The sequence below is a fragment of the Jatropha curcas genome, chromosome 6 (assembly GCF_041381405.1).
Source record: "Jatropha curcas cultivar XTBG-Jc1 chromosome 6, XTBG_Jcur_1.0, whole genome shotgun sequence".
Classification (NCBI taxonomy): Eukaryota; Viridiplantae; Streptophyta; class Magnoliopsida; order Malpighiales; family Euphorbiaceae; genus Jatropha; species Jatropha curcas.
In genome coordinates, this window is record NC_143156.1 from 8,747,208 (window position 1) to 8,803,020 (window position 55,813).

The following is a 55,813-nucleotide window of genomic DNA, read 5'->3' on the forward strand; positions in this document are numbered from 1 at the left end:
ATTTCTTTTTGGGTTTAATACTTGAAAGGAATATTTAGACGCAGAAGAAAGGGAGACAAATAGAAATAAGTAGATATTGGTCTTCGTAAAGGGCTAGCTCTGCACGCAATCAGAGTAGCTTTTGAAGTGCAAAGCGCCAACCTCATATTTAACTTGAAATATTTTCTAGAAAATAAATAGAGCTTAAAAGGAGAAATTTAGAGAAATGGAAGCTTAGATCACATAAGCATTTGTATCAAACAACGAAGTAACACCACACATCATGGTTCCGTCCAAGAGCTACCAAAGATTGAGCGAGAGGGATGGGTAAAGTCAAGTATTTTATTGTTCTCTCTTGATTTATTAGAGCGGGTAGAGAGAGAACTAAAATGCCTAACAGAATCATAACTTGGGACGTAATCATATAGTTTACAAAAGAATAGATCCTGACTAGCCTAGCAATATATAAAGACAGTAATAGTAATTTTTCCAAAGAAAAATATTGAAAGAGGTAATGTTTCAAAACTGCACCATTTCTCAAATGACCCATATCCGATCCAATAGTCACATCATCAAAAAATAAGCTCCAATAGAATATATTGGAAAAGAAAAATATTGAAAGGGGTAATGCAGTCGGGGATTCTTGATAATATCGAGCTGGAGTAACCATGAATGGCAATTCATAACACGATTATATGTACAAGTGTTCATGAAAAAATACCTGCAAAAGACATGTTCTTACAATGAACAACTTAATGTTTTTCCCATTCTAACTAATAATTATCATGTATATCCTATTAATGAGCACACACTAAAGTCTCCCAATAGTACATCCTATTAACAATTCTTAGGGGGAATGTGCTGCCTTAGTGAGATTAGCATATTCCTAATCGTCCTGTCGTATCAGCTAATCCTCGTGATCATCCTCTCCTTGAATAACACGCCTTAACCTCAACAATTCACGATTATCTTGATTCAATCCTGCACCTAGCAAATTAGAATTTTGCATTTCAGATGAAACCCCTGCCTCATTTTGCCTCTCCTCTGTATCCTCTCCATAGTTGTGGAGCCTACGACCGATGAGATAGCGATCATCACGTATAGCGTTGTGAAGATTGGTGAACCAAACATGGAATCTTTTTGCACAAAAGCATAGAGCACTGAAGCAGAGACATCCCAACCATGCAAATCGGTACACAGCCGAGTTCACTACTAACGGGTACCCAAGCACAGGAAACACACCTCTTGCCAATACATATGGCACACATAGGGCTGTTAGGAGCTTCATTATTATAGGGAACACAATCTCTCGCAGGACCCAGAGACCTTGCAGCCTTGAGAAACCATCTTCTCTTACCCTTTCAAATTTTATTCGCCAGCTTTCATCCACAAGTGGCATCATATGATCTAACATCACCTGTTCAAGCAACAACACATTGATACTGTAAAAATAATTCCTCTCTCATCCTTCCAAATTATATCTTTTTACCTTGCCCAAAATTCCACCGCAAACTCAAACTAAAACAAATACCAACATCATACAGATGCAGAAATTTTCAATGAACTTATATTTTGGGTACTGTTTGCCACAGTTTCCAACCATAGTGACATCCTTAAATATGTTTAATAGATAATCAAATTCTGGCCATTCAAAAAACAAAACTCTAGCATGCTTATTAATCAAGTAATATTGCACAAAGTTCAATAACTCACCAGCCTGGTCCAGATCTTAAGAAAGATAAGTCCCAATGCCCAGTCCTGATACAGGAGGAAAACTGGGCTTTCATCCACAGGCACTCGCATAGGCACAATCACCAGAAGTTCAAAGAGCAGCCCAATCAATACTGGGATGACAAAAATCTAGAAAAGCGGCAATTTTTAAGAGCCGAAAGTTAGAAGTCACAACAACATAAAATGATAATGAGGTTTAGCAAATGGAGACTGACATGTGAAATAACAACCAGAAAAACTCATACCCATATTGATAACAATGCAGAGCTCTTGAGAACAATGCCACACCACTTCCAGATTTGACCAAGCAAAATCGTCACCCTATTAGTTCTAACTTGTTCAATAGAATATCTGGCTCCAGCCAACGCAGTCCAAATGACATAGCTTCCAATTATGAAGGCATAAAGATCTATGGGAAGATAAAAAGCAATAATAAATCATCATTCTCAACTCACATGCACTGTATATAAGAACTAGAGAAATCCAACCAACCATATTACCATTGCACTTGATGCCATGAGTTATTGGGAGAAGAGGAATGGCATTGAAAAGGGCACGCCCAAGTGATATTGGTACTACAATCAAGGCCGAGTTAAAGACAAGCAGAGTCATCCAAGCTACAATCAGCAAGAGAACAATACGAAGAACAAAGCTGTACCTGCTAAAAGACGAACTTTAAAATATTAGTTCACACTCACAACAACTGCAGTTGTTTTGAACCAGGAACAATGGTGAAGTGCAACAACAAATAAATGATGATGAAAGACAATAAAATATAATCTTAAGAGAGAACAATGATTATCATGCATAGTCTTCTCCTTCTTTCATCATGACCATTTTAAACAATTAAATACTGAAGGATCAGTTGGCAACACAGAATGCATAACGTTGCAAAGAAAATAATAGTAAATCATTCAAGAAGGATAACATTAACAATTACAGAACATCAAAAGATTAGTAAAGAATAGCATACAATAGAATACCACAATTACAAAAACGTTTCTTTCCTTTGGTTTAAGGTTCAATTTAAGAAGTTCTAAAATAAAGCAACAGCCATTATTGGGCTTAAAGGCACATAGAATTTCTGTGAGCATGAAAACCGTGCTATTAAAGGCACATAAGATGGAGGCAGCACGCCAATGGACAAATCGGGTTTAAAATGCTTTGGGCATTCCCAATATAAATTTGCAAACACGCCAAAGTAACTTGTAAGAGTAAGGAGAAGAGCTCAAGAAGAAATAAAATGCCGCAAATTGAAGTGATGAGCAATAATTTATGATCTTCACATATATTAGAAAGCATGACCTTAACAAAGTTGATCAGGAGAAGAAGAATAAATATGCCAATCCCAACTATTGGAATTGAGAGTTAAATTTAGTCAAAAAAGTGAGTTTGTTGGAAGAGTACATGCTGGTGGTAGGACTTGAAAAATCTGAAAAGGAAGGTACCATAGAGAATAAAAACGCAACAGTTAGGTAATAGCACTGAGAAGTCATCTAGAATCATAAAATTCTATATGTGCTGCTCCAAAATTTATCTAAAAAGAAGACATACAATAATAACTGAGCCTCAAGGATACACTAAAAAACTAAAACAGTTACGCCTGACAAACATGCACTTGCATGATGGAAGTGATGTTAATCAAATCAGAAAGATTAATCATGTTTTGGCAGATACACAAAAAAATTTTCTTTATAAAAAATGTAAGAGTAGGTGAAGAATATATGCAGAATGATGTAATTCAGACAAACTGAAAGAGTTCAATAGTGAAATATGTACTCTGAATCAGATTGTTCATCACTATCATCCTCCTCAGCAGCATTAGAGCTTCCTGCTGCAAGAAGACCTCTGTTTTGATCATCATCAGCAACAAGTGCCACCAATGCTCGATCTTGGCCACCTAGTTGTACCGCTGGAAGTCTATCTTGCCTTCCTGGCTCTGGATTTCCATTGTCCTGGCCACCATTGTTTTCAGGTCTTGGAAGTAAAAAGTCTGTTAAACCGAGTGCCCAGCCAACTGCGGTAAACCAATAGCGGAGGAGGGATTTGATTGTAGTCCGCAATTTAAAATGCTCGATGGCAAATGGAATGCAAATTTGGAAAAGAAGCATGTCAGCTGGAATTTCAGTAAATGGATCAGAAACCCTGTAAGAAAGGTATATTCATACGTCAGAGGACAGGAAAAAAGTGATGAATCATCAGTGGAACTGCAAACTTATTGCTGAGTGCTTACGATATGTCCAAAGGAAAAATGAAGGGAGCCATGCGCATTGCAAGTTTGACAGGTAAAAACACCAGCATGACAATCAAACTTCCATAAACTGCAACAGACAACAAAACCCTGCGAGCATGCTTGTGCACAGGATCGTCAATCAAATCTCGAAACGGGTTGTAGTTTGGATCGGCTGGATCTCGAAGGAAATACAATACTCCAGGGCGTAATACCTGATCGCAAAAAAAGGAAAAAAAAAATTAACAATTTAGCAAAAACACATATTTGCAGAAATTGTGCATTGTGATAAGAGCAATACCCCTCGAAGAAGACTGACAAAGATGCTTATTTGTAGCATATAAACAATTCCTACAACCCAATGAACCAATGAGCTTGCCAAAGGAGAAACTGAGAAGAATTGAACTCTCTGAGCCATGGACTTCCCGAACATCCTTATAGTACAAACATCCAACCACCAACCACACATCAAAGGAAATACGCCAAGTTCAATAACCAAAAGAAAGGCAACCTTAATCATAGTCATCAAATGCCTCATTGCAGCCAAGAACTGCCTGAAAAGGGATGGAATTGTTTCTGCTATAGAAGCGATACCATAAAACCTCCCCATAGTCAAAGGCTCACCCTTCGTGTAACGAATCAAAGCAACAATTCCAAGATAGAAGAAGACTAGGGAAAATATAAATATGTATCCAATAGCAAGAGTTGTTACATCAGAAAGTCGTGATGTGCCAATACTTGACCCTTTTAAGAGATCTGCTGACAGTGGAGTGCTTACATTCTTTGAGACTTCATTTAGACCACTTGCATTTACTTTTAAAATATCTGCAACCTGACCAAGAAGTCCACCATCTTGGCCTTCAGATGTCAAATTTGTAACAACAGTTAATGCATTCTTCAACGTAAAATTTGCTATGGAGAGGGCAGTATCTGTAAATGGCATAACTGTTGACAATAATGGACCGCTTGCAGACGAGAAAATCCATGATACATGATAGAGTATAATACGTCCGAGTGAAAAGGGTACAAAGATCACTATACCAAGGAATATCATATTGCTAGCAAGAACCTGCAGATTAGCAAACACAGTGAAAAAACTCCCCAAAACATGCAAATAAGCAGCTAAAAATTTTATTAATCCTTGCTTCCACCTAATCACTCGAAGAGCATAACAGCAAACATGCCCCTCATCCACCAAGAGAGAGGAATTATGGAATAAATTATTAGCTATAAGTGAACTGAGAACTGGAATGGACCAGCCAGATGGACAAGTCAAATCATAAACTAGACCAACGAATTGTTTGGTCAAATCTGGTTTTATTTTTTTTAATTTCTTTATTTTCCCTTAAAAACTGTTAATACATTGATCTCTTTAATGTTTCTAATCCCATTTAACTGGTTTTTAACTGAGACTAACTGGTTGGAATGGTGAACCAGTCAACTATCCAGTTTTAAAGGCACCTATAGCAAAGAGAAATGAATTGAAGGTAAACTACATGCCTTTTTCATTTTACGAAAGTAAATTTGAGTCAACAAAAGTTCTGCTATAAAAGGAGAAAAAAAAAGCAGCAGACACATTTCTGCTTCACATTTAAATAGTAATACAGGTGAAAATAAAACAACTAGTAGCAAGTTAAGCTTATTGGCAAAGCAGATACATTATAAAATTATTCAATTTCTATCATAAAAATTCCAGAAAAAGAAAAAAGAAAAGAATTTAGACTCACAGTAAATGCATTTTCAACTAAATGGAACACAGGACCCTGCATGCCAACAAGCTCATCGAAAGGAACATCCTCAGCACCATCAGCATCATCTAAACCATCAAACATTTGTTCAACATGAGCCTCCAGACGAGCTGCCTGCATCTCCCATCGAGCAGCAACATTTTCTGCATTTCTTCTGATTATTTGACCAGCCCCAGCAATTCCTTGTCCTCCACCAGCATCTTCAGCATTTGCCTCACCAGCAAAATTTCTATTTGCTTGCCCCGGTTGCCTTCTTGCAGCACGGGCACCATTTCTGTCACCTTCATCTTCTCTCTCAGCATCCTGACCTCCAAGCTCTCTTAAATGCCTAAAGTAATCTCTTAATGAAGTGGCCCCAAGAAAAATGAACACAATACTTGCAGAAAGTAGGAAGCCATGCAGACAATCAGTAAGAATAATAGTGGTGGATATATGACTTAAAAATAATCTCTGGGCTTCACCAAAACTCCTAACAAAAGCCAAACGCCATATCCAAAATGTTATGAAGGGTATAATAAGGAGCCAAACAGAAAGTACAAAGCTAAGACGCAAAAAGAATTGCAGAACATGGCAAGCCTTCATTGCCATCCCAACTATAAACTCCTGAAAAGGAAGCCTTGCCGGGGCATTCTCAGCATAAACAGGAGAGAAAGAGAATGCGTGCTTGCAGACCTGGCACATGAAGTATATCAATTAGAAAAGTACAAATATATATAAAAACATCCACAATAATTTATAAACAGTACTGAAAGAGGACTCTAATTCTGTAATAACAAATCAAGAACTGTTTTAATTTTGAGAAGCAAACCACCATCTGCTGAAATAGAAGCAGCAAGCCCCTTTCTTTGCTTGCAGTAGTGTCTTTCACAAACAATTTGTTAACTTGAGAAATACGAACTCATAATTTCACAGAACTAAAACCATGGATTTTCACATTTCCATTCCACATGCTCCTTCTCCTCTTCGCTTGAAGATAAGACTAAAAAGCAGCTTCGTTTGGCCTGAATCATTTATTTCATTCCTTTTATCAACAGAAGTCATGCACTTCATCTGTTTTATTAGAACTGTCATCCCTAAATTATGAACTTTCAACTTCAAAATTCCTACATATCTCTCGGGTCTACCACATCCTCGGGTCTACCACGTCCTCTTAGTCACAAACGATCAAATATATCTGATAAAATATAAACCCATTTCCCAGAAGCAATAATGAAAATCATTTTGCACGATAGGAAGATTAATTCAAAAAGATTCTTTGGTGGCTTCAAGAAAATAATGAACGTCAAAAATCCAAAATTAGACCACCTTCATTCAATTTTCAACGTTTGATACCAATCAATTGAACCCAAAACATTTCCAGTAAGACTCGCAAAATCCCCAAATTAACAAATTCAATCAATTACAAAGATACCTCGCATTGGCGAGCGTTGCTGTGATTCAGCCACTGGAGAAGACAATCCTGGTGCACAAACTTAATACTTCCGCTACAAGCACACGGATACCGTAAAGGATTCTCCGCATCTCCCGGGTTCCTACAGATCCGGCAAACATCCTCCTCCTCCTCATCGTCCTCATACTTCGATGCCGCTGCCGCTGCCGCTGCCGCCGCCGACGAAGCTCCGTTCCCCTCCCCTTTATCAAATACGCGATTCGATGCCGTAGAACTCGATGAAGATGATGTGGAGGATGGAGACGACGGTCTTAGGGTATCATTAGCGTCTACGTGATTCGATGGCGGTAGTAGTGGCGCCTTCCCAGAGGCGATCTCCATGAGAAAGTTTAGGTTTACGAGAGGAGGAGGGCAACGAATCGAAGCCGGGATTGACTCGGTGAGTTTAGGGAACGAATTGGGATTGCAAGCGGAAGTATAGATTGAAAAGCGTTTTTGAGATTTTAGTTTCTTTTTCTTTTTTTTTTCCGTTTGATTTTGCACACATGGCTCCGTCGGAGCATAAGGTTTTAATATTACGGTTGGCTTGTGATGATAACGAGGCGGTTGGTTGACACAAGACGATGGAAGACGTGGAACTCTGAGATTGGTGATTCACTAGAATAACTTGATAGGCCTGGTAACAATATCACTGATTAGTTTTTTTGATAAATAAAAGGATACGATTATATTGTTTGTACCGGTTCCGCAATTAGATTTGAATTTTTAAAATACAGAGAAAATCAAATTTTAATTCTAGTTTTGAGTAACATAATTTTTATAATAATTATTAGAGATTGAGCCAATTTTTTAAAAAATATTTTTAAAAAAAAAACTTAACAATTCATTAATAATGAATATAAATTGCATACATTGTAATATTTCTATAGAAATAAAAAATACAAATATAGAAATTTGAAATTTTTTGTTTGGAAATATTCTTGATTTTGGCAGAATATACTAATCTTTAGAGTAAAAACTGATCCATTCTCAAATATAACGATAAAAGAAACCTTTTACAATATTGATCCACACTTTATTTTTTCAGAAACTTATTATAGTTTAGACTCGCAGAAAAGTTTAATATACCAAATTTTAATGGATGAACAGGCTGTACTATCATACTCCATTGATAATAGAAACTTACTCAAATTTGAAGATATGAAATTTCCAACCACAAGCAATCAACAAACTATCTTATCTTTTGAATTGCCCAATAAATAAAATATCCACACAGAAACTCATCAATAAAAAGGAACAACCCCATGAAATGAGAGAAACTAATAACTCCACTAAAAGGGTACAAAAATACTAAAGATTTATCATCTAAAAGAGTATATCCAAATTATATTACAAAAGATCATAGGTTTGGAAATTATTAGAAGAAAACTAAACAAAATTCAGAAAAATGATAGAGAGAAACGAAAAGAAACTGTTGTCGATCAAAGAAAATGATCGGCAGTGGTTTAGAAATAAAATTTAGAAGAACACAAAAAAGAGAGTCGAAATAGAGACTGTTAGGGTGTTTTTCTTTTTAGGGTTTTTTTAGGATTGATTAACTTTTTAAGAATGTTAAACACTATAACTTTTAGCTTTTAATTAAATTTTTGTTGACAATCATATCTGTTTTTTTTTTCCAAATTCAGCTAATTAAACAACTAAAATCTTTTTTTGTCATTTTAAGTTAAACAGTTGTTTTTGGAATATTTTTAATTTAAACCGTTATACAAACAATTATCAACTAATAAAAGCTAATAGCTAATAGCTACTGCAACAGCAACAACTACTAAAAAATGCTCATATTGCCGTCCAAAATAGCTTCGTCTAGTGGTTGAAACACACTAAATCTCACCCTGGCAATCGCCGGATCAAATCATATGGAGTCGGATTTACCCTTTAACAAAAGGCTCAATAGCAAGCAAGGTAGCAAGATAATTAGAATACAAAATGAATTGGTTGGTTCGGTCGGACCAGATAATTTATGGCTTGTTATAGTTTTTAATTACAGATTTAGTGTATGAATTTTTAAAATTTTTTATTTTAGTATATGAAGAAATATTTACAACGTAAAATTTTAATTAAGTGTTTGATGCCTACGAGGCAAGCCGGAAGTATGATTAGGATGGTTTTGTCTACAACCATTAAAAATTAGTTTAATTGATGCGAATTCAAATAAAAACGCTAACTGAGTTCAACATCAAGTGATTTCATATGACTGACTTATTAACTGTGACTAAACTCCGAGGTGGATTAGGCGTCCCTGATAATAGGGTTCAGCCCTACCTCCTTCACTCCCCCCTCTCTCTCACCCTGTTGCACGAAACTTTAAAAATTGTTTATTGACACTCCAAAATCAAATTTAATATATAAACTTTAAATCTCAAAATAAGAATCCTAATTCCCAAATTGAGAATTTCTTCTTAGATAGAATCGCAGATCAAGACTCAATACTTAACTAAAAGTATGAACCAAAGTGAAAAAATAAGTATAAATGAATTTGATTGCATAAAAAGTATAAACAAATTTCTTCCTATATCAATATCTCTTATAATATTGAAAACTAAGTGTTTATAAGCTAAGAAACCCTAAAAACTAAATAAATATAAAGCACAATTTAAATAAGAACAATTATGTTAATTAAAACATAAAACTAAATAAAAGTCTCAAGGACCACATACTAGGATCATTGTTAATTAACTTTAGATCTTCTTTTAAGTCCATCCTTTCACTTGGGAACTTGTAGATCCTCATGTTTCATCATGTGCTTGTTGATTTTCCATTATTTTATCCAATAAACAAACAATAAAGTAGTTTTTTTTTTTTTTTTTTTGTAGTGTCACAGACCTTGAATTTTAAATGCAAACTTATGCATAAGACTTTGAAAATTGGTGTGTTTAAATGAAGATAAAAGAAAAAGGAAGTAACTCCAAATGGAACAGACATTTCTGCAAGGTGAAATAGTTTGCCGAGAATGGAGAAGAAACTTGTAAAGGCGATAATTGGAATGTGCTTAAAAGAAATACAGGTTCTATTTTAGGCCATGTTTCTCTAACTGGTTATGCCATTGCCAAGCAACAAAAAATTCTCTAATCTTCATGAACAAGAAATCTTTGGATAAAGAAACGACATGTCACTTGCAAGTCTCTCTTTTGCTTAAAGCCCATTTAGGTCCACTATATTTGAAGTTGCTTTAAACCCATTTATGGCCCCAAACAAAACCACACCCGCATTGTATATCAGATCATTAGCCGCACGTGTTTTGGCCCATATCCATTCCACAATTTTTTTTTTTAAATATATATATTTTACATGTCTTGTTATTATACCCTTATAAAAACATATTTATTAATTTATTAATCATCGATGGCCACCACTACCAATCAACGATGATTATTACAATTTATAAGTTTTCTCTAATATTTAACAATAAATTTTTAACTAATTTTTAATATCCGAGCAAATAAATTATAAAAATAATTTGTAATTTTGGATAATAAATAAAAACTCTTTATTTACATGGCACAAATTGTGCTCTGCATGATTAAAACACAAATTTTCAAACAATGATGGTTTCTTTTTCTAAACTGGTATAGATGAAAGACTAAAATGATCACTTTGAGAAAACAAAAAATAAAATCAGTTTCATAAGTATGAATTCAAAAGGAATTAATTAGAAGGAATATGAATAGTTTCTCCCACAGATATGATTAAAGAACATGGTGTTGTCAAATGACCACGAAGAGAATAGCAATTTAAAACTAATAAATTTTATTAAAAATCATATATGTGAAATAAAATAAATTGAAATCAACCCAACTAAGGAACATTTCTGCCTCTTTCGCCTCGCCGAAGTGTCGCCGCGGGTGCTGCTGCCGACAATTATTTCACTTAAATCAACTCTAGATCCATCTTAAGAGGGCCATATTATCAGAAATCTTTTGGAGAGAGCGGTAAGAGAGTCAGCCTAACTGGTGAAGGTTTTCGATCAGTGGTAGCCATGGTGGTGATGGACGCAATTTGAATTTGCAATTTTTGTTCAGTTTAAATAAATAAACAAAGGACAAAAGAAGGACAGGAGCAAGGTCCTAGAAAACATGCATAACGGCTTACAAAGCAATTTAAAAAAATGATAAAGAAAAAAAAAAAATACTTCCGTTCTATAATACTTGCCATATTTGTGATTTTAATTAATAATAAATATTTTTTTCATGTTTACCTTTTGTATATGATCAATAATTATTACTTCAATTTAATGATTTTCTTAGAAAATTATATTAAATTAAGGATAACATAGTCAATTTAATCAATAATTAATTGTAATTTAGACAAATTTAAAGATTTTTTTAAAAAAGATGAAATTTCAAATATAACAAGTATTATGGAATAAGATAGTAATGTTTAATAATGTTAGCAGGAGCTCATAAGAAGCTCGTTTACTTCAATCCAATGGCCATATATTTTTAACATCAAATATTATATCTTAACCGCCGATTCCTATCTACTACTAAAATTTAATTGGCAGTAGAAATTATAACCTCTCAAAGATATTTTTGACACATATTTAATTTCTCTCTTTAGACTGTCATGATCTATATATATTGACTTATCCTTTAAAAATATATAAAAAAAAAAAGGACGAAAGGAGTACATGGTATACCGGATTAAAAATATGGCAACGTGGGAGTATATTTTAAAAAATATAATTAAAGTAGTTATTGATAATTTTCCCTAAATTAATGAATATATTTTTGAATCTTACAAAAAAAGTGAGGGTATTGAATAAAATTATTTTTATAAAAATAACATGATATAAGAAAAAAGATTATTGATAAACTATAATTATAATTTTTAATAGTGATGTAAGAAAAATGTAACCTCTAGGAAATATTAAAACAACTTTGATTCTTTAAATAATCATACACAATAACATACATATCTTGATGGCATGCATGCAGTTAGGCAATGTTTAATAGCTTGAATAGGAATAAGAGTTGATGGGTTTGTAATAAGTATTACAATAAATCATGTAATAGCATTTCTTAGATTTCCCCTCTGAATTGCTATTATGGAGCTTAATTTTTTTTTTTTGTAAAATACATTTTTGCCCTTATGCTATATATCTATATATATATATATATAAAACCAATTCCAATAATTCTACTAAGGCACCACACCAAGTCAAGATTATTTAATAAAATATTAAATTTCATTTTTTTTTCATTTTTTCCATTATTCTTTATTTATATCGCCATATTAATCATATTATATATATATATATATATATATATATATATATAAAGAATATTCTAAAAATACAATATATAACGGTCATTGCCACGGCCTAGGTTATAATATAAATGACATCCCCTATATTTGTATGGCCCTGAACAATTTATATATTTTTTTAATTATTAGAAAGAAAAAATAACAGTTAAGAAAATTTTTCCTTCTCATTATTTCTAAATATTAAACATATCTAAATATTAAACATAATCATATGGTTGTTATAAAGAATAAGCATTAATAGAATAATTAATTAAATTAATTAATTTATAGTATATTTACTTATGTGGATATTTTGGTTTTTTTTATGAATTTTTCATTTTATCTCTCTATTATTTCTATTAATTAAACACATAAAAGTAATATGAATTCTAATTCCATGGTACATATACTAAACACTGGAATACAAATTATATTGTATTTTAGTCGATATTCCATTCACTAGTTCATTCCCAACTAAAAAAAGCGTTAGGTTGTGAGATCGATGTTCACCAAAAATATTTTAAAAATAAATTGCATTTTATTGTTTAACTAAATCAAATCGAGTTAAATCAATTGAAATGGCCAAATTTATCTAGTGGGTTTATAGTTAAATCCGATTAAATTTATTTGATCAACTTACAAATTTGAGTGTTTAACCATTTTCGAGTATGTTATTAACTAAAATTGAAAAATAAATGATTTTTTATTAGATCAGTTGAATCGGCCTTATCCAATTATTTTTTTAAAATAGCTTTTTATTAATTAATCTGATAAAACTTGAGTGAAATAGGTTGAACTGATAAATACTTTCCGACCAGTTTATGGACAAATTTGGTCAGTTTACTTTATCAACCACTGGGATAGATCATTTCTGAATATGTATAACTAGTCAAACCGAAAATATGACTGGTTTTTAGTTAAATCAGTTGAACCGGTCGGTCCAATGTGTACCTACAAATCATGATAATGATTAATCATTGAATTTTAATTTATTATTTTCTTTGAGATTTATTGTTTTCACATTTAAAGTCAAACTTTCACCTCAACCTTCCCAAATTTCAAGATGTTATATAAAGAAAACCACACAGCGGCTTAATTTCGATAAGATGTCTTTAAGAAAAGTAGAAAGCAATATTCATGATGCTTTTAACTGAAATTTATAAGCATTTAATGTAATATTAATGATAAATTATCAAGATAAAACACTGTAGGAATGTATAATAATTAAAAAATATATAAAAATAAATTAGAGATATAAATTATAATAACAATAATTTCGATAGAAGCATTGAAATGCAATTAGGCTAATGGCTTAATGCTCGTTGGATTAAGCTCTTTTCAGTAATAGTATTAACTGTTTTAGTAATTGTTAACTGTTTTATCAGTCGTTAACTATTAGCTTTTAACTAATAGTTGTTTATATAGCGGTTTAAATTAAAAATGTTTGCTAAAAATAATTATTTAATTAGTTGTTTAATTTCAAATGATAAAAAAGGAATTTACTTATTTAATTAGCTAGATTCAGAGGAAAAAAAAACAAAGGATATGACTATCTAAAAATTTTAGTTAAAAGCTAAATATTAAATCTTAAAAAGCTAAAAGATAGAGTATTTAACATTTCATAAAAAGTTCTCTCAACCTCTAAAAGCTACTCCCTCCGTCCCAAAAAGATAGTCCATATTTTCTTTTTTGGTTTGTCCCAAAATATAGTCCATTTTCCTTTTTTGTATTATAGTTAATCCTTAAATTGTCTATTATATCCTTATTAAAATTTATCTTATTTTCAATAACTCTCATCAATTCTTAGTTATTATTCCAATATAACAATCGTTCATGTGTTATTTAAGATGGGCATAATAGGAAAGTTATATAAATAAAATTGTCATTTAGCCATAATAATTGCTATTTTCTTAATCTGTGTGAAAATAGAAATTAGACTATTTTTTTAGGACGAAAGAAGTATTATAAAAACTATATTACTGAATAATATGATTAATAGAAATTTAATTTTGACTTGATCAAAACGCTAAAAAATTAGTTTAAAAGCAGTTGTTAAACAATACCTTAATAGAAGTGATTTATAAGATTAGAGGTTTGAAACTTGAAGTTTGCACTACTCGCATGGTTTTATTTGAATACTGCTCCAGTTAAGTGAACATAAATCTAAGAAAAAATTTGTTATTTTTTTCCTGTGATTTTTCAAAATTAACTAATCTATTCTAGTGTTTTTGAAAATACATTAATTTTTCCTATGTTTTGCATCAATTACATTACACTAATATGTTATCATGTTAATTTTTTTTAGTTTTTTTTTTTCGTTTGATGCCTTATGTGAAGATGAAAATATTATTTTACTTAAACCAAAATCAATAATTTATCATTGTAAATATTATTATTACATCCTTATATTTTATCAATATTCACTTTATCTATACATTTAACAAAATAGTTAATTTTAGCAAAATACAAATACATAATAGCAATTTTTCCCAACCCTAATTTGCTCAAGAAAAAGAATAAATTTAAACATTATAAAATAATAAAAAACTAACAATAAAAAAAAAAAAAAAACCACTGGTCTGAAAGAAACCAAAGTGACTCTAACCAAAGATATAAAATAAATAAATAAAGAAAAGTATAAAAAGTTTCTAGATAGAAAATCGAGAACCCTAGGAAATAAGTAAGCAGGCATAATAATTGCAGAGTAATTATCCCCTACATATTTATCATGACAACCATGATTTTAAGTTAACGGTAAAAAAAAAAAAAGGTATGAGGTATTAAAAATATTCTTATAAAAGGTATTTCTCTAAAGCATTAGCTAAATATTTCCGGAACTTCTTATAACTTATTAATCTCTTTTATTTTAATGTCTTAATATAATTAGTTATGTACCTGCGGATTGTATATTTTTCTGTTTTTTAATTAAATTGAATATAATTTTCAAAAAAAAATTGTAATTTGTATTTGTGTTATTTTAATTTAAATAATTTGTTTATGTATTTTTATTAGATGACAAAAGGTAAAACTATATGCTCTTTTTGAAATTCTCAACTAATGAATTAAAATATTAATTAGCATAATTAGTTACTGTAAGTAAATTATTGTAATTCAATTGATATATTTAGTTAATTATTTATTTTTTTGTTTTTAAAATTATCATATATTCAAATTAAATGAGGTATAAAAACATTTAATTTTAATAAAGTAAGTTTTAGTGAATTGAAATTAATATTTAATTCTATTTGTTAATCTAACTATATTATTTAATTAATTTTTATTAACTATAACCCTATTATAAATTCATTAGTTTTTTTGTATAGAATAAAAACTATTTAATAAAAAACTTAATATTTATCAAATGTAAAAATTTATTAAGTATAATGAAATTTTCTATTAGATTTATTAGTTGTGGCTCCATTATTTAATAAAATAATTTTAATTTTTTATTAAATACAAAAAAATTTAATTATAATGATAAAATAAAATGTCTCATCATCACTTGCATGTTACCACTTAAACATTTATGTCTTAAAAATTATATTTAAAATATAATATAAGATATATATATATATATATTTTTTTTTGGTTTTTTTAGGATTTACATCGCTTATACAAAAATTTTTAAGATTTTCTTCTTACCTATTAGCTCCTTTAACTATGGCATCTAGGTTTGAAAGAGGAAGATTTTTTCTTTCTTCTTTCTTTGTTTTCTTTTTAATTTAGTAAAAATACCATTTAATTTTTACCATATTTATTTAATTTCAATTTGTAAATTCATTCGTATTTTGAAGATAAGACTAAATCTTAATTATATAGATGTTTGAACGATTTTCATAATACATGTTGAAAAAATTATATGTTTAATATTATTCATCTGTAAATTAATTATAAATATTTTAGCACGCAATTGTTATATTTATTAAGAAAAAAAGTCAGTTAAAACCAACATTTGCTTCTATAATTTCTATTATTATTGATTTAGTTTTCTTTTTTATTAAAATACATTTAGGGGTGTATTGGATTAACAGTTTGTTAGATTTAAAAATTTAATGATATTCAATTCAAATTTTTAAAGTCTATTAAAATTTTGTGGTATTAAATTTAAACTCTTATAAAATCCCTAAAAATTTAATAGCATTCAATTTTGACTTTTTAACATACAAATTTGATGGTATTCAAAAAATTCCTTATTTGGAAGGATTTTATAAACTTATTGCTTTCGTTGGATTTAAAGTGCTAATTATTAATAAGAAAGTCATTTACAAATCCATCCTTCAACTCAAAGATTTAAATAATCTTTTAAAATCCAACAGAGTTTTGATCTAATACATCCTTAATAGAGATGAAAGTGCGGCGAGTTTTCGTAAATTTTAAACTTGTATAGGTATTCGTTTAAAATTTTACTACATGTATCTATTCTAAACCGTTTAAATACTCATATTCAAACACGTTTAAATTTTTACTACTCGTATTTGTTCAAAACTCGTTTAAAGGACCTCTTAAATGGGTAACGTATCTGCAAATTTTGAACTATCCAAATTCGAACTTATGAAAATATATTTTTACTAATAATGGATAGAGTACTCACGGGCACCCACTACCAAACCCGTTTAATATAGCGGTGAACGGCTGGCGAGTATCTAAAGATCTATAGTCGTATCATACCCTATCTGCTATGGATAGTAATTTTACTATCCATATCTGTTCCAAACTTTTTTATAGCTATGCATATCCTCTTTAATTGAATCGGAGCGAAGAGAGTATCCTAAAATATCCGTACTACTTCTATCCCTACTCCTTAAGGTGTAAGGAGTCTCGAATTGATTCATGTACTGAGAATTTGATATTTTCAATTTTTCAATTGTCTCCAAAACCTTTTAATTTGTTCAATTAGGTCTTAAAATTAATTTTGATTGGATATATAAAAATTATTATAATTTCATCAGAGTCAATCAAAATCTATAAAAAAATTCTACAAATTCCATAAAACTCTATGTAGAATTCTAGTGGAATCTGTAAAAATCTTAAGAAATTCTTCAATTCCGTCAAATTCAACAGTTCTTTTAAAACCTAATACAATCCTAATTCAATACACCCCTTAGTATGAGGAACATACCCTTCTTTATGCAATGCATATTTTAAGAATGTTTTATAAGTAAAACTTATTATTTAAACTTTGTTATCACTGCAGATGTTTGGAGAGAAGTGTTATTAGAGGTTTTATTAATGAAATGTCAACTTAAATTAAATACTTAGAATTAAATTTGTTTTCTTAAAAAAACAAATAAACAAATAAATAAAATGGTTAAACATTCAATAAAATTATGATCCGTTTGATATAGTAATTGTTGTTTTTCATTTTCATTTCTCAATATAAAATAAAATCTGTAGTTTAAAATATTCAGAACAAGAGAAAACATAAATAATAAATTTCGTTTGTTTCATCAATTTATTTTCCAAAAAACTAAAATTATAATATAAAAAATATAAAAATGTTTAATGATTTTTTGTTAATTATAAAAATAGAGAAGGAATGAGTTAAAACCGCATAATATGATAATAATGACAATAAAAACCGCAAAAAAAAAAAAAAAATGTGAGCATATAAACATAAACGTTAGAAAAGATGATACTCTTCCCAAATAGAAAATAATATCCGAAACATCATCATTTGCTTCATATATTAACTTCAACTTTTTAAAGACTAAAGTCCAGTGCTCTTCTTTATGCAAAAAAAAAAAAAAAAAAAAAAAAAAAAGGTCCAGTGCTCTTCTTATGCCTCTTCCACGACCCTGCAAAACACTCAAAATTTTTTATTTTATTTTATTTTAAATTAAGTTACTGATTTCTGACTTATTTTTTAGGTTAATTGGAAACCAAATTAAATAAAAATAAAATGACAGCTGTGGTATCCATCTGGCTTTTTTTGCCTTCATTGATTCATTTTATTTAGTGGTTAGTACTCTTAAAAATAAAATCCTTGAGGGTCCTTCTTTAGGAAGCTTTTGTTATACCTTTAATTCTTTTTCTCCTTATCCCTTTAACACACACACACACACACTCTCTCTCTCTCATATGATTAATATATCCACAGGTAACTGTCGGTGGAACAGTAGCACAGGCATCCTATGCACATCGCTGTCCTTCCTTTCCTCCATTATCTCCTTAATATTGTTTCACTTAACATTGTCTCTCCACTTTCCACCTTAAACCTAACCTTACCCATCAAAACACTTTTGCTGCATTTAATTCTTGACACTGTCTCTTTCTTTCTCTGCCTCTCTTTCATATATATATATATATATATATATATATATATATATATATATATATATGCCTCTACTGCTTGGTGATAAGGGAAATAATGGTGGATGGATGATCTGTTTCACTGTCGACAGCTTCTTGCTAGCTAGCTAAGCTAGGCCATGGTGAGAAACTATTCAACTATATGCTACTCTACTATAATACAAGTTGTGTTTTCTTTTGCATTTTAGGTTTGGATAGCAGCTTTTATACTGTGAAGTGAAGTAAGTTTGGATTTGATATTGTCTGAACAAAATATCTGTTCATTTATGCCTTTAACTTAGAATAGAATGATTTTGGTCCATTTATTTATTAATTATTAATTGATTTTTTCTTTTTTTTTTCTTGCCATTAAGTAGATAGATATTTATTTATTTTTTCCTTTATAATAGATATTTATTGTAAAAGTTTAATGTTCTGCAATTTATTAATTCACATTGGTTTAAGTAATGTAACTTGACTTTTTTTTTTTTTTTTTTTTTTAAATTTTCTAAATAAGGTTTTGTTCTCCTCCATTTATGAGCCATGTTATCTTAAAACATACTGTCATGTGTTTAGGTCTTTTATTAAATTTTGGTTAGAGATTGTTAAATTTTGTTTTTAAAGTGAATTTCAAATGTTTTGTTTATAAAATTTTTTAAAACAATTGAATAAAGCTCCAAATTGTTTATATATTGAGACTTCTTTTTTTTTTGATTCCTCATACTAAAAAAATAATTGTAGTATTATTAAATATTTTTCAGTCGATAATTTAATTTTTGAATAACAATTATACAATTAACTTTTAATAAATTTTAATATGTACATGATAATTTATATTTTAAATTTAAATTTATGAAAAACGTGTTAATACAAAAACATGTGTACTTACTTTGCACGTGCTAAAAAGATTAGTATTATATAAAATAATCACTCTACCTAGAAGTTTAAGTTTATACTGTTTGCTGTAGGTGTATGTAGAAAGGTACGGTGACCCGGTTTACAAAGTATTAAATATTTATACACACCGAAGAGAATTGATGTATGCAATCTATCCATTTATCTCCACTTGTTGCAAAAACACTATAGTTAGAGGTGAGCATTCATTTGATGGAATTCAACCAAATTGAATTAGCTCAATTTCAATCCAATCAATGTATTTTTATGGTAACTAAATCCGGATTTGAATGGTATAAAAATTAATTCACTCCACTCAATGTAGATTCGATTATTCAAACTAAATTAGTTATTTTTAGCTTAAAAATAAATAAATTTAATTAGTTATATACGATAACCCCGATAACCGATAAATTCGGTCTCCAAACTTATTGCTGACCCCTACTTAGTGTCTCCAAACAATGACTTTTAGGTCAGAATATATCATAATAATGCACAATTATGCTTGAATTAGAGACAAATTTTAAGATATTTACAGTCATGATGTCTAATCAAGCAAAGAATAATGTACTTTTTTTTATTCTTATTTATCTAATTGCATGTTGTTACTTTATAAAAGTGCAATCTGCATATTTTACATCCCTAGATTTGATTTTTAAATATTATTGATGGTTACCTTATAATCTGAACAGCCAAACAAGTGTCATGCACTACTTCTGTGGCTTAACTGCATTGGACTGCCTCTGCCTGCCATTATTTGAATACCATCTGTTTGTATGAAACCATGGGTCGTTTCTTATAGCTGTTTTGTGCATTTCTTAACCATAATTTTGCATATAAATGTTGAAGCTTAACCATTGAGAATCAATCTTCAACTGTTAGACTCCCTCTGCTCTGTTTTCATTTTACTAGTGGGTATTTCTAGTTTAAGAACAGTTCTTGTTTATTGATTAGTGTTAATTGTCAAATTTTTGTTATGAGTAGAAAGTGAAAGAAACAATGGACAACAAGTCATGGCTTTGGAGGAAAAAATCTTCAGAAAAGACAATTATTGCAACAAACAAATTTGGCATTTCTTTGAAAGAAACTGATGAAGAGGTAACAAAAGCTTTCTTTCTCTATTTTTTTTTTTTTTTTTGTTTATTGATTAATTTGATGAATCACATATCAATTTGAATTGATGGAGAATATTAGTTTTATTGATTAATTTCTACTGATTGATTTTGTTAGACACAAAAATTTCCAATGGCAAATGAAGTAGGATCAGTTAGAGTTGCAAGAAATTTGAATGAAAAGTTAGCTTCAGTGCTTCTTGATTCTCATGGAAAAGATGATCTTGCGATGAAACAAGAAACTTTAGCACAAGAAGGTGTTGCAGGTAATTTTTTATCATTCTCCATCTTTAGATTTTCAATATGGTTTTAGCTAAACAAAATAAGCATATAAATTCCCTTGTAGGCCAGCAGAAAGCAGAATCAGAAGTCATATGCCTAAGGAAAGAACTGGATGAAGTTTTAAAGCAATGCAAGCAGCAGCTGAGCTCCTCACAAGCAGAACAAGAGCAAAAGATAAATGATGCTGTGATGAAGGCAAAAGGTGAATTTGAGAGGACACACAAGAATTTAGAAGAAAAGTTGACGGAGAAGAACAAAAAGCTTGCAAGTTTAGCCATTGAGAATACAAATTTGAGTAATGCTCTTCTACTTAAAGAGAAATTGGTTGAAGAAATGCATAAAAACCTGTCTCGAACAGAAGCAGAAGTCAATGCACTAATGACTAGATTAGATTCTACAGAAAAAGAGAATACTTTTCTAAGATATGAGTTTCACATGCTTGAGAAAGAGCTTGAGGTTCGTAATGAGGAAATGGAGTATACTCGTCGGTCTGCTGAAGCATCACATAGGCAGAATCTAGAAAGTGTTAGGAAAATCTCAAAGTTAGAAGCAGAATGCCAAAGGCTCCGCGTTTTAATGCGTAAAAAGCTTCCAGGTCCTGCTGCTTTGGCAAAAATGAGAAATGAAGTTGAGATTCATGGGAAGGATCAAATGGAATTAAGAAGAAAACCAAATCCCACAAGAGAATTGGTGCTTACGGACAGTAAAATGGAAAGATCACCTGAAATTCCTGTTAAGAACATTAATTTTCTGATTGAGCAACTACGCGGTATGGAAGAAGAAAATAGAACTCTGAAAGAAATACTTGGGAGGAAAAACGCTGAACTCAGATCATCGAGGATTATGTATTCAAGAACTGCTTCAAAGTTATCACAGGTTGAGGCTCAGCTTCCAGAGGTTTCTGGAGGACAAAGATGTATGGATTTGGCAAAGCTCAAGAGCCCATTTGCAGGTTTCGACATTGGCAGTGATGATGGAGTTAGCTCTTCTGGATCATGGGCCAATGCTTTAATCTCTGAATTGGAGCATTTCAGAGATGCAAGATTCAAGAGTCCATCAGAAGGCAAATCAGACATGAGTTTAATGGATGATTTTGTAGAGATGGAGAAATTAGCTTTAGTATCTTCTGCAGGCTCTAATCATTCTGTCTCTGATGGTAAGGAACTAGTTCCAGTAAATGATAAACAGGAGATATGCTCAAAAGATAAATCTTTTGATTGGCTTCAAGAGGTTTTAAGTGCAATCTTTAAACAACAGCGCATTTCAAAACGAAGTCCAACGGAACTTCTTGAGGACATTAAGATTGCCCTTGGTTATATAAATCAGTCAAGCATCCCTGAAGCTGATACAGCAGCAATGTCTCCAAACATCGATTCATTGATCGAAGCTTCGGGTGTTGACTCCTCACTGAAAGAAAGAAGCAAGCTGAGTAAGACAATCTGCAAGATTATTCAGTTGATTGAAGGAATCAATCCAATGCCTCAACTCTGCAATAGTACAATGGATAATATGTCGAAGAAGGAAGAAAGTTGCTCGCGTTCACCAATAGCTGCTGATTACTTTGTTCATGTTTTTCAATGGAAGGGTTCTGAACTAAGTGCTGTTCTACAACGGTTTGTTCATACTTGTAATGCTGTGTTGAATGGAAAAACCGATCTTCAAAGTCTAGCTGAGGAATTATCATTTACCTTAGACTGGATTCTGAACAACCATGTCAACCCCAAAGATGCTTCAAATGCAAGAGATAAGATCAAAAGGCATTTCAGTCAGAATGAATCACAAAGCGAAAATGAAGCTGGAGTAGATGTGGAGAAACCTTCAAGTTTGCCCTTGGTTGACCAAAACATTTCATCTCAAAGTAAATCCATACAGTATAATCTGCAAGAAGAGAATAAGAGACTGAAAGATGATCTTGAAGCTATGGACGGAAAGCTTCAGACTGCAATTGGCAAGAATGAGACTTTGATGAAACAACTTCAGGAATCAGAACAAAGCATCAAAAACTTACAAGTAGAGCTGGAAACTACAAAGGAATCAAAAGGAATCATTGAGGATCAGATGGAAAATCACAAGTGTATGAATGAAGATCTTGATACTCAGCTTACAGTTGCTAAAGCTAAATTGAATGAGGTTTTACAGAAGTTGTCATCTTTAGAAGTTGAATTGGAAGAAAAGAGTAACTGTTGTGAAGAATTAGAAGCTACTTGTCTTGAGCTTCAACTCCAGTTGGAAAGGTACTAGTTACTTTTTCTTCTTATCTCTTATAGATGTTAACTATGAGAAACATTTTTTGATTGAAAAGAAAGTTCTGATTCTTTAACAGTGTCGCAAAGAAAGAGACTATGAACCACAGCATTAATGGAGATGGAACACAATCCCAAAATGTAAGTTATTCCAGCTTATCTATATTGTTCATAGAGGAAATAAATTTTGATGCAAAGAATAAAATACTTGCAATCATCTTATTTTGCAGAGTTCAGAAATCACAGCAGCTTCTTTAAAGTTGGCAGAATGTCAAGAGACTATTCTTAACCTTGGAAAACAACTCAAGGCACTAGCTACACCAAGAGAAGAAGCACTACTTGATAAAGTATTCAAGACAAGTGTTTCCACAACAGCTAATAAGAACTTGAGTAAGCGATTCTCATTGCGCGATCAAATGATTGCTGAAGATCCCACCAAGGCAATCATTCTCAGATCTCCCATCAAAGATGGAAAATTCCAATCCAATAATAATGGCAATGCTTCAACTGCTACTAATGTAAAATCTGATTCAAAGCAAAAGGCTGACAATAATGCAGCAGTTGGAACTCTTGCTATTGTACCTTCTAAAAAACAAGGAGTTGGTTTCCTGAGGAGGTTACTAATGAGAAGAAAGGAAGCAGTAAAAAATCAAAAACCTCATTAGGAAAGGTATGACGGCTCTTGTTGCTGCTGCTACTGCTATTGATCAACAGTCTGATTGTTAAATATCTTCGATTTTCAGTTTTCTAAGCTTGAAAATTTGTGAGCATGATAGTTTGAGGCATCATATTGCTTCAACCCATTTTCTTTTTCCTTTTTTTTGGAGAGAAAGAGAGAGAGAGAGATAATCGCTTTTGAGTACTTATGTGTGTAAATATCTGGGTTTCAGGGATATAGAGTCTGTAGTGCGTCATCTGTAATATAGAAGAAGTGAAAATAACAGCTTACTGTGGTTTTTAGTATCAATCTACAAAACTGATGAGGCTGCCAGGACAGCATAAGCTCTGGCAATAATACCTTGGAAATTAGCATGAGAATCTTATCATTCAAAGGTCGCTTCCTATGTAGCACGGAAATGAAGAAATGTGGAAAAGTGGAAATAACACGGGGAATGACATTTAAAATATAATTTTACTTAGAGAAACGGTATTTTATATGAGGAAACAGATATGTAAAAACGTTTTCGAAATATGGAAATGTCCATGGCTATAAGTTTCCGTATATGGTAGATTGCTCCTACGAGTCTCTGTTATTGTTTTCCTTGCTTGGTTTTTGCTTAACTACATCTCCAGATTATAGATCCAGAGTCTAGAGATACAGTTCTATTCACCTGCTTAGATTGGAACTTACTTGACATCAAGTAAGTCAAAGATTGATTTGTTCATCCAAAAGACTGTTACAAAATGGAGTTCATGTCATTTGCAAATGAATGTTATAGGATTCATTTTAAATATATAGCATTAGTAGCCTGTACTTAGAATTCGTTAATTTCATTTTCTGATATCCTTCTGAGTTCAAAGTTCATTCACAAAATTTATTTCATCAATTTTTTCTAAAATTTAATTGAAATATTACCAATTTCATAAAATTAAAAATTATGAAATTCTGAATGAATTTTTATACGTACGAAACATGCAAATATGGACGAATTTCATGAACTTTTATAAAATTCATTTATAGCAGACAAACTTTTAGATAAAGGGATTGCGTTGTAGTTTTAATGCTCTCGCAAAACGTTAAAATTTATTCGCCATGACAAGGCTTTTCTCTTTCTTTCACAGGGTTGAGCATACTTCGATTAAACACAAACAGTTCAGTTCGATTTTTAAAGCCCAAAATCATAAAAAATAGTTAAAAATGGAACTGGTTCAGTTCGATTCCATTTAGTTTCCACTTAAAAAAAATTTTCAGTTTGTTCGGATCAATGCTCACCCCTATTATTTGTTTTGATATCCAATCACTTCAACTTTCTCAAACTTCCATACCAGAACTTGCTAGTCTATTTTATTAGGTAGAAGTAAGCAACTAACAATATGTATGCATAATTCCATCAACCAGACCACCTTTCTTTGTAACACAAAACCAAGAATCAGCTTGTCAATACTTCAAGAAAATATTCTGTTGCTCCTTTCTTTTTTTTTTTTTAAAAAAAAAGGAATCCAAGTGTCAAATTTCATATAGCTATATTACAAAAACTCAACAGGAACGCCCAAAAGAACCAATAGATACACAAACCGAAGAATGAAGACAATAGTAGGGACTTCCCAGCCATGAAGCATAGTCCTCACCTCCAATTGATTATCAATCTTCATACAGTATAAACTTTGCAATATCAGCAAATCCAGCCTCCTTATAACATTCAGCAATTCGCTCTGTAACTTCACCCCATGTTCCTTCAATAGAAGCTAAATCCATTAAAAAGGCAGCTTCATCCAATGCAATCTACATGACAAATCAGTTTGAGCATTTTATACCACACTATAAGACTTCAACAAGTTTTCTTCTAATGAAGTTGAGCAATTTGTCAATCCAATAAGAAAAATCTCTCAATTTGTTACCTGTGCAAGTGCCTTTCCCTTTTTCAAATCTTCTTGTCTACCTTTGTCAGTTATCTTCTCCTTGATATATTCAATTTGCTCATCCTCCCATTGCGCAATGCTTGCTACTTCCTTATCAAGATTAATCATTGTCAGAATGCCATAAAAGAAAAGCGGAAGGATAGAATATGAAAATGACTATCCAACAAGACAATGCAGATGGATTAAGGGTCAAATACCTCGTATGCGCAACCTAGAGTCCACCATGGTGATTTCAAAGCTACCCTTGCAGCATCTTTAGCTTCCGAGATACGTCCAACTCTGCAAGTAGTAATCCGTAATATTTGCTTGAGAAATGATAAAGTAAAATGAACTAATTGAATGGGAAAATGATGGATGAGATTTGTACAAACTTCTTCAAAACCTCTGCATAGAACACAAAAGGCCGTCCAAATCCTGGAAATAGATCCTTTTTTGTATAAAATTCTCCTGTCACCATCGCTGAAACCTACAACTTACAAGTATATGCGAAATGCTAAGAAAATGGCAATGACATACTAGCACATAAGAACCAAAATCAGAAACTACTCACGTGGTCCTCTTGCTCAAAATGGCACGTAACTTTGCGCTCTAAGAGATCTGGGAATAGTCCAACCTGCGAGAATAACTATTAGTTGTTTCTAAGCATCAACCGGATTCATCTGCTAGAGCCACTTACAAAACTGTCTCTCTACCTTTTTAAGAATATACAGGTCAAGATTTGCAATCTGAGATTCAGCAAAATCACCCCTTCTATATAATTTCTCACCAGCTTCTGAAGAAGCATCATAGAGTCTACCACCACTGAAGTTGTTGGCATCTTCTTCAACCAGAATCCTGTGCATATATTGATCCACCTGCATTGCCACCATTGTAATATAAGATTTCCTTGTTTGCAGGAAATTAAAACAAACTTTGAGAGAGAGTATTTTCATGTTTAAGAATTTTCCAACCATTCCCAACACCCGAAAAAATACATCAATACATAAAGGGGAAAACGTGGAACTGCCAAGGTGCAGATAATATAATGTAATGTATCAAGTGCACATAATTGTATAATATAGCTCATGCAATTATGCATATCTATATATGCTCTCAGTTTAATGTATTACATTCTTGGCTAAAAGCCAGACCCCATGCTTGCGAACTTCCACAACTGGCATCTCCATTCTGTGTGAATACCAATAGTTGCATGAAGATAAATAATGGGGAAAAGAACTTTGCGATAAAAATATATTGGAATGAATTCAAATGCATACAATAGGACATTAGAATATAAACCTTACCCAGGTGGAGCTGTTGGCCACCGCAGCAATGCTGTTATGGAACCTGCTGGCAAATATATAAATGATAAACTGAGAGTTCTCACACAGATGCCCATGATCATGAGCATATTATTAAGTTGGTAATAGAACTGCTCCCGACTTGTGAATATATTATCATAAAAGGATAAGATGTTTATCTAACCTGACAGATTTTCTGAAAGGGGAATTACAAGGGGGATAAGTCCTTTTCTGGATCCAGGAGAAATGACGGTTTCACCTGTAACCAAAAAACATAACATACAGTAGCAATTAATAAATGATTGTGTAAAAAACACAAGGTAGTAGGGTTGTGGAGTCTTTTCTCTAATTGCAGAAGAAATTGCAGAACCTGAGAAGACAATAGAAGTTATGTTCTATGATTACGGGTTACTTCTTTTTTACAGACAGATGTAGAAAGAGATGAAACAATATTTCATACTAAAATAACCACAATCGCAGGAGAAAATCACTTTATCAATCATAAGTAGATATTATAGCGCTATAAATAGAGCAAAATAAGCACCATGTAAGAAGCAGACCCGGGTATTCCACAAAACCATGTTAAATATTAGTTTAACTAAATTCAAACCATGAAGGTAGAGTGAGCAAACAAAAAAAATATTTTCCAAACGACAATGGAAAGGTATGCCAAACCACTTAAACATAAAGTAATCAGAACATCAACATTTTAGCGAAGCAACTGGCAAGGGGAGAAAGAATAATGAAAACTGAAGACCTATCCACTTAGAGAACATTGCATGCCGAAACTAATCAAGCATTCACATCAAAGAAATTAAAGCGTAGTTATCCTGAACCACAGTAAAAATATACCCATAATCACGCAATTCATCATGAAATAAAGAAAAACAATACCGTTAGAATTTTGGAAGCAAAAAGTTATTAAAATAAGTTACATGACAAAGATACCTCTGGTCTGTAGGACTTTGAGCAAGTGATGAAGATGCTCAGGAGGTTGAGTTGCAGCTACATCCTTGATAAATGACACATGGCCTGCATTTGAATTTGCAAACAGTCTAATGATATAGTTAACAAATAGTCAATAATAACATAATTAATCACAAGTAAACTTAGAGCTAGATAATCAATTATTTGCCAATTTATGGTTTCAAAATTATAAGGATGAACTGAAAGTTGTAAATTAAACTACATTAATTGGAACACTCAATTAATTAATACCAAATTTGATCAGAAAATAATGCACAAACTAGAAATTGGATGGTTTTAATTTCCCCAATCAATTGAATTATTGGGTTTTGATTTTTCAAATATTCCATCTGAAACAACCCAATGCAACCCACCATTCAATTTAAAACAAGTTCAACAACCCAGTAGATTAATTTGTAATGTAAATGGAACCATTGTATTTAATAATCCAAAAACTCTAACCCATTATTCATTTTCTGTCTTCATTTTCATTATGAAAAACAGAAACGAGATTAGAAAAAGAAAGAAGACGACGAGCGATTATTATGTTACCAGAAGAAGAGAAGCATCTAACCCTGGGTCTAACGTGGCGAAGAGAGAGTGCGGTAGTTGGAGGGGTTCTGTGCACCACTCCCAACAATCCTATCTTCATTTTAGTTCAGCTTCACCTTGAAAGGATAATTCTCACCAACCGGATTGCCAACTGATTTTCTGCTTATTTGGTTCACAGGATAAGAAGGAGCACGACCCTCTATATTCCCTGCGTAACGGGAGCCATGAGATTTTTCTTTAAAATATATCCCTCCGTCCCATTTGACAAAGCACGTATTAAAAACTTAAATTTAGCTCATAAAAATTATTTTATTCTTTTTTTTTACTGTTCAATTATTAATATTATCATATATTAATAAAAAGCCTTTCGTTCATCCCTGTTATGATAGAAAAAAAAAATTATATACATATATAAATTTAAAAATTTTACAAATATTTTGAGACATCCTAAAAAAAATAATAAATAAATAAAATGGAACGAAGGAAATAATAATTAAATATTATAGGAATTTATTCAAATTTTAAAATTACTATTATTCTTTCTCTTACACATATTTTCATTTTTATAACAGTTAACTAATTAAATATTATGAGAATTTATTCAAATTTTAAAATTATTATTATTTTTTCTCTTACACATATTTTTCATTTATAACAATTAACTAAATTCCTAAAAAAATGATTAACTAAATTTAATTTTTATTAAACAGTAAGTCCATAATAATTTGTGAATTTCTATTTCAGCAAAAAAATAAAATTTTAATTAATATTTTGTACAAAATTATTAAATTTCACTTATCATACTCTTTTTTTTTTTTTTTTTTAAGTTTCACTAATCATACCATTGGATATTTAGGTGGAGTAATTCATTTAAAATACCCTCACCTTTGCGGATTATAATAATTACACTCTAAAACCTTTATGGATTATAATAATTACACTCTAAAACCACATTAACTCTCTGTACACTTTAATTTTAAACTTTTATAATAATCATACCCAATTTAAAATTTAAGTCTAAAAAATAATAAATAATAGGAATAATGAAACCCACTCCCGCCACTCATGTCAATTAAAACGCACCGCTCGTATAAAACAATCCAAACTCCTGAAATCGCCGATCTATCTCTTCTAACTCTCCTTCTCAACCGGAAACGAACGAGTATCCTTTGGCAACTTTTTTAACTGTTTTCAACCTCAAAATAATAAAACGACAACAAATCAACAACAATGAATCTCCTGTCCATTATTAACCAAGTTGTTGAACTTACGAGCAGTACTAAAGGTAAACACTCTATGGGCCAAGGTTGATATGTGGGCCATGTTCTCACCCTCATGGAAGACTTCTGTTGAAGATGCCTTTCTCTGCATTGGTGGATGGCGTCGAAATATGGCTTTTCATTTGCTTTATTTGAAATCCAGGTCGCAACTCGAGGCTTAACTCCATGATGTAAGCACCGGCCATTTGGCTGCTCTCATCGAGTCAACTCACTCGAGCGGATGAATTTTTAATGAAGCAGTATTAAGGAAGAGAAGATGACGAAAAAAATTATCTAAGCTCCAAAAGGCAGTGGCTGCAATGGTGGAGTTATCGGCTTATCGCAGGTGATTGAGAAAAAGTAGCAAAATGGACATGATTGACAAATTAGATTTTAGGGATTTTGGAAAGTGGGAGAGATGGATCTATTCAAGGCATAAGGGAGATGTGATTTGAGTTTTGGATTGTTTTATATCAAACGGTGCGTTTCATGTTTACTTGAGTTGGGTTACTTTTAACCATGTGTCAGCGGTGGATTCCATTATTCCTATTATTTTTTCATTTTTTAAACCCAAATTTTAAATTGGGGTAAAGTTATTACAAAAATTTCCTATTATTTTTTCATTTTTTAAACCCAAATTTTAAATTGGGGTAAAGTTATTACAAAAATTTGAAATTAGGGTGTCCAAGATTTGAGGGTATAAACTATACAATCCATCCGCAAAGTTGAAGGTATTTTTTATTTAAATAACTAATTAAAAAAAATTAACTACCTAATTGAATACATAAAAATAAAATTAAATGGAATACAATTAATTAAACACCCATAAAACAACTATTCCTTAAAACATAACTTTTCTAACATTTGGAATACAGCTTCCATGATAAATAACCTAGAAGTGTAGGTATGCCTTTACAAGTTTCTAATATTTGGTTAACATTTTTATTTATATTTCTTCATTCTATCTTAATTTGCTTTTGTTTCATGGAAAGATTACTGCTAGTCCAATATATATACGCCGTATAGGATTGATAATGAAATTTCAATAAGGATGGTAACTAAGATGTTTAATGAAATTTCAAAAAAAAAAAAAAAATATACAAATTGAGTTATGACTTACTTATAAGAGTCCAAATTTAAATATCTCTTAGTTCTTTATAAAAGATAGTTCGAGCAGTGAGAACTTTAAATTCAATAGGGAGGGAGGAATGGTCTACCATTCCTTCATCTTTTCTTTAAAGAAAAATAATTAATTTGTTCTTGAGGTTTGACCAAACTAATTAAGTCATTCAGTAGTTTGGCAATATTAATTAATGGTCCCCGAGCTTTATCTCTGTTAAATCATTTGATTCTTTTATCCATTTTCTCCAAATTTTCCGTTAAAACCTTTAAAAAAAGATTAAAATACCCTGACACTTAAGAAGGGTAAACAATTAATTCGTTCCTCAGGTTTGGCTAAACTAACAAGTCATTCCTGCAGTTTAATAATATTAATTAATAATCCCCGAGATTTATCTCTGTCAAACCATTTGGTCATTCCGTCCATTTTCTCCCGATTTTTTCATTAAAACCTTCAAAGAAAGACTAAAATACCCTGAGAATTAAGAAAAAAAAAGACTAAAAAATTAAACTATGTTAGAATTTTCATTTGTCGTAGAAGGAAAACGAAAAGTCAGGGTATACATTGATTATTTAATATTCACCCAAAAACAAAATTTTTTTTTATCAACATAATGTGTCACTTTACTGTCTTGAGCCACCGACAAAAAAGATGAAAAAGAAAAATATACATCGAGTTAATTTCAATAAAAATAATAGGCATTTAGTTTTAGGTATTAATATTCAAGAGAACAAGTTATTTTATATATTCCATTACAAAATGAAGGTAGGACCATAGGAATAGTAAGAATATTTTAGAAAATAAAAAAGAATTCACCATTTTTGCAGAATTCCAATTGTAAATTTGATAAGACTTAACTGTCATTCTATTGTTAAACAAATAACATAGGTTAGTTTAGTCTTTTTCTTCTTAAGTGTAATGATATTTTAGTCTTGTTTATTTTAGGTTTTAACAGAAAAATCAGGAGAAAATAAACAGAATGACCAAATGGTTTGACGAAGGTAAATCTCAGGGATCATTAATTAATATTGTTAAACTGCAGGGATGACTTAGTTAATTTGGTCAAACCTCAGAGATGAATTAATTATTTTCCATTCTTATGTGTTAGGGTATTTTAGTCTTTTTTAAAAGTTTTAATGGAAAAATCTGGAGAAAATAGATGGAAGGATCAAGTGGTTTGATGGAGGTAAATGTCGGAGATCATTAATTAATCTTACTAAACTGCAGGAATGACTTAGTTAGTTTCGTCAAACCTCAAGGACGAATTAATTATTTTCACTTTCTTTAATAAGTTTCTAGAGGAAAAATATGTAGATAGCTTTCAGACGTTTATGTTCGTAAAATCTTTTTAAGTAACTTTTAAAGTGTTTGATAACATAATATTTGAACTAATTTTTAGACGTTAAAATATCATTTTATAAAAAGTTAATTCATATACCGTTTAAATTTTAGATTTTATAAAAAGCTACTTAAATAGCTAACAGCTTTCAAAATAGTTAATTTTAGCGAAAAGAGTCGCTATCGAAGGCTTCCATTACACTTTTTTTCCAATTTCGATCAGAGTGGTGGAGATCGAAGCCCATTCTGCATGGACATGCACAACATCACATTTAACTTAAGAGGTGCAATGCGGAACATCTAATGTCGTTTTTAAGATGTGTCGTCTAACGACATCACTCAAAATGGTTTTGACAATCAAAGCAGATAGTTGCACTTGCATATGACCACCACAAGATTATTAGCTGATGTATTCAAATCCCACCTTATCGTTTTCTGTAAACAATTCAAAACTAACACCACTTTGGCATATAGTGGAAGGAAACACTTGCCTACATTAAGTATATATTAATAAAAATATTAAAAATATCTTATTGTACATTGAAAATTCAGAAATTCACGTACCATTCATCACAATCAACAGTAAATTTTTTTTATAGTAATTAATAAAAATAGCCCTCTTCTTAATTTTTCCTAGAGACACATTTGGTGGCTAAAGCTGCTTCCTTCATTTCAAGCAAGGAGTCCTCAAAACACTTTGCAAGAAATTCTGGGTCAGGAATAATGTCTTTGGCCACTCCAATTTGCATGTCAGCTCTACCTGCATAGCTCACCATGTGCATAGCTAGTGCCTAAATGCCACCAACCAATACAAAAACATAATTATGATAAATTAGAAATATAATTAACTTAATCATACAATTATAATTTTATTAGAATAATTAAACTAATTTCAAGAAATAAATCCCAAGAATTTTAGAGTTTAAAGGCAATACTTGAGGTAAGCTTGACGTGATACACCTCAAGAAAGTTATAGGGTTTCCTGCTATTGTAAGCTCCTCCTTTGGTCCAACCACATTTGAGATAACAAATGTAGTATTACAATGAATCCTGTAATTAAGCATTGAAGCAGCCTGCAATAGAATTATTATGATCTAATTAAATATTAATTAATAATTATGGATATGCAAAATCATTAATTAAGTATTTAATTTAATTATTTCACCTTAGGTCCCAACAAGGAGATTGCTAAATCTGCAACTTTAGATGAGAAGTAAGCCTCTAATGTTTGTTTCTTCAAGTCAATTAGGGCTTTAGCTCTCTTTACATATTGTAGAGGATCAATATTTGTTTGATAATAAGTGGGTAGGAGAAAAACACCAAGTTTGTTGCCTCGACGAGATCCTAAATTCTTTCTCATCGTCTCGATCAAATTCTGTATCCAATTTCAATTTCTCTAAGTAAAACATCTCTTTACGCTTTGTTTGGTAAGTCATAATAGAATGCAATGCAATGCAATCGAATGTATTCTTATATTACAAACGCATTCCGTTATAGTTTACCGAATCAGATCTTAATGTTATTATTTGATAATAGATTAATAATTCAATAATAATCTAATAATTAATCGGTATTTTTTTTTTTTGCTTAATTATTTTACTAAATAGAAATAAAATTCAATGATAAGAAGTAAAATTAAGAAAATATTTACCTGCAATGCTGATGTCTCTCTTAAATTAACCATGGCTACTCCTGTTATTTGTTGGCCATTTTCCAAAGCTAATTTACAAACAAAGAGATTAAACAAAAGTTAACTAAAGCATGTGATTGTTACAAAATTTACAATTAAAAGGTAGAAGATGCTAATTAAAATAAATATATTAAAGATAGGATTTTACAATTTGGTGATCTGTAATTCAAGTATCTTGAAAGCCCAGCTGATATCATTCCGAATAACACGTCATTGATTGTCTACATATTGTTCAACAAAATTAATTCTTGATGGTAACAAAGTAAATTAACTATAGCTTAATTTTGAAATTTATATTAAAACGAACACAAGTAATATTAATTAGAAAAATAGAAAACATATAATATTAATCTTCTTACTCAACACATGAAGTAAAGAAATTGACTACTAATTATATGGTCTACTTGTGTTTTTCGCTTTCTATAAGAATGCAGAAAATAAAAGATTTAGTATTCGTGCCTTCTCAATCATAAATTTTTTAACAATTTGATGAATTTCAATAGGGGTGAGCATATGTGAAAACTAATTGAAAATTGAAAATAGGAGTAACCGAACAGATTTCAATTCAGTTACGATTTTATACAGTTTTATTTATTCTATTGATGAGTTCGATTTTAATTGCTATTTTTTCCTTGTTTTAGATTTGATTTCATTCGATTTGAACAATTGCATATTCCTAAATTTAAAAAAGACACAGATCATACCATATATTCTACAAATTATTTCAGTTTCTTAAGTTTCCCGAACTGATAATGTTAGGAATGGTTAGACATCTACTACGCATTATCATAACTTTAATTCATACGCTTCATCACTAAACTTGCTTTACAGATAAACTACTGTTTATTTAACTATATTAAGAAAAAAAAATTATATAAAATAAGCAATAAACAATTAATTAACTCTTCTAAAACGAGGATTTACATTCTCCTAAAAGATAAAAACTTGATATAACAATAATGAATTGTAATGCATAAAATTTTCCTAACCAAAATGTTTTACTAATAATACTATCATAAATTATTATTTAGCAATATCATCAACATGCTGTTAAATATTTTGTAACATCATTTTATATTTTTTAACTAAAACAAACCTTAACCTATATTTCAAAGTAAGCCAATTAAGGATAAAAGGTGTTTGATATTATCTAATTATTTTTAAGTAGAAGGTAGAAATAAATATGAGTTGCACACCAAGGTATAGCCTAATGGTAAGTAAATATATATCTGACAATAGACCCATGTTCAAATTTCCTTCCCAATAGTCAAAAAGAAATAAATATGAGTATTTATAACGATAAAATATAAACAATAATAAGAATATCTGAAAATTATTTAAAACCTATAATTAATTATGAAAATGATTAAGAACCTCTAATTATGTTAAACCAATTTTTCTTTAAGAAAAAAAAAGAGAACAATAACATATATATGTATACACACTTTACCGCATTAGCAATAGCCTCTTTTACTATTTTCATGTCCTCAATGTAGAACTTAGCAGTAGCCACTTTCCTCGGCCAAAACTCCACCCCTTCACCACCGGAAATCACCGTCTTCCGGTCACAAGCCCACAAACACCTCAATACTAACTGAGAACAGAAAACAAAACTAAACCAAACCGTTTTAAAAAATCCAACCAAAACCTCTCTCCAATTCTTCCCTTTCTCTCTCCTCCAATTCTTCCGGCCACCAGCAACCAGGGTGGGCGCGGCCTCTGGATCCTCCGCCTTTTTGCACATACCCAACAACATTGACATCACCGTGATGCCATCACCGAGCGCGTGATGGAGCCTAAATATCGCGCATTTCTGCTCCATCATAACGTGCACTTCCCATAAAGGCTTATCAGTGCTTAACGGACTACTAATTGATAGTTCTGCTAAATAGTCGTTAACTATTTTCTCCACGTCATCATCACCGGCGGCCGGAGAAGCCATAGGAGTGTCGACAAGGATAACATGTTTGTCTATGTCGATCTCTGTTCTTCTCCAGTGCTCCAATCCATTCTTGTCGTGGACAAGAAGACTGCAAAATCTTGGGTTACGGCACATGAGGGAGTTTTTTATGGTTGTTTTTATAGTGTCAATGTCCATGTGGTGTTTAACGCCAAGTACACAGTGGACTATGGTGTTTGCCTCTGGCCGGAGGAATAATCGGCCGGCTGGAGTGAGTGGCTCGTCGGGAACATTTACAGGTGAAGCCATTTTTAGTTAGGTCAGAAAGTAGGATTATTGTTTAGTTTGTTGCAATGAGGGCCTGTGAAGGATATGAAGCTGTTATATTGCGTATTAATTAAGTATATGAAGGAAACGTTAAAGCATAAAATGCAGGGTGTTGTGTTCATGCTTTTGATTCAGTGTTGTATTGCGTAACGTGCGTACTCTTATATATATATATTGCATATTTTAATGATTTGTACAAAACAAATTTATAAATTATTACATGAATAATTCAAATCGAACCGTTTTATGAAGCTTTCAAATCAACCGAACTTATGATGTAAGTCCTTTTCGGCAATTGGTTTTCATGTAGCATTTAATATCCATTTGCATAGCATTTATACCGATCGGAATTATGAAATATTAATTTCTTGATAAAAAATTAGTAAAATAGCTGATAACTTTTAGAACATTTAGTTGCTAAAACTACTAATTCTGTCAAGCAGGTCATTCAATTGGCAGTTTGAAAAAATTAATTTAAAAAAAAATTTCTTAATTTTAATCTAACCTTTAAAATAAAATAAAAGGTGTGAGATTTTGGCCAATTAATAGTAATAAATTAAATTTTACATAATTTCATTTTTACACATTAAATTTAAATTCTCTCTTTATTTGGATATTTGCAATTAATAAAAATCTAAATAATTAGGATCATTAAATTTAAATTTGCAGGCAACATGTTAGTTGAATCAAAATAACCAAATTGCAACTTTGTTGTTGTCATCTAAAACATGTGAAATAGCCACAAAAATATACTGATCACATTTTCTTTTTTTTTTTTTTTAATATGGGGTTCGAATCTGGATTAATTGTTAGATCGTATATGCATTTAATTTCTATTAGACTATATTGTGTGCTATTGAAATTGAATTGTAACAAAATAAATTTTGGAATCAAATATAACTATTCGATTTGAATTGATTAGGTTAGAAATGTTTAGTTTTCGGTAGACATTACTTATTTAATTATTTTACTGTAACCAAATCAAGAACTGAGTCCAAGATTATTAAACTAAATAATCAAATTATGTTAGTAAAATTAATGGACGAACCTATTTCAAAAGGAGGAAGGCATACACTTTTGTAGGTGGTTCAATATTAAAACAAGGTAGACTCTGATACTATCTCCTAATTAGGATTATCCAAATTTTATATTTTCTATTTAATACCTTATTCCAAATCAAGGTGAGATAATAAATAGAAATATCAAATTAAATCGGTTTGGTTTTTCATTCTTACCAAATTTTGCTCATCTTTAACCCTATCTCTTTTGACCATTGACCACAGATAATAAACTGAAACAATGATTTATGCTTAAAGTCAAAATTTGCTCTTTTTATTCTCCAAAAAAAAAAAAAAAAGAAAAAAAAAACTTGCACTTAGGTTTCTAAACTAATGTCGGCCCAAATTTTTATACCTTTTTGGGCTCTACTTGACTTGGGCTCTACCGTACATTTGAGCCTTAGCAGATTTAAGGTTCAATATATAAATAGAAAGCTACCAGTTTGACAAGAAAGTAGGTAGAAACATCAATGCTGGATAGCGTTTACCTACATTTAACGTGTAACTCGTCCATACGCCAAACGATCAACTAAAGACATATACGACAAGTGAGAATATTATTGAACATTCGTTGGACGAAAAAAGTTTTAAATAATTAAAATTTTTGACTTAATATGTAAATTTGATCATATTCTTTCAGTAATTATTTTTATGGCTTTCTAAATTTTGCAAGGACCTGTTATGACATTACAATTAATTTATACAATTAATATGGCCAAGTTAGATTTTTTAACTATTAATCTTGCTGAGTTAGATTTTTTTTTTTGCAAAAAATACGATATAACCCCTGTAGTTTGTGAAATACAATTAGTCCATCTTTATCTTTTTTAAAATATACTCATTTATTCTTATATTTGTTTCATTATACTATTAGGTCTTTCTATCTAATTTTTACATATTTTCAAGTTAAGTCAACAAGAAAACACAAAGGTCAAATGAGCGATACTAAAATATTATACATTGAAAAATTACGGTTATTAAAAAATAAATTTAAAAAATATAAAACTTAAAATTTTGAAATTTTTAATTATCTATATATATTTATTTAAAAAATAATCTTTATAAATTGTATACAATCAACTAATAAACGGTAATTTTTTAATTGATTATCATTAAGGATATTTTAGGACATTTTAAATTTCATTAAGGATAATATTAGAAATCTCATTATTCCCAGTTCCACAACTTTAGGACTATTCTTAATGAATTAATTTTTTAAACATTAAAAAATGCAGCGAATATTATTTCAAAAAAATACTTTTGGGAAACAAATTGGAATTTAAATTGGTTTGATGATCAAACAAACGTACAGACAAGATGTCCTTTAACATTTCTATAAATGAAATGTTAGTATAACAAAATTGACTAACCAATTGAACAGAATACATGTTGTTGCATGATGAAACCTATTCTAGATATGTGCTAATTAATTTATTAGACAACGGACAACAAATTTCTATTGTACAATAAATTTGTTATCTTAATTATATTTCAAATGGTGGCTAAAGCTGCTTCCTTCATATCAAGCAAGGAATCTTCAAAGCACTTGGCAAGAAATTCTGGGTCAGGAATGATGTCTTTGGCCACAACTATTTGCATGTCAGCTCTCCCTGCATAACTCACCATATGCATTGCCACTGCCTAATTTTCACCATTTAAACCATAATTATATTATATTTTGACAAGAAATTTATAAAAATCAAAAGTGACATTCAATTTATGCCCTAAGAAAAGAGTGATCAAAGTTTAGAGGCAATACTTGTGGTAAGCTAGATGTGTTGGCTCTCATGAATGTGATGGGGTTGCCTTCTAGAGTAATCTCCTCTTTTGGTCCAATCACATTGGAGATTGTAAAAGTTGTATGACACAGAATTCTATAATTCAGCAAGTAAGCAACCTGCAAATCAATAACAAAAATTACTATAATACTGACACTACCTCGAAAGTTAACTCTTGAGATTGAAAAGTTAAAGTTAAATATAAATTTTACATTGAAATTCCACGCTTTCAACGTAGAATCCAAGTTACAAAACAACGGATGTTTCCATCAATGTATTTCAATTTCTTAATTTCTTAGATTTGATAGAAGTGGGTTTTTAACCTTTGATCCAAGCCAAGACATTACTAAATCTCCAATTCTATATGTGAAGTGAGCCTCTAATGTCTGCTTCTTCCTGTCTATCATAGTCTTGGCTCTTTTCACATATTGCAGAGGCTCCATTTTATGATGGTAATGAACAGGCAGGAGTAGAAATCCAAACTTGTTACCCCAACGAGATGCTGAATTGCTTTTCATCATTTCTTTCAAATCCTGATGCAATCACTAATTTTCAACAACAATTCAAAGAACAATGGCGAATTAGCCATGGTTAATTTGACTGACCTGTAATCCTGGTTGCTCCCTTAAATTAACCATGGACAAACCTGTTAGTTGTTGCCCTTCTCGCAGAGCTAACAAAAAAAATGATCCCAGGTTAGTAGATGTTTAACTACAATTCACAAGTAAAAAATTAAAAGTTTATCCGGATCTCGTCTGATCTAGACATGAAAATAAACATTACAATTTGGTGACCGGTGATCCAAGTATCTTGATAATCCAGCTGATATCACTCCAAACAGAACATCATTAATGGTCTACAATATTGTTGAAAAACCAAAAAAAATTAAAAAAATTAATATCATTAATCAGCAAGATTTTCTCATGTCATGATACCTGAGCAACACAAACATAGAAATGTAGAAATATTTCAAGCTTTTTATAAAATATTTTATTTTTAATATTGTTTTTATATGGGAGACAAATTGAAATAAAAATCAAAATTCAGTGAAAATGATAAACTGAAATTATATGACATTGTTAAAATTACCTAATTAAGTGTAGGGTTTAATGATAATTGATATAATTTACTTTCTGTTCATTATTAAAAAATGATATATATACTTGCTATTTGACTCTAGGTTTGAACTTCATGGAAATAAAATTTGACTAGGATTCATTCAATTCACTTTCACCCGCATGTTTGAATCTTTAATTAATATCTAATTCATAATTTGTGAATAGTAACTGAATAAAAGAAAGTGACTTTCATTAATTTTGTGAGTGGTTATCTTTATTATATATCTTGCAGTGTTATTTCGACATATCAGTTATTTCGACATATCTATCCTTTCAACGAATAAAAAAATTTGAACAACTTGCTTGAAGAATCTTTTATGCCTAATATTCGAATTTTAATACTGACCAATTCTTTATCGGACGGAGAAAAGTAAAACTTCCTAGAAACATACACTTCATTTTCAATGGATTGAAACGAAGTCGACGTCACCCGAGGAACCTAATACGACTCTTCGCATCGCGTGCATAATTTGAATTCTCTTCCTACGTTCTATGCTGTACTAGTACTTGGAAAGTGGGCAATCACAAAACCCTAATGGAAAAATACAAATTTCCCACCCAACCCACGCGCCGAACGAAACATGGAAATGACCACCATCTCTCCTAAATTTCCAAAAAAACAAAAAAGAAAATTATTTATTTATTTGCCTTATAATTATAACAATGAAAATTTTATTTTTTAATACATTAAATATTAGGGATCTTTTTTACGTACTCTCATATCTGAACTTCAAAATATTAAAACAAATTTAGGTATTTAATTATATTTTTTTATTATTTAATTATATATGGGATTTTCTCTCCAATATTTTTTTTTAACATTAAGAGTCTAAGACCACATGAGAAAAACATTTCATCGAGCATGCTAAATAAATAAACACAAATAAAAATATGTATCAACTATAAATAAACATATATTTCAAAATAAAAAACTTTAAGTAAACATACACATATAAATAATAGTAATTAAGTAATAGATAAACAGTTGAAAGTACTTTACCGCATTAGCAACGGCCTTTTTCACCGCCTTCATATCTTCAATCCTGAATTTAGCAGTAGCCACCTTTCTGGGCCACAGTTCCGTCCCGTCACCGCCGGAGATCACCGTTTTTCGATCACGAACAAACAAACACCTCAAAATAAATTCCAAACAGAAAACAAAGCTAAACAAAATCATTTTTAAAGCCGCCATCAAAGTCCTTATCCAATCCTTCCCTTTCCTTCCCTGCCAATCTCTCCGGCCAGCAGTAACTAAGGTGGCCACCGCCTCCGGATCATCCGCCTTTCTGCAACTCGCCAACAACATCGACATAAGAGAGATCCCATCACCAAGCGCGTGATGAATACGAAATACTAAGCACTTCTCTTTCTCCAAAAAATGAATTTCCCATAAAGGCTTGTCCAAGCTTAGTGGAGTACTAACGGCTAAATCAGCTATATAGTCATTAATTATTCTCTCGACGTCGTCGTCTGAGTAACCATCATTACTGGTGGCGGAAGCGGCAGTCTTAACAACTCTGATGTGGCGGTCGATGTCGACTTCCGTTCTTCTCCAGTGCTCTAATCCATTTTTGTCACGCACAAGGAGACTGCAAAATCTCGGGTGCTGAATCATGAGAGAGTTCTTTACGATGGTTTTTATGGTGTCGATGTCTCTGTGGTATTTGTAGCCAAGGGCACAGTGGATTATTGTGTCCATTTCCGGCCGGAGAAATAGGCGGCCAGCTGGAGTTATTGGCTCGTCGGAGAAGCTTAATTCCGGCGAAGCCATTTAAGAGAATGGGGCTGCTTTTTTCCAATAAAGCTCTGTAACTAGTCAAAGGGAGAATTAAGAATGCTGATAATGGTTTACGATTTATATGGTTGTTATTTTTTTTAAGTATATTAATACTAATTAATATTCAGGTGTATAATTTGGTCATAAATGGACATTTAGGTTTTATCTAAATTAGACCAGCGGTTTCAGCCCACTAGACTTCACCTCATAATTACAAGTAAGAAGATATTATTGATAATAATAATAATAATAATAATAAGTTTTTCATCAATATTTATATTAAAAATATATTTAATTATCTTATATTCTACTTTGATTTATAAAATAAAATTTTAATTTTAATGTTTATTATGTTTTATTTTATTGTATTTTGCTAAATGGCAATGGCGGCTGAATTTTGTATTTTTTTCTGATTTTTTCTCTAAATTTTTTTTATTTAACCTTGATTTTCCATATCGGGTTCCCAAAGCCCAAAGGGAATGTTTTTTTTTTTTTTTTTTTTTTTTTAATGTTAAAAAATATTTTGAAAAGTGAAGGCGATAACTTTCTATAATGAATAAACTGAAAGAGTCGGTTTATATAAAATTATTTAAACCACTCACCACACCTAAAAAGATGCAACAGACGTTTTCTCTATATAATAATAAAAAATGTAAAATAAATAATTCGTATTTCTTTTTGAGGGAAAATATAAATAAAAAATAAATTCATACTTGATGTTCAGTGTCGGTCTCCATTAATTTGATTAAAAAAAGCTCTAACATATATCGTCTTTTAGCCCAGTTGAACAATTTTAAAATCTTAACAAATTAATAATCACCGTTGTACCTTTTTTTTTTTTTTAATTTATCATTTCGCTTTCGGACATTTGCTCTTAATCAAAGAGAAAAATCTGCTAAAAAAAATTAAAGAATTACCAAACTACTCTAAAGCTAAGTAGGATGTACTTATTTGGAATTACGTTGACCAAGATTAACAGATTAGTCCTAACTAATTATTTAATTATCTTTTACCCCTATATGTCTTTTGTGAATGCGTTATTTGTTCAATATGAGATTCTTAATACTTTCCTCTAATGCAACCAATACTACACATTTGGTTGATACTTGGAATTTAAAATGCTCATCCTAAAATTGAACTGAGCTTTACCAGTGAAATTGAAATTGAATGGACCTTGTTAGGATTGAACTTCCAAACTGAAATGTGGTGAAATACCGGTGAATTGAAAAAAAATTAAACTAGATCGGACCTGCTATGATACCACATTATAATTTGAATTAAAAAAAAAGTAGAGATGAATAATTTGATAAGAAGTTAAAACCCATGATTGCTCAATAAATGATCAACAATACCCTCATTTATCCTACATTTTTTCATCAGATTTGTTTCATATTTGTGATTGAGTCTATACATCAAGTGTACCAACAAAACCACAAAAATGGAGAATCCAAAGAAAAAATTATAAATTTCTACATTGAATGTAGACTTTGTTTACAAAGAAGAAGAAAGAAAATCTTAGGAGAGAGATAATAATAGAAGTAGTAAAGCGATAACATCTATTTCACATTATTATATAATATAACAATTCGATTCATTTACTCCCTCCTATTCTTTTTTATAGACATAATTAACTTTGCACAGGAATTAAAAAATTAATTTAATTGAATTTTTTTATCACATCTTTCTATTTTGCTCCCAACATTGCATTAATGCCAACTTTCTACTAATTAATGTCAACATAATAACCTAATCAAATATTTATATTTAATCCTCCCATTTTTTCAAAAAAAAAAAAAAGTGAGAAATAAAAGTTTATTTTTTATTTTAAAAATGTGAACATCTCATAAATAAAGTATCATGCAAATTTGTAAAAAACAGCATATTTCATAAAATAGTGCAATTTTTTGCAGCAAACCGCTGCCACTAGGAGAGAAAACATTCAGAAAATTTTACTAAACAATTTTTAGTGTTTGGCTTATATAATATATGCCCATTTTTTACCAATTTTTTTTTTTACAAAAGTAGTTTATGATAAAATATTCTTATACAGTGTCAAACCATGACACATGATAATTTTTCTATTCTTAATTAACGGAAAATACATTACAATATGTAAGTTTTTTTTTTTTTTTTTATCTTACTTAAACACGATGATAAGATTATGAGAAATATATGTCGCTATATAATAAAAGTGTGTCATAATTAGAAGATTTAAATACAAATGATGCAATAATAAATAAAGCAAAAAACCTAAAAGCCACATTCAATTTAGCTAAAAATGGAGAGGAAATATAATACAACAATGCATCGGCAATTCAATTATATTCATTTAAATTTTATTTATGAAATTTTATCTATATAAAAGAATCGGAACGAGTATCTTTTTTTCTCTAATATAGAGAAATTGTAATCTTGAAATTCTAATACTATGGGTTTGAGAAAAAATAGTATACATTTTCATCCTTTTAATATTTTTCTCCCCATTTCTAAACAAAAGGAAATCATTTCTTTTAATATTTTACTCACATATATTCTTTCCTTAAAAAAAAAAAAAGAAAAAAAGAAAAAAAGAAAAACTCTCCTTTCCAACAAGAGGTTAGTCTCGAAAATCCAAAAACATAAAATAACTTGGCGCAATTATTGAATGAGTTGCTGATGAAAAAAGGAAGAAAAAAAAAAAAAAGGGAAAGAAGAGGAAGCAATAACATCATATATATTTCTTAAACTTACCAAAAGCAGAATTGCTATAGCCATAGCATGAATTGAAAGTATCTTTTCTTTGATTTGAAAAGCCCTTTGATTATATGCGCAACGAACAACGACAAATACTTCAGTAATTAAGAAGCCAAACGATTAGAGAAATTGTTGGATAATAAGGGAAAAAAATTTCACCATCATGGCTATTGAGTTTGAAAATGGGAAACTAATTTTTTGATTTTCTTTCTATTTCTTTAATTTTATGATTATTGCAGAAGAGTTGTAACGAGAGAGAGATAGAGAGAGAGAGAGGAATTATTTTTGGCATAATGTCTCCTAATTTTTCTCACTTTCTCTCTCCTCTCTCTCCTAGCTACCACCTCATATCTCTCTCTTCATCTCTGTCTCTTCTAATCACCACCACCACAGTCTTTCTCCTGGAATTTCTCTCTGTCTCTTCCTTTCCATTATAAACTTCCTTCTTTTTCTCTTCAATCACGATTTTGATTCGCTTCTCTTTGCGTGTTCTTTAAAAAGATTCCTAAAGTTCACGTTTTTAACATATGCAGAGATTATTCAAGTTTCTAGGTATAACCGTCTGCTATTCAAATACTAAGATCACTGTATCGAAAAAGCTTTTGGAATTCTTATTGGTATGTATTTTAATCCTTTAACTTTGCTTTGGTTAATTTATCAGTTTCATGTTCATGCGATTCACTTACATTGTATTATTTTTTATTTGTATTTGTAAGTATCTAATTGTTTAAAATATTATGATAGAAATTTTAGAGCTTCCTTTGTCTTTTGGATTTTTTTCACATTTGCAGGTTTGTAGCGGGTGGGATAGAACCGTAGTGGTGGTTAAGAGAAATATAGATGAGAGAGACGTGAGGCAGCTAGATAGGAGAGAGAGTGAGAGAATTTAGGAGACCAGAATTATGCTCATATGGCTATTTTTTTTTTCACACCGGCAACAAGTCACTTGTATTTCACCGAAAAATAATTAAAAGGGATTTCGGGTTATAAAAATAAAAATTGAGATAGTTTTGAATGGCAAATTGAAGATAAAAGACCATAAAATGATATACCCGAAGTTGAAAATTAGCCTTATCATAGTTAAAGTAAAGTAACTTGCATCTCACAAAATCCAATACATAAATTCATGTCTATACTTTACATAAAAAAAATCTTTTGATACATTCAATTTTTACTTTGACTTATTAAATATTTAAATTTATAAAATTGTACTCATTAATTACTTCAACTTGCAAAAATTATTCTGTTGAATACTGAAATTTCTAAAATTAGATCAATTAAACACTTATTAGATAGTTAAATAATATGAAAATTATTGTTCTAGAGACTATACTAACCGCACATATATTGAATATCTTGCACATAAATGTCAAAAACACAAAAAAAAAGAAAAAAAAAAATGCCAAATGCATCAATATACTCATGTACTCTACGGAAAAAACCTTGTGGCACTCTCACTTTTGTGAGTGATTTATTATGTCCTTGAAGTTATAAATTTTGCTAACATTGTATCCTTTTATACACTGAAAATCTTTTTTTTTTTTTGATGTTTTTGGCATTTATATGCAAGATATTGACTTAATGTATAGTTAGTATAATATTTACAACAATAATTTTCACATTTTTTAACCATCTAAGAAGTGTTTAATTGATCTAATTTCAAAAAGTTCGAGCATTCAATAGAGTATTTAATTGATACAATATAAATTAAAGTGTTTAATAGATCAAAATAAAAGTTGAGATTGCTAGTTTTTTTATGTAAAATACATAAGTGAATTTATGCAGTAAGCCTCCCAATAAAATATTACTATTACTATAGAGAGGAATACAGTGTCAGCAAGATTTGTAACTTCAGGAGCATAATAGATCATTCACAAAGTATGAGTGCCACAAGGTTTTTTCTGTAAAATACATGAGTATATTTATGTATTTGGCCCAAAAGTAGTCAACTAATAACTTTATAATATTACATCAACAATAACTTGTTACAAATTACAAAATTAAAAAATTGATATTTTATTACATAAAAGTATTTTTCTTTAAAAGTAAAGAAGAATAATCAAGAATTGACTAAAATCATTTTGGGCATACGCAACACCTCAGTTTTCATGAGTAAGCTTTAGAAGAGGATTCTCAAAACATGAACACTCAACTCTAAATTGGAAGCAACCTTCGAAAGGCATTCAGAAGATACGAACAATCATAATATGAGTGAATTGAGAAAGCAGAAATCTAATATGAGCAACCTGTTAGGCATCAGCTTTGATACCAGTTGTTGGGATCTCACAAACAATTAAGAGAAAATTAAGCAGCGGGACATGTTGGCATCAGCTCCATTTATGTCATGGTTGGTTGCCAACCTTTGAATAACTTTCGCTGCCAACTTTGATTTCTTCTAAAAAAAATGTGTGTTTTATTTTTTCAAATGTATGTGGGTCCCACATGTCGGAGGGACCCCACAACAATTCTCCCTCTCCCGACGAAATGGTGGGATTCTCCATTCTTGGCGCTTTGACACACAGCTCAGACTTCTCCTTTTGCCTCAGTTGTTGACAGAGCAACACACTTCTGTAATCTTGACTGCCACGACACGGCTCCCCCTGCAAATGTGATCGGATATCATGAAAATCCATTTCACTACAGTCCAATGTTTCTTTCCAGGATTTGAAAGAAACCGACTCACTACTCCAACTGAGTGAGCGATATCTGGTCTTGTACACACCATTGCGTACATCAAACTTCCGACCGCTGCGGAATATGGAACATTTGACATAACTCCTTTTTCTTTCTCTGTTGATGTGTAGGATTTCTTACTCAACTTGAAGTGAGCGGCAAGCGGAGTGCTAACTAGTTTAGCATTTTTCATATTGAACCTCTCTAGAACTCGTTCAATATATTTTTCCTGCGATAACCATAACCTGCAGGACTTTCTGTCTCGAATAATCTCCATTCCGAGAATTCGCCTTGCCGATCCCAAATCCTTCATGTCAAATGCTTTTGACAAATCACTCTTTAACTTGCTAATCATGTGTGTTTCTGGTCCAAAGATTAGCATATCATCAACATATAGGAGAAGGATGATAAATTTACCATCAGGGAATTTCTGGACATATACACAAGGATCTGCATCTGTCCTTTTGTAGCCTTAATTCACCGTGAAAGAATCAAACTTTTTATACCATTGTCGCGGCGCTTGTTTCAACCCGTACAAGCTCTTCTTCAAGCGACAAACCATGTCCTCTTTTCCCTTGACCTTGAAACCTTCTGGTTGTTCCATATAGATTTCTTCCTCTAGATCCCCATGCAAGAATGCGATCTTTACATCAAGCTGCTCCAACTCAAAATTCAAATTGGCCACTAGACCTAGCACAACTCGAATAGAACCCATTTTCACAATTGGGGAAAAAATCTCATCAAAGTCAATACCTTTCTTTTGAGTAAAGCCTTTGACAACCAATCGAGCTATGTATCTCACTAGGTTGCCATCATCTTTCTTCAGTTTGTACACCCATTTGTTCTTGAGTGTTCTCTTCCCTTTTGGAAGTTTCACTAGTTCATATGTATCATTCTTTTTCAAAGAATTCATCTCCTCTTGCATGGCCTTTCTCCAGCAATCTCTGTCTTTGCAAGATTGCACATCTTGGAAGCTCTCTGGCTCACCCTCATCAGAAATCAAAATGTGATCAGAACTAGGGTACCTTGTAGATGGTTAGCGTTCTCTGGTTGACCTTCTTAACTGAGGTTCAACTCCTTCTGGTGGAATGGGGTTCTCTGGCTCCCCCTGCTCAACACCCTCTACATCACTGTTATCATCTACAATTGTCTCTTAATCCCTTATGACTGGCTCTTCTTCTTCTTCTTGTTCTGATTCTGGCATTCCTCCTCCCGTGGCATCATCTGTAGGAATGTTTCTTGGTATAATATCAACAACACCATTACTTGTGGAGTCTTCACAAGTTGTATCTACCACGATCTCATTCTCGTGGAATATTACGTCTCGGCTCCGGACAACTTTCTTTTTCACTGGGTCCCATAACCTGTAGCCAAACTTTTTGTCTCCATAACCAACAAAAATGCAAGGAACTGACTTGTCATCAAGCTTTGATCTCTTCTTCTTCGGAACATCCATAAATGCCTTGCAGCCAAATACCCTCAAGTGAGAGTATGAAATATTTATTTTCAAAATATATCCACGGATCTGGTACCGCTATCAGTCTGGTTGGACCTGTCGAAACCAGACTCTGATATCACTTGTTAGGCATCAGTTCTGATACCAGTTGTTGGGATCTCACAAACAATTAAGAGAAAATTAAGCAGTGGAAAAATAGAAATGGGATACACAGAAATTTACGTGGTTCACCCTCAACTATTTAGGGCTACGTCCACGGGACAAACTCCGAATAATTCTTCCACTATTAAAAATGGTAGGTACACAAAGAGAGTAATACAAAAATAGTGACACTCAAAGTGTTTCCCAAAAACACACCATAATAATTTTCTCACTATTTTTCTCTCCTCTAGTTTTAGGAAACCTTTCCTAAAACTAGATAACCTCTCTCTCTACATTTTTTTTTCTCTCGTTTCTGGTGTGTTGTGTAGAGGTGCATCTGCCTCTATTTATAGGCGAGGATACGAGAGAGGTAATGTGAGAGCTGTGTGTGAGTTACACACGGCTCTCCATTTATGTCATGGTTGGTTGCCAACGTTTGAATAACTTTCGTTGCCAACTTTGATTCCTTCTAAAAAAAACGTGTGTTTTATTTTTTCAAATGTATGTGGGTCCCACATGTCGGAGGACCCCACACAACCAATCAACGAAATGCAGCCAAAGGAGAAAGAATACCGTTAACAAATTGCACCACCAGCAAATTATCACATTCAACAAGAAGACGAGAGTAATGCTAAGCAAGCTTGATACCTATAAATAGAGCCCCCATGATGTATAAGGTGATTTTAGTGGATGGTGGCTGATCCTTTTTATTTATTTATTTATTTGTGAAGATAAATATTTATGTTCTTAAATTAATTATTAGAGATAGAATAAAATAATTATGCAATAATTTGTCGCTTACTTCATATTCTAATATAAAAGTTTTATTCCAATATAAGCAATCAAAATTAGAGAATATTTTGATAACATGACTTTAATAAAATTCTAAAAATTAGATAAAATTAGTTAAAAACTAATAAATATAGTGCACTTACTTTAATTTATGTATAGAAAGAAAAACAATGTCTAATGAAGATAATGAAAATAAATATATAATAAAATAATAAATCAAGAAAAAAGAATTGCATACTTTTACAGATATATATATATACTGCTACATATATACGGATTCAATAAAAAATTAAAAATATATTAATCAAGAAGTGGTTTATGTTAATTAGGAAATTAATGAGATTAAATATGAAAAATTGAAAATATATTAATTATAAGAGCATCTTCAATGCTATGTAGATTGTGACTGATATGTCATATACAATAGAAGTATGAATGGTGATGTGACCGAATGTAACATGTAATACTAGTTTTGAATATTTTCAATCTTTTTTTTTCTTTTCCAGGCCCACATATGCAATAAATATAAATGTCTGTATTGTCTATGAGACTTTCTAAAAAAAGGTATGGTAGACAATAGTCTATTTACTTTTTATATGCTAAATAGACATTAACGTTGAAGAGCATCTTTAAAAAATCTTTCGATTTTTCTGATGCAGCAATCCAATAAAAACAATCCATATTAACAAATATTTTCTAATTAATTCGAAACAAAAATAAAGTAATGGCTTTTATGTTTAACCTTTGACAACTAAAAAGACATTAAGCCAAACGTTAAAAAAACTTGCAACTTGTAAGAATAAATACTCTTTTAGCCTTAGGGAATAAAAATATTGTGTAGAGAGCAAAATCTGGTCAAAAGCTAAAATTAAAGATAGCTTGAATGAGTACTCATGAACATGTCAACGCGCAGGGGCAAATTCAATTGCTAACACTAGGATTGAACTTTTGGGCCCATTCCTTGTGCACACGTGTCCAACCCCTTATTACATTTTTTGTTAGTCTAATAATAAATACTTATTAATAAACTACTGACGTGGAATCTTTTCAATTACACTCCACTTGACAACAGTTTAGACAATGGACACGTTTAGCATATTGAATTCTCAGCCCTTATTTTGACCCACTACCAATAAACCAACACCACCCACCATTCTCTGCCAAAATAAGAATCAACATAATTTACAAAAAAGAAAAAAAAAATCAACATGCAAAAAAAGCTATTTACTATTTTTTAAAAATATTGATACACGGATGGAAATACAATATAAAATTTTAATTTCAATTTATATACTAAATTTTTATTTTTTATTATTAAAATTATAATTTGAATAAAATATCTTTAGTTTACCATATTTTTTAAAAAAATCACCTATTCAATTTTTAAAATTATGTAATTTAATAGAACATTTCAACCCTAACTCTAACCTTAATTAGTAATTAATATATATGCAAGAATGAATACTGAATTGGCGTGATCATTGGATCACAGTTCAACCGAATCAATACGATTCAATCAGGTTTTTTATTTTTTTATTTATTTTTTTATTATTATTCATGAAAATATAATCATAAATAATTTTATAATCCAAAAAATAAAATACAATTAGAAATAATATAATTATTTTTCACATCATTCGACAACAAATGTTAATAGAAAGAATTATATAGTACTATTTTGTATAAAATATCAGTACTTATAAATATTGATTATTTTGTACTCTAGCAAAAAAGTACTATCTTATAAATTAAATTAATTACGGTATTTTTTTAATTAATAAACCCATTCATTTATTGCAAAATAATTAATAGTTACCATCAATATATTTGAAACTTCAGTAAAAAAAAAAACAATATATTTGAAACTTAATAGGCTTTATTATATATGTATAACTTTTATTTAAAGAAAATAAATATCATTTTTAAATTTATTAAAAGATAAAAGTTTTAAAAATGATCAACAACTAAGTAACAATTGGGCCCAGCCCACTTGCAAGAAAAAAAGCAGTAAACGAAGCTCTAACATTATGAAAATATATCTTTGATCTCTTAACAAAATTTAGAAACTCACATAGATATTTGGGGACCTTATCCTGTCATTTCCTTAACTGGAGCTAGAGTTTTCTTAACCATAGTTGATGATTACACTAAGACAACATGGACTTACATGATGCATCATAAGAGTCAAACTACTTCTATGCTCTCTTTGTTCCTTAATCAAGTTGAAACTCAATTTAGTACCAAAGTTAAAATATTTAGAACTGATAATGGGTCTGAATTTTTGAGCTCTTCTTGCCAAACCTTATTTCATTCTAAGGGCATCATTCACCATAAGTCTTGTGTTTATACTCCCCAACAAAATGGAGTAGTAGAAAGGAAACATAGGCATCTTTAGAAGTTGCTAGAGCTTTACAATTCCAGTCAAATCTTCCTAAAACCTTTTGGTTTGAATGTATTCTTACTCCCACTTATTTGATTAATAGGATGCCTTTATCTACTTTGCAATGGGATACCCCTTATCATAGACTTTTAGGCACACAACCAGATTATGGTGTTTTGAGAGTCTTTGGATGTCTTTGCTTTGCCACAAACATTCTCCCTCTCAAAGATAAGTTTTCCCCTAGAGCTTTAAAATCAGTTTTCATTGGTTACTCTCCTTCTCAAAAGGGATGCAAACTTTTTGAGTTTCAAACTAAAAAGATTTTTGTTAGCAGAGAGATGTCAAATTTTTTGAAAAGTCATTTCCTTTTCAACCTTGTCTCATGATTCTGATTTTAATTCATCTGTGATATCTTTACCTATTGTTGCTCCTTCATTTTGCTCTCCTACTCCATCTTCTATCACTCCTTCACATTCCCCTTCATCTTCTTTTCCTTTGCAAAATAATAATACTGCTGTACCTATTTTCACCAATTCCTTCCCCAGATAATGCTGAATTTGTTAATAATGACACTATTTCCTGTTATATTCCTTCTAATCCTCCTAGAAGAAGTACAAGAGTGATTTCTAAACCAACTTGGCTTCAAGATTTTGTTTACAATGTAGTTTCTTCATCCTTTTCTGCTGTTTCTGCTGTTCCAATTAATACATGTATTTCTCCTTCTTACACTTTTTCATCTCCTCATTTAGCCTTTTTGTCCAACATTTCTAAAGTCCCTGAACCCACCACTTATTTGCAAGCCTCTAAAGATCCTCATTGGGTCAAGGCTATGTCTGATGAATTACAAGCCTTAGAATCCAATGGCACATGGCAGCTCACTTCTTTACCTAAAGGGAAGAAAGCCATTGGTTCTAAGTGGTTTTATAAGGTTAAATATAAACCTAATGGGGACATTGATAGATATAAGGCAAGGTTGGTAGCTAAAGGCTACAACCAGATTGAGGGTACTGATTTTAAGGAACGGCTTTCTCCTGTGGCTAAAATAGCTACTGTTAGACTTGTTTTTGCTGTAGCCACTTCCTTTAAATGGCCCCTTTGTCAATTAGATATCAATAATGCATTTTTGCATGGATTTTTGGATGAAGAGGTGTATATGCAGCCTCCTGCAGGTTATTCTCTTGCTCAACCCAAACAAGTTTGTTTACTTAAAAGGTCTTAAACAAGCTTCAAGACAATGGAATGTTGAATTTGCAAATTTCATTCTCAAATTGGGTTTTATTCAATCTAGTCATGATCATTGCTTGTTTACTAGAATTGTTGATAAGGAATTTCTGATCTTACTTGTTTATGTGGATGATGTTATAATAACCAGTACTCATATGACTGCTATTACTGCTGTTAAAAAGGCCTTGGATGCTCAATTTACTATCAAAGTTTGGGTTTTGCCAAATATTTTTTGGGCATTGAGATAGCTAGGTCTTCCGTTGGCACTATTCTCTCGATGAAAGTTTATCTTTGATTTGGCTAAAGAGGTTGGTAGTGAACATGCAAAACCTGCTGCTGTTCCTCTCTCTAAAAGTGCTAAGCTGTCTTTAGATGAAGGTCTTATTTTGGATAATCCTAATCAATATAGAAGGCTTACTGGTAAGCTTCTATACCTTACTTTGACAAGGCCTGACATCAGTTATTGTGTTCAACATTTGAGTCAATTTATGTCTTCTCCAAGAGAACCTCATATGGCAGCAGCTTTACAATTTGTTAGATACCTGCATGGCACCTCTTCCAAAGGGCTTTTTTGTTCTGCCTCTAATGACTTGAAACTTAGAGCTTTTTGTGATGCAGATTGGGCTTCATGTCCCCTTTCTCGCAAGTCTCTCATTGGTTATTGTATTTTCCTTAGTGATTCTTTGATTTCTTGGAGAACAAAGAAATAGAATACTGTTTCTCGATCTTCAGCTGAAGGGGAATATCAGTCTATGGCTACTACTTTATGTAACTAAAAAATAATTGTTTAGTTAAGGGGAATATCACTAAAAATAATTGTAACTTTAAGTTAAGTTAATTTTGTTTAATTTCTTCCATTTTTTGTTCGGGTTACAAAGCAAAATTACTGAGAATTGTTCCATAATATGGGCAGGATTTATTAAGACCCATGTTCGACAACAACTTTTTAAGTAACTTTTAGCATATCAAAACATTAAACTCTATTTTTTTTTTTTTAGTGTTTAGTAATATAACGTTTGGACTAGCTTTTAGAGATTAAGATAACACTTTATGAAAAGTTAATCCATGTAACATTTAACTTTTAGCATTTCATGAAAAGCTACTAAAATAACTAGCAACAAACCGCTACTAAAATAACTAACAGCTACTAAAATAGATGATTTTTGCCGAGTAGACCCTAAACTGACCTATTAATCGAAGTTGCTACGCAACATTGATAAACTGACCTATTAAATTGTAGCTATTTATTAACAAAACGCAACGAGTAAATAAAAGGCGACGGAAAAAAAAGCCAAAAATAATATAAATTATTACACTATATCAATAACTATCCATGTTGAATTGTAACCGGAGACTTAAAAAAAAAACACTTTTTAAAAAAAAATAATGTTATTTCATTTAATTATATGAATAAAATGAAATAGAAAATTATAGATAATAACTTTAAACTTATATAGGATAAGGAAAAAAATTTTCCTAACTATTTAATAAATTCACATATATTTAAAATTACTGCGATCAAAATCTAAATAAGAAAATTGCTGTAGAGAGGATGAAAGTAGATGTAGAAGCAGACTAATGACCTGAAAAAAATCCTGAGTATATTGTTCTCATGTCTACGATTTTCATACCATACTTCTCATAACAAAACATTTTAACTTAGCCTACTAGTGCTTCCTTGGGCTTGAGCCCAAATGATCGATTTTGGTTATTACGTGGCATGAAAATTGGTAAGTTTTTGAAATTAAAAGTTTTTTTAAATATTAGGAGACGGGATTCGAAATTAGATTTATTGTTAGATCGTATATGCACTTACCATTGGGCTATGCTGGTATGTAATCACATTGTATTTGAAAGAAAAAATCATTTTGACATTAATTTAACGAGATATATTAATTAAAAGAAATTAATATAATACAGACAAATATATAATTTTCTCCGTCTTTCTTTTTTTATCTTTTTTTCAAATGGGATTTGTAGTCCTTTAAGTGAATGGTTTGTTTTTGTCAAAGTAAAATTATTAACGTGCATGAATATAATCCATCGTACGACTTTATCAAATAAATTAATAATAATAACCATGATTTTTGCAATAACAAAAAGTATTTGATAAACTTTAATGCTCTCTTTTTTCTCTTTTCTCCCTAGTTTTTTAACTCTAATTTTAGTTTAGAGCTGTCGTTGTTTATCAGCGGTACCTCCTACTTTCTATTATCTCTTTCGCTTCACCTTCTTTTATTGTTAATCTTTCCTTATTTCAATAAACTCATCTGTGTTTTTCCTATAACAGATCTATCTTTTTTGTTTTGTTATTGTTGATTATTGGTTGTCACTATATTTGAAGTTTTTTTGTCTGTTCTTTATAAGGGTAATCCCTTCTTTGTGAAGATTTTTTACTAAATAAAACTATTATATTTGATTTTATTTAGTTGGAGACTTTAGATCTTGATTTACAGCTGTGGATCTTCGA

The 55,813-nt window shown here is 30.9% G+C and overlaps 5 protein-coding genes across 8 annotated transcripts; 1 reads left to right on the forward strand and 4 right to left on the reverse strand.

Annotated features, from left to right (window-relative positions):
- Nucleotides 1–637: 637 nt before the first annotated feature.
- Nucleotides 638–7,639, reverse strand: CER9 (RING/U-box superfamily protein). Of its 2 annotated transcripts, none has more exons than XM_012232105.4 (9): nucleotides 7,100–7,639; nucleotides 5,668–6,360; nucleotides 4,242–5,009; nucleotides 3,944–4,155; nucleotides 3,490–3,855; nucleotides 2,211–2,368; nucleotides 1,956–2,119; nucleotides 1,693–1,839; nucleotides 638–1,396 (listed from the first exon to the last, which is right to left on the reverse strand). In XM_012232105.4, the coding sequence occupies exons 1-9, from the start codon at nucleotides 7,457–7,459 to the stop codon at nucleotides 887–889; spliced, it is 3,378 nt and encodes a 1,125-aa protein (XP_012087495.1). In that variant the 5' UTR covers nucleotides 7,460–7,639; the 3' UTR covers nucleotides 638–886. The 2 variants fall into 2 exon arrangements, with proteins under 2 accessions (XP_012087495.1, XP_012087494.1); XM_012232104.4 differs by having other exon boundaries at nucleotides 2,211–2,371.
- A 10,799-nt stretch (nucleotides 7,640–18,438) lies between these two features.
- LOC105646280 (filament-like plant protein 7) lies at nucleotides 18,439–24,168 on the forward strand. The gene is given in 8 exon segments (XM_020684162.3): nucleotides 18,439–18,813; nucleotides 19,639–19,762; nucleotides 20,549–20,662; nucleotides 20,795–20,942; nucleotides 21,023–23,192; nucleotides 23,282–23,342; nucleotides 23,432–23,834; nucleotides 23,837–24,168. Coding segments are annotated over 6 exon segments (2,922 nt in total). The 5' UTR covers nucleotides 18,439–18,813; nucleotides 19,639–19,762; nucleotides 20,549–20,563; the 3' UTR covers nucleotides 23,878–24,168.
- A 1,138-nt stretch (nucleotides 24,169–25,306) lies between these two features.
- LOC105646282 (protein IN CHLOROPLAST ATPASE BIOGENESIS, chloroplastic) lies at nucleotides 25,307–28,831 on the reverse strand. 2 transcript variants are annotated; one of them, XM_012232108.4, is made up of 11 exons: nucleotides 28,580–28,827; nucleotides 28,010–28,093; nucleotides 27,246–27,320; nucleotides 27,065–27,107; nucleotides 26,891–26,948; nucleotides 26,474–26,635; nucleotides 26,332–26,394; nucleotides 26,153–26,247; nucleotides 25,979–26,060; nucleotides 25,761–25,871; nucleotides 25,307–25,644 (listed from the first exon to the last, which is right to left on the reverse strand). In XM_012232108.4, the coding sequence occupies exons 1-11, from the start codon at nucleotides 28,677–28,679 to the stop codon at nucleotides 25,504–25,506; spliced, it is 1,014 nt and encodes a 337-aa protein (XP_012087498.1). In that variant the 5' UTR covers nucleotides 28,680–28,827; the 3' UTR covers nucleotides 25,307–25,503. The 2 variants fall into 2 exon arrangements, 1 of the variants encoding a protein (XP_012087498.1); XR_005178626.2 differs by having other exon boundaries at nucleotides 25,505–25,644; nucleotides 25,761–25,864; nucleotides 28,580–28,831.
- Nucleotides 28,832–32,770: 3,939 nt separating this feature from the next.
- Nucleotides 32,771–36,350, reverse strand: LOC105646298 (wax ester synthase/diacylglycerol acyltransferase 11). Of its 2 annotated transcripts, XM_012232125.4 has the most exons (6): nucleotides 35,437–36,349; nucleotides 34,135–34,207; nucleotides 33,948–34,015; nucleotides 33,462–33,671; nucleotides 33,232–33,369; nucleotides 32,771–33,087 (listed from the first exon to the last, which is right to left on the reverse strand). In XM_012232125.4, exons 1-6 carry the CDS (start codon nucleotides 36,193–36,195, stop codon nucleotides 32,920–32,922), a joined length of 1,416 nt encoding a protein of 471 aa, XP_012087515.1. In that variant the 5' UTR covers nucleotides 36,196–36,349; the 3' UTR covers nucleotides 32,771–32,919. The 2 variants fall into 2 exon arrangements, with proteins under 2 accessions (XP_012087515.1, XP_089578338.1); XM_089722212.1 differs by lacking the exon at nucleotides 33,462–33,671 and having other exon boundaries at nucleotides 35,437–36,350.
- A 2,179-nt stretch (nucleotides 36,351–38,529) lies between these two features.
- LOC105646283 (wax ester synthase/diacylglycerol acyltransferase 11) lies at nucleotides 38,530–42,030 on the reverse strand. The gene is made up of 6 exons (XM_012232109.4): nucleotides 41,168–42,030; nucleotides 39,833–39,905; nucleotides 39,655–39,722; nucleotides 39,373–39,582; nucleotides 39,031–39,168; nucleotides 38,530–38,912 (listed from the first exon to the last, which is right to left on the reverse strand). The coding sequence occupies exons 1-6, from the start codon at nucleotides 41,936–41,938 to the stop codon at nucleotides 38,763–38,765; spliced, it is 1,410 nt and encodes a 469-aa protein (XP_012087499.1). The 5' UTR covers nucleotides 41,939–42,030; the 3' UTR covers nucleotides 38,530–38,762.
- Nucleotides 42,031–55,813: the final 13,783 nt, after the last annotated feature.

Bases quoted from the DNA above. Each gene is read 5' to 3' on its own strand.
- CER9 (XM_012232104.4), bottom strand. From the start codon at position 7,459: ATGGAGATCGCCTCTGGGAAGGCGCCACTACTACCGCCATCGAATCAC. The intron at 4,156-4,241 runs GTATTGCTCTTA...TTTTGCGATCAG, and splicing joins TTGTCAGTCTTCTTCGAGGG to GTATTACGCCCTGGAGTATT. The intron at 2,120-2,210 runs GTAATATGGTTG...ATCTTCCCATAG, and splicing joins TCATGGCATCAAGTGCAATG to ATCTTTATGCCTTCATAATT.
- LOC105646282 (XM_012232108.4), bottom strand. From the start codon at position 28,679: ATGAAGATAGGATTGTTGGGAGTGGTGCACAGAACCCCTCCAACTACC. The intron at 27,108-27,245 runs GTTAGATAAACA...ATTTGCCAGCAG, and splicing joins CCTTTCAGAAAATCTGTCAG to GTTCCATAACAGCATTGCTG. The intron at 25,645-25,760 runs GTAACAAATTGA...TTTGTCATGTAG, and splicing joins AGGGAAAGGCACTTGCACAG to ATTGCATTGGATGAAGCTGC.
- LOC105646298 (XM_012232125.4), bottom strand. From the start codon at position 36,195: ATGGCTTCACCTGTAAATGTTCCCGACGAGCCACTCACTCCAGCCGGC. The intron at 34,016-34,134 runs GTAAAATCCTAT...TTTGTAAATTAG, and splicing joins GAATTACAGATCACCAAATT to CTTTGGAAAATGGCCAACAA. The intron at 33,672-33,947 runs GTAAATATTTTC...AATTGGATACAG, and splicing joins GAGAGACATCAGCATTGCAG to AATTTGATCGAGACGATGAG.
- LOC105646283 (XM_012232109.4), bottom strand. From the start codon at position 41,938: ATGGCTTCGCCGGAATTAAGCTTCTCCGACGAGCCAATAACTCCAGCT. The intron at 39,583-39,654 runs GTCAGTCAAATT...TGATTGCATCAG, and splicing joins GGGAGCAACCAGGATTACAG to GATTTGAAAGAAATGATGAA. The intron at 39,169-39,372 runs GTTAAAAACCCA...ATTGATTTGCAG, and splicing joins TGTCTTGGCTTGGATCAAAG to GTTGCTTACTTGCTGAATTA.